This window comes from Pteronotus mesoamericanus, unplaced genomic scaffold (assembly GCF_021234165.1).
Source record: "Pteronotus mesoamericanus isolate MK-2021 breed Mesoamerican mustached bat unplaced genomic scaffold, CSHL_Meso_final contig_25, whole genome shotgun sequence".
NCBI classification, from domain to species: domain Eukaryota; kingdom Metazoa; phylum Chordata; class Mammalia; order Chiroptera; family Mormoopidae; genus Pteronotus; species Pteronotus mesoamericanus.
Window position 1 is genome coordinate 10,263,031 of NW_026555105.1, and position 69,039 is coordinate 10,332,069.

The 69,039-nt window shown below is 52.3% G+C and overlaps 3 protein-coding genes across 4 annotated transcripts; 2 read left to right on the top strand and 1 right to left on the bottom strand.

Moving 5' to 3' along the window:
- The first annotated feature begins 12,892 nt into the window (after positions 1-12,892).
- Positions 12,893-31,862, top strand: SDC4 (syndecan 4). The gene is made up of 5 exons (XM_054573696.1): positions 12,893-12,995; positions 24,208-24,346; positions 25,457-25,503; positions 26,300-26,501; positions 29,788-31,862. The coding sequence occupies exons 1-5, from the start codon at positions 12,924-12,926 to the stop codon at positions 29,937-29,939; spliced, it is 612 nt and encodes a 203-aa protein (XP_054429671.1). The 5' UTR covers positions 12,893-12,923; the 3' UTR covers positions 29,940-31,862.
- A 5,799-nt stretch (positions 31,863-37,661) lies between these two features.
- RBPJL (recombination signal binding protein for immunoglobulin kappa J region like) lies at positions 37,662-46,747 on the bottom strand. 2 transcript variants are annotated; one of them, XM_054573387.1, is made up of 12 exons: positions 46,726-46,747; positions 45,457-45,565; positions 44,063-44,188; positions 43,032-43,102; positions 42,738-42,853; positions 42,286-42,460; positions 40,267-40,404; positions 39,771-39,880; positions 39,339-39,491; positions 38,222-38,377; positions 38,025-38,128; positions 37,662-37,938 (listed from the first exon to the last, which is right to left on the bottom strand). In XM_054573387.1, the coding sequence occupies exons 1-12, from the start codon at positions 46,745-46,747 to the stop codon at positions 37,662-37,664; spliced, it is 1,557 nt and encodes a 518-aa protein (XP_054429362.1). The 2 variants fall into 2 exon arrangements, with proteins under 2 accessions (XP_054429362.1, XP_054429360.1); XM_054573385.1 differs by having other exon boundaries at positions 37,662-37,941.
- A 1,213-nt stretch (positions 46,748-47,960) lies between these two features.
- Positions 47,961-57,896, top strand: MATN4 (matrilin 4). Its single transcript, XM_054573388.1, has 9 exons — positions 47,961-48,042; positions 48,750-49,319; positions 50,037-50,159; positions 52,137-52,259; positions 52,354-52,476; positions 54,220-54,633; positions 54,727-54,879; positions 57,648-57,755; positions 57,838-57,896. The coding sequence occupies exons 1-9, from the start codon at positions 47,964-47,966 to the stop codon at positions 57,894-57,896; spliced, it is 1,752 nt and encodes a 583-aa protein (XP_054429363.1). The 5' UTR covers positions 47,961-47,963.
- The last annotated feature ends 11,143 nt before the right edge of the window (positions 57,897-69,039 follow it).

Here is a 69,039-nt window from a genome sequence, read left to right on the forward strand (position 1 = left end):
AACTTCATTGATAATAGGTTCCCTCTCGTCCCAATGGACAAAAGGGAAGTGACCAGTTCCAGGAAAGGAAACTGGGTTTCCAGCTAGCTCTACCAGCTGCGTGACCAGCGAGCCACTTCCTTCTTCAACCTCAGCTTCCCTGTTTATGAAATGGGCAGTGAGACAAAATTAATGTTTTCCAACACTTAATCTACTCTCCACTAATTATTTTTCCATTAAAAAAAAGTATCATGTAACTACCAGTCAGAACTTCTGAACAGTATGTGATAACCATATTATCACCTTGGGTTGATACAATTACAGAAAAAAATAAAGAACCTTGAGACTTTATCAGGAATAAGTATGTGATTTCCCTTATCATTTGGAGATACTGTAAACAGTCCACTTGGACTCCAGTTTGGAAGTCATTAAGGCCCAAAGATTTCTGACATGTTTTCCAGCTCAACCATTCTCTTAAGTGCCTCAATTCAGTTAAATAAATACAAGGGTGAGCAAAAGTAGGTTAATAGTAATAAATAATACAATAATCAATGAGTGATAATACAAGAATAAACTGTGTTCCACAAACTCACAACTCTGTAGACTTACTTTTGCCCACCCTGTATGTATTCAAATTCCTCTGGTCCTTAATTATATGATCTAGTGTTTCCGAGGAAACGTGATCTTTTTCATCCTTCACATCCAAGAAGATAGATACCATCCTCCTTTTTAGAAGTGGAAACTGAGCCCTGGGAGGGTAGCTAATTGGTTGGAGCGTCGTACGGATACACCAATGAATGCATAAAGAAGTGGAACAACAAATTGATCTCTCTCTTTCCTGTCTCTCCCTCTCTCTCCCTTCCTCTTTCTTTAAAATCAATAAATAAAATTTTTTTTAAAAAAAGGTATAGTTTCAAAGTGAGGGTCGGGGGTGGGGAGCAGTGGTGCTGCCTAGGACAGAGAGCTCGTAGGAAGCTGAGCTGGGATTCAAACCCAGGACTTCTGACTCCAAACACCAAGATACTATTCCAGGAGAGAGAGAGACAGAGGAGGAAAATGGTGGAATAAGTGGAGGAGCTGTGAGGAAGTAGAAAGGAGCAGTGAAGCCCTCAGCTCAAGGAGCTCTGGCTACTTGAGGGATTAAGGGTGGTAGGAGGAGAGGCCTGGGAAAAGGGCTTGAGAGGCTTAACTTAGTTCCTGAAAGCAGTTTCTCTCGTCTTCCTCCCAGGTGTTGGACTGTGTGTCCCTTCCTGAGGCTGTGCCCCTTGACGTCATCTTGGGCCCTCTCCACCCCATCTCCTCCTACAAAGGGAGGGCTCTCCCGACCCATCCCTTCTCCTGAAAAGCAAAATGCAGGGAGCTGGGGCCTGAGGCGTTGGGGCTGGCCAGATAGCTGGTGCTGGTATCTGATGTCCTCCTTAGAGCCTGGAATCAACCTCTGGGAAACCCCCTGGGGCCAGCAGGGCAGCCTGTTGCGCTTTCCTTTTCCCTGGAGGAATTCAGCTCTTGCATTCCTACCATTTCTAGCCCCAGAAATGGGCACCATCCTGTGTCTTAATTCACGCACAACAAGGAAACCAAGGACTGGGGAAAACCACAGTAACTCCCTTGGCCAACCTCCTTGGCCCGTTTTTCTTTTTTTATCCTCGCCTGAGGACAAGCTCACTGATTTTAGAGAGAGGAGAAGGGATGGGGAGAGAGAGGGAGAGAAACATCAATTGGCTGCCTACTTTCTTGTATATGCCTTGATCAAGACAGAACCTTGAACCTAGGCATGTGCCCTGATTGGGAATCAAACCCATGACCTTTTGGGTTACAGGATGATGCTCCAACCAACTGTGGCACACCCGACCAGGGCCTCCTTGGTCTATTTTAAGAGTTTGACCACAGGCAGCCTGAAGAAGAATGAGTTGTGAGTTCAGACCACAAAACCTGAGCTAGGACTGCACTGACTTGTCGTATTACCTTAGGCAAGTCCCACACTGGTTCTTACTATGAAGCGGCTGTGAAATGAAAGAGGGACAATAAACTAAACTTTGAAATGCAGTCTATGGCCCTGTTCCATCTGAATCACCTGAAAAAATATCCTATAGTCAGATTCCCAGACCTTTTTGCAACCCGAAGTCTGAATCTCCAGAAGCAGAATGCAGAAATCTGTGTATTTAAAGTGTTCTCCACCCCAACTGGTGCGGTTCAGCTGGCTGAGTATTGTTCTGCAAAGCAAAAGACCACTGGTTCAATCCCTGGTCAGGGCACATGCCTGGATTGCAGGTTCGGTCCAGTAGAGGCGTATGTGAGAGGTAACAGCCAATCGATGTTTCTCTCCCACATCACAAGTTTCTTTCCCTCTCTTTCTCCCTCCCTTCCCCTCTCTCTAAAAATAAATAAATAAAATTTTAAATAAGAACAACAAGAAAGCTCCCCAAGTGTCATCTGGCTGCTGTGGCTCAGCTGGTTGAGCACAGAGGTTCGATTCCCAGTCGGGGCACATGCCTAGGTTTTGTGGTTCGATCTCTGATCAGTCCCAGTTGGGCACGTAGGAGAGAGAGATAATCCATCAATATTTCTCTCCCCTCTCCCCCCACTCCCTTCCCCCCCCCCTTTAAAAACAATGAAAACAGTTCAATGAAACAGTTTCCTTGGATGAGGATTTAAACAAAATTTTTTTAAATAAATAAAGAGCTGCCCAAGTGATTCAGAAGTACAGCTATATTTGGTAATTACAGAACAAGATGATCTGTAATTGACTTCAAACCAACTCCTCCTCTTAACAGAGAATCGCTCTGTGACCTTGCCTCGTGCATGCCCTTCTTTGGACCTCAGGCTTTTGTTTATTTGTTTGTTTTTTTATCTGTAATATGAGGGGGTTGGACTAGAAGAGCTGATCTCCAAGGGCCTTTCTCCTGCAGCCAAGTTTGTGGTTCCAAACTTATGAATGAAATTTTAAACTTTAGGTCAGAGGCAGAATGACAAACAGCCACAAGCTGGGGACAAACTGTCCCCCGGGTGCAGAGGAAGGGAGTGCCTCTGATCACTTGGCCAGTTACATCACTCCCACACTGGGCCCCCACTCTGGGCAAGTAAGAACAACTGCTGCTGGTTGCTTTTCAGATCCGCCCCCACATTCCCTCAGTAAATGTCCTCATACAGGTCTAAGGGCTTTGGAGCCCTGCTTGTATTCGAATCCTGGCTCTACTACTGTCTTACTGGGTGACCTTGGGGGAGTTACGTCATCTTTCTGAGTCTCAGTTTTCTCCTCAATAAAATGAGGATCAGAACAGTACCCCTGTCATGGGCTGTCCTGGGGGGTCAAATGTGTGCTTACTCCACTGCCTGATATGTAGTCAGCATTATGTAAGTATTAGCAATATTGCCCTGACCAGTGCTGCTCAGTTGGTTGGGCATCATCCCGCAAAGCGAAAGGTCACCAATTCGATCGCCGGTCAGGGCATGTGCCTGGGTTGCTGGTTCGGGCCCCAACAGGGGCACATATGAGAAGCAACCAATCAATGGTTTTCTTTCACATCTATATTTCTCTCCCTCTCTTTCTCCCTCCCTTCCCCTCTCTCTAAAAATAAACAAATAAAAACTTTTTAAAAATAAAAATAAATGTTAGGGATATTCATTATTGTTATTTTTCTTCTCTTGGAATGTGGGGGCAGCCATACCTGATCTCTCAGGTTTATGGCAAGGATCTAGGCAGACGTCAGAGTGAGCCCAGTGCCTGGCACAGTAGGAGCTCAGTGAATGTGGTACCCTCCTCCCAATCCCACCCCGCCCCCGAGCTTCCCTGGCTCTCTGCCTTCCACCCTTCTTTCTCCTCTGGGCTGCCACACAGCCCTGCTTACGTGACCCCTTTCAAGGAACGTTTTGTGAAAACATTTCAGGGAGACACGTGTCTTGGGGACAGGTCATAAACTCTGCGTCACACTTTTTGGAAACTCCATGTGGGAGGCTCGTGTTTGGCTGCCTGTCCTCCGCGTCAGTGGCCATCCTGGCCTCGGGCCAGCACGTTCCTCTCTTACAGGGGAAACTGGAGAGAGAGGAGGGAGGGCTCATGGCCTGCCTGCTTTCTCCCCCAGACTAAGGGCCCTTTATTACCTGGGCTGTTTTGTTTTGTTTAAAGATATTTATTTTTAGAGAGAGGGGAAGGGAGGGAGAAAGAGAGAGAAAGAAACATCATTGTGTGAGAGAGAAATGGTTGCCCCTCGCGCACCCCCAACTGGGGACCTGACCCATACCCTAGGCACGTGCCCTGACTAGGAATCAAACTGGTAACCTTTTGGTCCTCAGGCCAGCACTAAATCCACAGAGCCACACCAGCCAGGGCTAACATTTATATAATTTCTAAAACATGCCTGTGAATTGTGGATACAATATTCTCACTTAACAGGAAACTGAGGCTCAGAGAAGGAAGTGACTCACTCAGCTCGCAGCTGGGGTGTGGCTGGTCTTGCCCCTGACTAGAAATTTTTCCTTGCTCTGACCTTGAAAGATTCAGGACTTTAAGAATAAAAGCTGTTTTCTTCACCTTCTTTTTATTACCGTTCATGCAATGATTCATTTGATAAATACCCATTGCGCACTTAGTGGGCACTGGCTAGGTGGTACAGATATACACAAATAAAGTGAATAAAAAGAAAAACTCTGACTTCACAGAGTTTATATTCTCATGGATGAGACAGACAATAACCAAGTCAACCACGTTTTAAAATTTAACATCAAGTAGCAAGAAGCACTGTGAAGGAAAACGGGAAGGAGGCGACAGAGAACTAAGAGGGTGAGAGGAATTACTTCAGAAACAGCAACCAGCAAAGACCTCCCTGAAGAGATGGCATTATAAGCAGAGATCTGATTGAAGCGAAGGATGGAACCAACTGAATAGCTGGGAGGAACATTCCAGAGAGAAGGAACGCAGCGCAAAGTCCTGCGGCAGGAAGGAGGTCAGGTATTGGAGGGAGAGAAGGAGGCTGCTGTGGCAGGACCTGAGTGAACACAGGGGGTGCGGACGCCCCCGCCATAGACCTTGCCCAAGGATTTCCAGCTTACAGTTCATTATCACCTTCCAACGCCCCTGGGAGGTGGGGGGAGGAGTCAGTGCGGGTCAGTGGGAGGGATGGAAAGACAGGGGCAGCTTCATTCCCTCGTCCAGCAAATATTTTTTAAATGCTTACGAGGTAGGGGGCACTGTGCTAGTCTCTGGGTACAGAAAGCAGCGCCTGCCCTCAGGCAGCTTCTGATCTAGCTAAGGAGATACACAATAAAGCCAGAAAGCAAATAATTGTACCAATGTAAATGGAAGTGCATGCTACGCAGGCAGCCATGTAAAAGAATCTGGGCAGGAACACAGTTTGACCTTAGGGGCAGGTCTCTCTGCGGGAGTAGCCTGAGAGCGGTAAGCCTGAAAGAGGAGTGAAGTGAGCCTGGGCAAGGACGTGCGGGGCAGAGGAGGACAGGGCGTGTGTAACAGCCGATGTGTCATCGCGTGATCAGCCTTATTTATCAGAGGAGAGAATGAGAGCCGAGAAGCGAATTGCCTGAGTTGTATATCAAAGTGCCAGCCAGGCTTTAGCTGAGTTTCTCCACCCGCCCCCCAACCCCGTTATTTCTCTGTGGCACTGACAGCACGTACTTTCTGCAAAGAGCACACTCTGAGTTCTGTGGCATCTGGAAAAGAGCTGCACTAGCTCCACCTTGACCAGATGTTGGTAGAGGCTGGGGAAGAGGGCCTCAGAGGTGCAGGGAAAGCCGGGCGGAAAGGGAGCTCCTTGAATAGTTGGTAAAGTGAGGTGATGGGCTGAGTTTCGATGTGTCCTGCTCTGTGTGCCACAGTCTGGCTCTAGACACTGTGACATGTGACTCGCATGGCCCTATGCTTCCCCCTGAAAGTGTTCAGATGAACGATGGTCTCTGTCACAGACTCAGGCACTCAAGAGTCTGTGGAAAGGGCTCAGGGCTAGAAACCAAGGGACCTGGGTTTGGATGAAATGCCAACAACTCACTTCACCCCTGTGAGTTTTACTTTCCTCAACTCTACCCTGGTTCTAATAACACCAGCCCCGGCTACCCTCTGAGATTGTTTTCTTCAATAGTTCGGAGCGAGCCATGGCTCCTTGCCATTGCAAGAGCTGCCAGGCAGGAGCTCGGCATATAGTAGGTCCACCCTTAGCCCCTGGTGTCTGCCATTCACTAATCAGGAAGCTGTTTGAGGGCAAGGATGGCGTCTCATTCGCCAGGATGGCGTCTCATTCGCCAGGATTGTTCAAAGGGCCTCTCACATAGAAGATGTTCACCAGGAGTTTATTGGATAAATGACAAAATAAATATGTTTCTATGCTTGCATCTGAGGACGGACATCCCAATGGTAAAATCATCCGAGTTATCTACACAGCGAGCACTCACTTGAGCAGGCACTGGGTGTACATCTGTGAACGAGACAATGTCCGCGCTTTCATGGAACTTACGTCTGGTCAGGAGACATCAAGTAGGGAAAGTGTTCTATCAAAAAAAAAAAAAAAATACAGAAAAGCAAGGCTGAAAGAATGATTGGATGGGATGGGGTAATTTTTAGAATTGTTTAAAATGCCTCCGGTGGATGCCCGCTCCCTGTGTGGGCCTTGATTTGCCTATCTTCCTAGGGGTTTGCCGATCTCTTAGGTTGAGAGGTCTGGAGGCTCCTTGCCCAGTTCTGCAAGGCAGAGGCTGGACATTCCGCTGCCCCTGGGTGCTGCAGGCTGTCATTATCTGGGGCTGGAAAGGGATTTGCATGTTGAGGAAGGCTGGAGGGCGTCAGTGCTGTCCTGGGCGGGAGCCCCACGCCCACTCTCCCAGCTGTTCTGGAAATAGTGACTTGATTACCTGTTACTTGTGTGTGAGGAGCTGCTGGGGAGGGGGAAAACTCCAGACTCCGGAGAGACCAGTGTGGTAATATAAACGGGTGACATTTACATGGTAGGCGCTGTGCTAAGCACCATACTCTCCATACACAAGTTACTTGTCCGGCACAAGTAACGCCCTGTTTTATTACATAAGAATCTTGTATTACAACATCATAAGCACGTAATTCTGTAACATAACAATAACACACTCAAGCATACCATATGACATTTTCGGTGAAATGTTCAAATTGCTGTCCACCTCGTGTGAAACATTCACATACTCTACCAATGACACTCGATGGTGTTATTTCTGCCGGACCCTGTATAACAACTATAATGACTCCCAAGTGATAAATGTCCCAGGTCTCCCTGACCCTGAAACCTGTGCTCTAAACTTCTGTGATGGGTGGTGGGAGAGGAATGTATGCCCAAGGAGAGGGACAGACGGAGCACTAGAGGTCTCCAGAAAAGCAAGAGGAGAGCTGGATGAGAGGGGACAGATTTAAGAAGGCTTCCAAGGGAGGGAGGCATTAGCGCTGGACGCTGGACAGTTAGAGGCAGGATTGTTGTAGCTTCTCGGCCTTGGTGTCTCTGGATGTTCCAGCTGTGCACCGGCCTCAGCTAATGCAGCCCAGGGGCCTGGGGAGAGGGGAGGGGCAGCCTCACCCATGTTGGGAGGCTGGGTCTCAGTCCCTTTTTGAGCTGTGTGTGGGGTAGGTGCCCGGTGACGCCCAGGATCATTTCTCTGCTTGAAAGGAAGCTGGTGTGGCAGGGGTGGGGGGGTGGGCGGGTGGGGAGAACATCCCCTAAACTTACTACATCTCAGGGGTAGAAAGTAAGAAAGGGGTGGGAAAACCAACAGGAGGGGCGTGTACAAGGTACCTGGCCTTCACCTTATTCCATCCTTCTAATCATTGCAAGAAGTAGGTCTTTTACCCCCATTTTACCGAGGAGCAAAGTGACTCTCAAACTTTCCTAGCTGGCAAGTGTTGAAAACAGGATTTTAATCAAGAACTTTTAAAAAAATTTTTAATTGATCTGAGAGAGAGAGGAAGAGGGAGAGAGATTTGTTTATCACTGTCTGATTCTTGCATGTCTCCTGACCGGATCGAATCTGAAACCTTGGCGTTTCAGGACATCTTTCTAACCAACTGAGCTACCCGGCCAGGGCTAATCAAAAAACTTTTTACCCTAAATGTTATGTGAGTTTTGTTTGTTTGCTTGGTTGGCTTTTCATTTTCTTGTTTTGTTTTGTTTTTTTCTTCGGTCTCAGGCAGGGAATTGGGACTTCAATTCAGTTCTACAAAACATTGACTACAGCATTTTGTTTCCTGGGAGCCAAAGAAGAACCTATTAGAACTTTTTAAAGGGCCTCAGGGTCTGGTCAAATTGTTTGTAACTCTTTCGGGGTCATGACTTGTTCATGGATCTGAAGAGAGAATCTGAAGTTTCTTGCCCCAGAAAAATTTGCATAGAAACGTACACTACAGAACTGGTGACCATCCATGTACTTTTGCCCCCATTCCAAAAAGCACAGGTTCAAACCCCACAGATCCACAAAGAACTGTATTCCAACATACCACATACCTTCAGAGAGATTCTCAGACCTTGGAGAAGGGAAAGTTAATTTCTTAATTTCAGGGGTTTAGCGTAGTGTTAGAGAAGAGCTTCCACTAACTGTCTCAATGAGCAGTCTTCCCTCTGTTTTGCTAGTGTACTTTCTAAATGATTGTTGAAAACTATGGCACACTTTTTAGTTGACAGCTAACCTTTTTCATCAAAAGTTTACATAGTTACAAATGTTGTAGTTTCTGACATATTATAAAGTCAAGTACTTAAAAATAAAGTTACATTACTCTTTTCAATGTATCCAGTTAATTAAAAACCCTAGCAATTTGATACTTACAACCACCCATTTTAAAAATACATGAACAGGCTCTTCTCTAATAGTCAGAAATCTTACATCATCCCTTTTTCTACTTGAACTCAAATTTCCACTCCATGTTCCACCACAAAATTTTACCATATGTATTTTTTTATGCTTACATGGCTTCTTGACAACTCTCATATTTCTCTGCCTAAAAATATATGTGAATATTGGATCATTCTTTCACTTTCTATGACCGTAAGACTAGGTATTAATTTTTTCTATCATTACAGTTATCATAGGAATGCAATGGATCAAAACAATGTAAATACATTACAATTTTTAACATCCTACCAAAATTTTAAAAATCTTTTTTGAGATACAGCTGACATAAAATAAACTACACATATTTAAAATGTACAACTTAACATGTGTTCATGAAACTAGTCCTACAAATTTTGATAAGTAATTATGGAACAGAAAAAGTAAAATTGGGTAATTTTCCTCTCTAATTAGTTCATGTACCATTGAATATTGTTTGCCCTAGAACGAGATTTTATTCCTAATTTTTACAGTTGTTGAGCACTGGTGTGCTGAAACCAATTTGTACTGGTTCAAGCTTGGGCATTTTGTGGGTGGTAGTTAAATGTAACTATTACTAAAAATTAAATTATGTAAACTTACAATTAAATAAACTATATAGAAAACAAAGACAATAAGTACTCAAAACACATCATTTCCTACTTATTTCCCTACATTTTACTGTTACCTATGCTCTTGATATTATTCGCACCTACTGTATCTGTGTGATACAAATACTGCTTATCTTGTCCTGCCCAGCGGCTCAGTTGGTTGGTCCCATAGGCTGTGGGTTTGATCCCCAGTGAGGACACACACCTGGGTTCTGGGTTCAATCCCTAGTCGGAGAATGTGGAGGAGGCAGCTGACTGATGTTTCTCTCAATCTTTCTCTTAAAAAAAAAAAAAAAAATCAGTAAGCATGTCCTTGGGTGAGGATTAAAAAAAAAACAAAACATACTGCTCATCCTTAGCTAACTCCAAGCTCAGTAACATCACATTGGTAGTTTGAAATCAGCCATGATGGGAGTATTTACACCACAGAAATTGGCAAAAGGCACACATTAGCAGTTCCTGACTCTCTCATCCCCTTCACATACACACTGCCTATTGTTAAATATTTACCAGCACACCACTAGCTGTAAGTGCTGAGAAACCCTCTTCACTTCAAGGAGTTAGTAGGAACAAAAGAGATTTTTTAACCAAAAGCAGGTCCGACGGCCTGCCACTACAAAAGTCAATACTCATGAGGCAGGTGCTGATGTAAGGGAAAGTGGTTTATTTTCAGGTGCCGACAACCTGGAAGCTGGGAGACTCATGTCACAAAGCCCATCTTCTGGGAAGATGGAGGACTCACATCTCAAAGCCCATCTCCACCTCTAAGTGGAGGCAGAGGCTTTTTGTAAGGAGGGAGAGATCAAAGGAGGGGATGGAAGTTCTCCATGCGCAGGCTCACACAGTCCGTTCCTGTAAGACAAGCAATAATCCGGTGTGCATCACCCCGGCTTAGTCATCCTGGCTGCACTTCATTCTGGTTCCACGGTTGAACGGTTGAATGTTAGCGAATTTCCTGCAGCTGGGATGCCTGAAGGTCAGGGTCTGTATCTTCTGAGGTTAGTTTCCAGGATTCTTATACAGCTGTGCTGGTGCTGTTATCTGTAAGTACTTACAGAAACAATGTCAAAACAATGGTAGGGTGGGTTGCAATTTCCCACCATTACAATTTCCCACTGTTACAGTTTTATTATAGCCATGTGATGAGAGATAACCAAAGTGGCATAGTGATCTGTCATCAAAAGTTATTTGTAATGATCTTTCTACTGACAACTAGATTAGGCCCTCCTTCAATTCTGTGGACAGCAAACACTGCAAAACCCATCTGATTTGCAAAAGAATTTCTTATTCTGACATGAGATTCACTTATTTTCTCAGTTTATTTCCAAATCCTAGGGAAAGGTGTTGAGAATAGCTAAAAAATACCAAAACACAAAAACAAAAACAACAAACAAAACCAAAACACCCCAAAAAACCTTACGTTTAAATCCGTGGCAGAAAACCTGAGCTGCATTTGAAGTTTGCTTTTCTGTCAGGGCTCTCTGCCTCAAAAGATTGTCATCATTTGATAATAATTAAGGGATGGGACAGAAGAGGGGAAGTCATTCCCAACTCTTCACAAAGTATATGAATTCATAATATGCCAACAGAGGCCAAAATAGCCTGGTTCTTAAGCCAGGCTTCAGCCTTAGAAAGATTATCTATGTATAATCTTTCTAAGATTATAAAGACACATACTGGGTCCAGCAGAAGTAATGCCTGTTTGAGTGTGGTTGGTAGGGTAATAATATTGGTGTAATAATTTATAGTTTTAATTTGAACGTTCCACCAAGAATGTCATATAGTGTGCTTGAGTGTGATATTGTTATGTTACAGAATTACATGTTTATGATTTTATAATAAAAGATTTTGTATTAAAAAGGAGAGTTATATGCCAGACCCTGTATAATTTATGTGTGTCCATATATCTTTATATCATATATCATATCTTCATATCCTTATACCATATAAATAAAGAAAAGATAAGACTAGGCACCTTTAGTGCTTTGATTATAATAGGATGCTCCCCTCAATCCTTCCAACAGTGCCTGTGCTTGAGGCCCTGGAAAGTTTACCATCCTCCTCACCTACCCACACTGCTAGGAAGAGGCAGGGATATGTTTGACACATGGCTTTAAAAAAAAAACATACACAACATTGATTGCACAGCCCCAACTGGCCTGCAACCCAGGCGTGTGCCCTGATCAGGAATTGAACCAGTGACCTTTCAGTTCACAGGCCGCCACTCAATCCACTGGATGGAGGCAACCAGGGCCCCTTCGCTCGCTCGTTCATTCCTTCCTTCCTTCCTTCTCTCTCTCCCTCTCTCTCTTTCCAGATGTGGAAGCAGATCTGAGATTGGAGATAAGCTCACAGACCAGTCCTCTGAGAGATCAAAATTCTTAGGAAGTTCAAAATCTGGAAAAACAAATCCCTTAAAAATCCCCTAAAACAGAGGTCAGCCACCCCAAGACGAAAAAAGTCTACCCATGCCTTGTTTTTGTTCCGCTAAGAATGGTTTTTACATTTTTATATTTTTATCATTATTTTAAACATCCCCACCCAAGGATATGTTTATTGATTTTAGAGAGGGAGGGAGGGAGAGAGGGGGAGAGAGAGAGAGAAGATAGAGAGGTAGAGATGAACATGGGCGTGAGAGAGAAACACCAGTGGGCTGTTGCCTCCCGCTGCCCCAGGTGCCCTGCGGGGGACGGAGCCCACAACGGAGGTGTGTGCCCTGCCCCGGATCAAATCGCAACCTTTTGGTGTCCGGGATGACATTCTGATCAACGGAGCCACTCCGCCCGGGCAAGAACTATTGTTACATTTTTAAATGCTTGGGGGGCTCGGGGGATCAAAAGAAGAACAATATTCAGTGACACGTGACATTTTTATAAAATTCCAGTATCAGTGCCCATAAATAGTGTCCCATCAGTACACGGCCACACGTTAAGTATAGATTAGCTCCCTTGAGCCACAGCTCTGGAGTGTAAGTGATTGGGACGAGACCGTGCGGCCGGCAAAGACTGAAATGCTTAGCCCTTCGCCGACGAAGCTTGCTGTCCCCGTCCTTCAAACTCCCGGCGCTCCGTCCCGTTGGCGAAGTCGTCGCACCCTCTGACGGGACCTGAGCGCACGCAGTTTGAAGAGCGCTGGTCCGCCCTGGCGACCTCGGGCAAGTCCTTCCTACCCGTGGGCCTCAGTTTCTCCCGCTGTAAAAAGGGGTTGGAGACAGCGATCTCTGGGGGCCTGCAAGCAGGGGCTCAAATCAATAAAGGGGGCTGGGGCTCCCGAGGGGCCGTGGCTCGGGGTAGCCGCGCACAGGGCGGGTCCCTCGGGGTTTCCATCTCCGCGGGCGGGCTCGGCGCCCCGGAGGCCTAGCTCCGGCGGGGAATTCCTGGGGGCGGGGGGGCCGGGGTGCGGGCGGCGGGGCGGGGCGGGGCGGGGCGGGGCCGGCCGCCGCCTATAAGGAGGGCCGACTGCGGCCCGCAGCCACCAGCCCGCGCGCCCTTTCCCGACCGCCGCACCATGGCCTCCGCTCGCCTCCTTGCGCTGCTGCTGCTGCTCCTCGTGGGCGCCCCGGCCGCTGCCGCCGAGTCGGTAGGTGCTCGGAGATGCCCCGGGGGAGCGCGGACCAGTCCCTTCTTTGTTCCTGGGAGCCTGAGATTGAGGGTGATCAGGGGGCTGCGCCGCCCCGAAGGAGATACCCCAGGCCGGGGGAACTTTGTTGGGAACTTGGCCCCGAAGTCCGCGGGAGGACGCCGGTGGCTGCTCCGCTCGCCTCGCGCCCCCAGCCTGTTGCTCTTCCCGCCTCCCCTTGGCCTCAGCCCTGCCGCGGGCTCCAGGCTCGGACGTGACTTAGCCGGTGTCACCTTCCTTCCACCCCCCGCACCTTCCCTGAGGACCCTGGGACCCGGCTGGAGCCCCGAACCCCCCTCCTCGCCTCCTGGGCTCCCGGAGCCGACAGCTCCCGAATCCCAGATGCCTGGGGGTGACGGTGGCCGCGAGCGCTGGGGAGGGGAGGCGTTTAGGGCTCTATGGGGCCTTGTCTCGTCCTCCGGGGAGTGGAGTGCTGAGCCCTGACCTCACTTCTGGCCTCTGCGTTGCCCCTGGCTTGTGACTCAGGGCAAGGCCCCGCCCCTGCTGAGTCTCAATTTCCCCATCTGCACCGAGGGTGTAAGGGAGGGGGACGGGCGCTGAGCAGTGCGTCTTTAGGGTCTATCCCTACAACGCCAAGACCGAGGACGGGAGGGATGGCTGAGCGCTCCCCTGTAAGAAGACTGCTTACTTGTCTACTTCTGCTCAATGCAGACTAGGAAGGCGAAGCACCCACACTGAGTGAGAGAGAGGTGCCAGAGGCTGGGGAGAGAAGGCCTCAGTGAGCCCGCAGAAGCCTTCTCGCTGCCCCACTGGTCGCTGTCGCTTATAAAACCCTGGGCACCTGAAGCTCCTTTCATCCGAGCGGCCGGCTGGGGAGAAGGGAGGCAGTCTCCTCTGGGAAGATGGGCGCGGGGCAGCCGGCGGGGGGCGGGGTGGCGGGGGGGGCCCTGCAGGAGTTGCTGGGAGAAGTATCTGCCCCCCAAGAGCCTGGGCTTTGTGTCCCTTTCTTGCCCTTAAGTCTCTTTTTTCCAGTGTGGGGAGGAGCAAGTCCCGGTTTTCAGTTTCTGTACGGGGTTGCTATTTCTCTGGGCTTGCTTGGGGGAAAGAAAGTCATTTCTGCTTGGCCCGCTTCAGTTCAGGAATGAATAAGACCCTGAGCAATAACCCTTGATCACAATTGCAGATTGGCGGTGATGATACCATTCAGTGTTTACATGCCCCTCAGGCGGTGCTCTGATAGCTTCCTAATGGCTATTCCAATGACTCTATCAACGAGCTCAATTCTCACAACAACCCCATTTACTGTTCTTAAACTGAGACTAGAGAGGCTAACTAATTTGCCAAGGTCATGAGGGGCCGGGCAGATTCCTATTTAGGCAGCCAGACTTCCAAGTCCCTCCATGCTGTCCTCCTAACTTGTGGTCCGATGTCCCTCTGAGTGGTTGCTGCTGTGTCCCACACTCGGATAACTCAGGACTCATTTAGAACCTAAAGCCTCGGGGCTGGCCAGCCTCAAGGAATTCTGAGGTGGAAGCGGAGGACTTCCCCAAACGAAGGGTAACCTTGCTGAAAGGTTGGTGTCTGAGCCAGGACTCAACCCCAAGCCCGCTGCTCCCTGGTGCAGGGGTTCTTCGCAGGTCCCGAGGGATGTGTTGGAGTTGAGCTGTTGGGGAGGCATCCATGGGAATGGGTGCCATTGGCCTGGGAAACGCATGGGCCCTCATGGGCCAGCCTCCGCTCGGGGACTGCTGAGCCTGCAAGTGCTTGCAGAGAGGACAGCTGTGTCCCTGAAGGATGTGGTTTGGGGGAGGGCTGCCAGTCGTCCTACGTGTGGTGACCTGTCAGCTGGGGGAGAAGTCAGCTCTGAGCAGCTGCTTCCTGAGAGGGGTGTCCTTCTGTTTCATCCTGACTTTAGTGCTCCCCTTCCTGGCTAAGGTCACAGACTTTCTGCCCCTAATTGGGTCACAGGGCTTCCCCTTTTGGCCTCACCACCCCCTTTCCTCCCAAAGTGGTGGCCGGAAAAAAATCAGACCTCTATCACCATTGGATTAGACCATAGACATGGTCTAGTTGACCCTTTTCTTGGCTGGTGGAGAAAAGGAGGCCCAGGGAGAAGGGTGTTGCTCAGAGTAGTTGCAATTTACTGAGTGCTTTCCCTGCGCCAGGCTGGGTCTGTGGAAAGCAGTTCCCAAAAAGCCGGTGGGGATTGTACCGTGCCCACCCCGTAGATGCGGGAACTGAGGGGTAAAACGGGCACCACTTTGGGGTAGCAGAGAGCACACAGGCCGGCAGTCCATCCAGTAGCCCCTCCAATAATGCTCCTCCCCAAACTTTAGATTTAAACCACAGGCCTGAGCTCCCCTTCGGTGGGCCCCGGCCCCCTACGTGCCACAGGTTTTAGGAAGGGAACCTGGGCTGAGCACCCAGCCTCTCCGTTTGGCTGGGGCTTGCCATCCTAAACCAGTTCTTCCTGTCCAGCTGGGAGCGTTTCCCCGAACTGCCTTCCTGCCTCTCCCTCCCTGGGCAATTAAAGGCAGCCTTGTTTGGGGAGCCTGGCCCACCCCCCAGGTGGTGCTGTCCAGGAGCGCAGCCCGCCTGTGTGGCACTGCGCCCAATCCGTTCTGGGGAACTGTCCCCGACCCACCGGTGTGCTCTTAGCTTAGAGATAGATCCTTCTGGGCTCCTCGAGAATTCTCTCCTTGATTGCACAGAAGTGGGGTGGGGAGGAAGCTCAGGGGGTCTAGGACTCTTGAGTGGCCAGGGAGAGCTCTTTGGAATTCTTAGAGGCTCCGAGAGCTACCAGGCACCCGAGGGAATATTTGGGCCATAGCTTGGGGTGGGGGGCTCTGTGACATTGGGTCCCTCTCCCTCTCTGGGTTGACATCCTCCGTCTGTAAAATGGGATTGGAACTGAATGGCCTCCAGAGCCCTTTCCCGCTCGGGTATTTGATTCATGATTAAGTTCCTACACTCTGAAAAGGGCATCGGAAACCGTAAAGTCAGCTAAGGCTTTTCCTCCCTTGAAGAAAGTGATGTTCGGTGAGGGAATGAAACAACGCACCAAATTCTGAGGTGCCCCCTCCCGCCGCCCACACACACAAACACCGCTTTCACCAGACACGCCCAAGGCAGGAACTCTGCTCTGTCCCTTTTCCGTGAAATACCTGTCTTGTAGTTAGTAACTCGAAATGTTCATTATGAATGAAGGAGTAAAAGTCAGGCATGTAACTTCATTCTAAGAGGTGCACTGAGGGTATTTATTACTGATAAGAAAGCCTCCTGGTGTTCTGTGAGGTACATATGATTATCTCCAGTTCGCAGGACACTGATGCTCGAGGAATGTAGTGGTTTGCCAAGGTCAGAACAAGGTCTGTCTGATAACACAAGGTTTCTGCTTTGCGCACCCTCAGAGAACATTTCAGATCAGGAAGTTGGCTGTGTTGAAGGTAGATACCTCAGGTCCTGCTTCTGAATTGCTGGGTGACCTTGAGCAGTACGCCCCAGCTCTGGATCTCCGTGGGCCCCGACTCTAAAATGAGGAAGTTGGGCCAGAGCCCTCCAGGGTCGTTCCTGTCCTGAGAGCCCACTGGTAGGGGGAGGAGAGCTTTCTTGGCTTCCTTGGTAAAGAGCCTGAACAAGAAGGGAAGTTGGGGGTGGGAGAGACATTCAGCTCCTGCCATCCTCAGCTCCTGGAAACGGAGGGCTTCTCCAAGGACTTGGAGTGCTGAGCAGCCTGAATGAGAGGCTGGGAGAGGCGGGCTGGGCTATCTGCCCCAGCCCCTCCTGGGAGGAATTGACTCCTAGCTGTCCTCAGCCTGCTTGACTGCTGGGTGTCTTTCCCAAGCGACTAAAATGGGGGTGGGGGGAGGCTAGACAGGGCTCTCTGTGTCACTAGACCAGCGCGGACACTGGCCTGCCTGAATTTAACCTTTGCTGAGCAGGTAGTGCCTGGATTTTTCCCCCCCTTAAAGCAAAACTACAGCTGCAACTGGTCTTGAGTTTGTAGAGCAATAACGGGTATGGTCCAGACTGGATTTGACAGCAGGGGTCTCTGGTGCTTGGTACACCCCCTCCCTGCTCTCTGGGATTGGCTCGAGGGCATTGATTTGGACACTGGTGTGCAGTTAGGCAGACCTCACTCCAGAGGTGTGAAGTCCTACCTGGCTTGGGATGGACCGCTCAGCCTCTCAGCTTCTTGGCCTGTAAGAAGATCTGGATTGTGGTGATGCTCGTAAGAGATGACAGGACCACAAATAAAGCTCCCAGTGTCATGCCTGGTAGGGAGGCGGCATTCTTAGTGACAGTGCCCCTTCTTTGTCCAGGCCACTTGGATGCTACCTGGTACCTTTGGGGACCCTTTGGCCCCTGGAAAGCTTTGTCCCCTCCCCCATTTCTAATTCACCGCTGTAAGGTGGGGAGGGAGTAGTCCAGGGTGGGGCTGTTGGAGCCCAAATCAGCTATTTGTTTGTCTTAGAAGTGGGCTGTTTGCTAATTATCAGCTGGGTTTGTATTTAATCAAGAACCAGTTCCCAGCAGCCCCACCCCTCCTGCCCCTTCTCGGGGAACCCCCTACTGACCAGTTCGCAGCCTGGAGGGAGAGAGAGCAGGGGGTCTGCGGAAGGCCTGAGCCACCGGGACACCGCCCAGGACTGGGAGGCCACCCTGTTAGCTGCTGAGTGAATTGCAGATCGGGCTCTGGGCTTTGAAGGGGTGCTGGTGGGCAGAAACAGTAGTGATGCCAGAAGCCAGTTTTCCTATGTTTTCATTGCCTGGTGCCTAGAGAGGGAGGAGGAGGAGAAGGCATGTGTCAACAGCAGGCGCCTGATTTGACCCTAGGAGTACAACAAACCCGGCTGGCTTGTTATTAACTCGCTGGTGACCTCTGGGTGTGGCCCCATATCTCCCCGGGGCCTCTGGCTCTGTGCTGGCGGCTGGGTGACTGGAAAGTGGGTATGGGGTACGTTCCACAGCCAGAAAAGCCTGAGTCCCATCCCAGCTCTGCCTCTCACCCCTCAGTGACACACAGTTAGTTAATGAGTCACTTCACCACTGGGAGCCCCAGCGTCCTCTCTAAAACACCCGTGTCACTTGAGGGTCATAATCAGTGTTTGGCAAACTTGTCAAGTACTGGCTTAAGTTGAGTTTATCATTACCAGCTAAACAACGGTTCTTAACCTGGTCGGTTTTGGGGCAGGTGGTGCTGGTACCCACACTGAAAATGGAAACCAGTGGCTGCAATTCCTCATTAAAACTTTTTATCCTCTTCCGAGGGCTCCAGGAGTCCCCCAAAGATCACTCTGTGATTCGTACAGTTCTTTCCAGCCCTGGCCTCCTGCAGCCCCCCAGCCTCCCACCCCGGTACGTCCCACCCGCCTCTGCGACCCCGTGTACTCCCCACTCCCACCCTCCATCCAGGCGCTCCCATCGGCCACCCCGCCCTTCGCTCCGCGTGTTCCCTTCCTGGCCTTTCAGGCCCGGAGCGCGGCTGCCCCAGTTTTCTCTGGCACCGTGGAAGAGGCTGCTAGTCAGGTGACACCTGGCGTAATGGAAAGGGGAGGCAGGGAGAGGTTGGTATGTGTGGAAACAGTGACTTGGTGGAGCCTGCCGGTCATGGCCGGGCCTGCAGGGACTCGCTGTGCCACTCCGACCTCTCCGGGCATGGGGGCAGGGGTGACCCGTGGCTGGGCCAGTCACCAGGATTGGGGGCACTCCTCGCCCCGGGGAAGCTGGGCTGAGAGATGTCTTTGGGACGGACTCACTTGGTCTGGAGCCGCGGCTTCCCGGAGCGGCGGGGGCAGCCTTCGAAAGGGCATGAAGCCAGCACCCAGGGCTGATCTAATCAACCCAGACAAGGCTATCGACTCTGCCGCCGAGAACAGGGAGGCTTGTTTACGGCCCGCCCGCCGTCCAGCAGGGACCTCGGATCCAGGATCCGCTGCCTAGATTACAAGCCCCAGCGTCAATGCACCTCTGTCTCTGCGGCCCTGCGGGAGCCAGCCCGTCCCCGGCTGTCTCCGCCGGTAATCGGAGCGGTGCCCAGCTTGGTTACCAGGCCTCAAGACAGAGGGAGGCTTGTCTCTTTGAGAACCGTCTTACAGGTGGGGAAACCAAGGCCCAGGGGGGCCGTCTCCCAAGATCGCCCAGGGAGTTGGTGACAGGGGCGCACCACCAGCTCCTGGCAGGGGGACATGAAGAGGCTCCAGAAACTCCCACCCCCTACCCCCCATTCCTAGCAGGCACCCCAGGATCCTGGAGCCCTTGCTGTGGGAATGGGCTGCCCTGGGGGGTTGGTGAAAAGCTCCCTGCTGGCAGTGCCAGGCCTGGCTACTCTCCTGAGTGATTGTGTTCAGAGTAACCCGACCTCAGAGTGGGCAGAGCCTGGGCTGAGCCGACATTCGAACCCCCACCCCACCCCCAGAGCTGGCTTAACCCTTCAGGTGCCAGAGCGCTGGGCTGCGGAGTGGTGCGCTGTTGTTTTTGCCTTCTAGATGTTTTTTCACCCCCAAGGCAGGTCAGGAAATACTCTGGCATAGAATTTCAGGCATCCGTGGTCATTGCCGTTTGATCCTCTGGGAAAAATACAACCGGTCTTTCCTTTGCCTCTGTCTGTTCAGGACAAGTGCTCCAAGTTACGTGACCTTGGACAGGCCTCTGCCCACCTTAGGGTCTTTTGCCCTTGCACAGTCTGAAGGGGACGTGATTGGCTGTGGAAAAGTCTCTGACTCATCATAGGCTCTGTCCCTTTGCAGTTTGCAAAGCATCTTCGACCACCTTCTTTCTAGCAATGGAATTACTTCAGCTTTTCTCAGGTCTCTCTGGCCCTTGGACCAGTAACCCTCTTGCCCAGAAGGAAAACAGGTGGGGATTAATAATAGCCAATATTCCTTGAGCACCAGCATGTACCAGGCCACGTGCCGGGCCCCTTGCGCACACTAACACATTTCACTTAATCCTCATCATCCCGCAAAGCACTACTAGCCTTGCTTTCAAAGAGGGCAGGCACACCGAGGATTCAAGACGTGAAATAAGCCCCCAGACTCATAGAGTTTCGCTTGTGGATCTGCCTTCTCAGGTCACCACTCAGGTGGAGCCTTCTTTTCCACCAGGGAATAGAGTCCTGATCGTGGGAGCCAGGTTTTGCTCATTCTGGGGGACGTCTGACCCTTCAGAAGCGGGGTGGGGGGAAACAGTGACGGTGACAATGGCCCCTCCTGGAGACCTCCTGCCAGGATCGCTCCGGGGGCTTCTGTCATGGAGCCCAGGGCCCTCTGATCTCACCTCCTGAACCAAGGGTCAAGTGTGTCCCTGACCCCGACCCTACCTCCCCTGGGGGAAGAGCCAGGTGAGGGGAAGCTCTCCTCCTTCTTCTTCAAACCAGTTCATAGGTAACCAAGCCCTGACCCTGAACTTCTCTCTGGTGGTCCAGCCAAGCCTCTGTTCTTCGGTGGCAGCGCTGCCACTTCCACCTTTGTGCACACCGGGGCTGGGGCCGGGGCCGGGGCCGGGGCGCCCCGGAGCCCTGGCCTGGCCGTGCAGGCCATGGGTGTGGAGTTGGGGCGAGGAGGTGAAGCCTGGGCGGCAGGGCAGTGAGAAGTCTGGCTGTGGCTAAGACACAGCCTTGAGAAAGATTTAGGATTGAATCCCAGCTCTGTCCATTTCTAGCTCTGTGCCTTTGGAGGAATAACTCCCCTGAACCTCGGTTTCCCGCAGAGCAGGTAGAGCGCCCTGCAAGTTGGTGCCCGTAAAATGATCTCTCACACAGCGAAGAATCCAGCTGGGTCCGTGGCATACACGGGTCCTTGTGCTGGCCACCCCAGTCCCCATGCGTGTTCTGGGTGGCAAAAGCTGTAGGACTCTGGGATATGGTTGGTAACCTTTTGCTAGATTTATGCCTGAAGCCTGAGGACTGGATGTATATCTGGGGTGACAGCTGCTGCCTGTGGGCCTGCTGAGACCCTCAGGGGCAGCCAGAAGCCTTGAAGGAGGGAGGGAGGACAACTTCTGTGCCAGAGCCAGGAGATCTAGGTTTCAAGTCCAGCGCCGCTGCCAGCTGCTTGGATGACCTTGGCAAAGCCCCTTGTCTTTTAATCTGTTTGCTGGGTAATAAAATGAGACGCTTGGGCTCTGTGGCCTCAGATACCTTCTGTTGGCAGGTGTTCGTCCCTGTAGAACAAAGCAGCACCTACACCTCTTCTTTTTATGGAGAGTGTGGGGAAGTACCCAGCATCTTTAACCCTCTAGGCGCCCGCCCCAGGTGCCCACCAGCCACGGGCCAGCAGGGTCTGCGAGGCCCAGGCCCACTGGCACCGCACCTGGTCATTCCTGTTCTGTGTCTGTGAGAAGAACAGAGTCTCAGGGAGGCCTTAGGGCCCAGAGAGGATCCCTGTGCGTGTGCACGTGTGTGACTACACGTTCCCTGGGCAGGGATGGAGCGAGGTGAGGAGGACAGACCACATCCTTAGCCAGGAGCAGGGTGGGGTCCTCCTCTGGTCAGGGCTGGACCTAGCTGCAAGGTGGCCTGGCCCTTCAAAGCCACCCCAGACTGAATGGGCCTTGCTGAAAAGGGCGGGGGAAGGGAGGGCTGTTGCCCTCTACCCCGCGCCCCCCCCCGCCCCCCACCAAACACACAAAGGGATGATTACCCACAAGCTCCTGCAGTGCGGTCCTGTCTTGCAGGCCTAGTCTTAAAAGGGCTCCTGTCCACTTGGGAATTTTCCTGGTGTTGAGGGTCATGGGTAGAGAACAGGCCAGAGAGGGTGTTTCTGGGGTGGAAGAAGAATTTAATTTCCTGTGTCCTCTTACCAGCACACGTCACAGTTCTCCCAGGCCACCTAGACTTGCTGTAGGAGGGCACCTGGGCTCATCTACGGCAGCCTTTAGGGACCCTGTCCATTTAGAGCTCGGACAGGTATCTGATGTGACAATCCTTTATCTTCTCCAGAGGCCTGGCATAAATATGAAGGCTTAGGGATGACCAGGTGACCACTGAGAGGGCTGACCTGGGAACAAAGCTGGTTCAGCCTCAGTTTGCACGTTGGGCTTTGAGATTGCCATAGTCGCCTCCTCTTGGTCTTCATTTCACCAATGTAAGATGGAAGCGAGTTATTATTCATCAGCCAGTCTGTGTGGGTTGTTTTGAAACACTCTCACCCACTGAAAGGCAGGTGATGAAGAAGCAACCTTGCATGGCTCCTGGGGACGAGGAGAAGTAGGGAGGGTCTCAGACTGAGACAGCCCCTGCCGGGAGGACTCGGAGCTCTGAGTGCCGCAGCCAGTCTGGTCCCCAGGCCAGGTCAGCAAGTGGCCATAATATCTACCATCTTTCCCTCTTGGGCTGGTTTGACTTCCACTGAATAGGGCTCCCTTCCTACCTGGGTAGGCGGGCACTGTATGTACACGTGTGTTTATTCATGTGGGTTTATGTGTATGTAGATAAAGGCTCAAGCGACCCATGCTTTGGTCTGGCCCAGCCTGGCCATTTTCTGCCTGCGTGAACTTGGGCAAGTGGCTTCACCTTTCTGAGCTACTGTCCTTTCCCCCTTCCACTTCTGCAAAAAAAGACCTGTTAGTAGAACTGTTTCATGCTGAACACTTACCTGGGTAAGCCACGGAGGGCCTGCTATCAGGTTCTGGGCCCCAGGAGAATTTGCAACAGGAGAAGTGGGTAAGAGCACAGGGACCCCACCCGAGGTGCTGGCAGCTTGCGCAACCAGAGGAACCTTACTCCTGAGCTGCCAGACCAAAGCCACAGTCCCAGGGCTGCATGCGGGGGCTGGGATTCCAACACCAGCAGCTCAGCAGCTCCTGATTCCCAAGTTATGAAGTCATCCCTGGCCAGGCCTTAACCCCTTCTGACTCCTCGCCCCCGTGGGCACCAAGTGGTGAGCAAAGATCCTCCCCTCCTGCGGGAGGTGGGCTGCCTGCCCACGGCCGCCCTCCCAGCCCTACCCTGCTCCCTTCCGGGGACCCGGTGCAGGTCCTCGTGGGAGTGGAAGCGGGCGTCACAGCAGGTTCCAGCGCCTCTGCTGGGAAACCTTTGCAGGAGCCTGGGCCCCTCCTGCCATGGTAACCTTGTCTTAGGAACCAATTCTCCTTCTCAAAACCCTAACCCTTCTGGCAAATAGGAGACACTTAAATATTTGAGTGATTAGTGAAATGAACTTGGCCCAGGGCAGCTGTTCTGTGGGGAGACAGAACCTCAGCCCAGGAGCTGAGAAGGAGGGTGACGGACCTTCCGAGTGCTTCCCGCCCGCCTGAGCGCTGGGCATTGGGAGCAGAGTGGCTGATGTGCCTCAGGCCCTTAAAAAGGTTTTTTACCTCCTCAGACCATTGTTACTTTCCTTTGAAGAGCTTCTCAGTGGAGGTGGACCTAAGATTCTGCTGTGACCGGGTGGGTCCCCCGGGAGCAGGGGCTGAAAGACAGTTATGGGTGCTGGAGGAGATGGCCCGTGAGGGCAGGAACTGTGCCTCTCCACGGTGTTGGTGGCACAGCGGGTCTGTGGGAGCCGTTTGGGAGGCTGAACGTAAGAGGACACTTAGGCACTCTTGAGTCACTGGGACTGGGCAACGCCTTGACCTGAGGCTGTCCTGGGGTGTGGGTGAGCCAGCCCTGCCTTTCCCAGGCAGGTCTGACTCAGCTCGGGAAGGCATCCCAGAGCCAGCAGCCCTCTGCCGTCAGCGAGGCGGCAGCAGCAGCATCACCAAGCCCTGGCTCCCCGGACGCTGGCGCGGCGTGTCCTCCTGCCAGCCTGTCACAGGTGGCGGGGACACTGGCTCTGGAGTCAGGTTGCCTGATGTGGAATCCTTACTCTTCCACCTGCTCCTGTGCCCCCGAAATAAAATGATTTCAAGTCTTTAATATCCACTTTCCTCGCTTATACGACGGAGTGAAAGTCATGCCTTTAGAATTAAGAACAGGCCCTGACACATAGCAATTGCTTAGTAAATGGCTAAGTATATTTATTTACATTTGGATTATTACCACCTTTATCATTTTTGTTAGCCCAGAATGGGAACCGAACTTACGGAAGGTCACACAGCAGGTTTGGGGCCAGGAGGGGCCCGGGCCCCAGGACTCCAGGCTCTGGCCTGGTCCCCTTCAGCACCTCAGTCTGCCGTCTCGAATGCCCATTTCGCTGCCTTTCAGGGCTCAGGGGCTGTTGTAGACCATTATGGAGGCTATTGGCTGACCTGTCTCCTTTTTCCACTCTAGATCCGAGAGACCGAGGTCATCGACCCACAAGACCTCCTAGATGGCCGCTATGGTTCAGGACCCCTACCGGATGACGAGGATATGACAGGGCCCGGGCAGGAGTCCGATGACTTTGAGCTGTCTGGCTCTGGAGATCTGGGTACGGAGGGCGCCGGGGGCGGGCCCGGGGCACGGGCTGGGGCTAGAGGGGATGTGTTCTCCCTTCCTGGGAGGCTGACCACATCTTGAGACTTGGACTTTTGTGAGAATTTTCCTAGTGTGCTCCTCCCCCCCCAAAAAGAGGAAACAAATGAACAGGGTCAGCCACTCTATCCCTGAGACCTTCCCTGAGCCAGTTTGTAGCTCCAGGTTTTCTGAGCATTGGCCTGGACCCGTCCGCCTAGGGCCTAATGAGAGTGGCTGGGGTGGGAAAAACTGATTGTTTTCATTCCTTTGAATGAAAGCTGGGGGCATACAAGGGCAGAAGTGTGGGTGGGAAGCCAAGAACAAGCCCCTGCTTCAGAAGGGGCGGACGGGTGGAGGTGCCCAGGATTCTTGGGGCTGGACCAGGGGCTGGTGCCGTGCACGGTCTTCTGTAACTTCCCAGCCCTGGATGCTGAACCAGATGCTACAAGGAAACATCCGTCCTGTGTGCAGGGCTGTGTAATAATTCAGAGTTTGAGTTTTGGAGTCACGTAATCCTGAATTCAAACCGCCAGGCTCTGGCTTCTGAGCCTCGGTTTCCGGGTCTGTAAAATGGGAATAGAAATGACATTATGTCAGTGTTTCGGGCATTGGACTCAGTTGAAGCTCTGCACGTACCATGTGCTCAGTAAATGTTTTAATACTGCAATTTCTAATATTTAATATTGCGATCTAGAGTCTTGCCTTCTCAAAGGAGTCCCCTAGGGACCTTGTTAAAAGGCAGACCCTGGTTCAGTGGGCTCTGAAATTCTGTATATTTCCATCCGGCATCTGGAGGCCCTGTTGGTCCCTGGATCTGCCCTTTACTGAGCAAGTGTTTGGAGCAGACAAAGCATCTGCCCAAAGACCAGCTCCACATTTGTGGGAAAGAGCCAGGGAGGCAGGCGTTAGGAGCCCCATTTTATAGATGAAGTGACTGCGGCTGGGGTAGGAATGGTCACTTGCTGGACCTTGAGCATTTTGGAGCTGCTTAGAAGTCTGGACTCCCAGCAGCCATGGCTGAAAAGGGGTCATTTTTCTGGGGGTTACTGACCTCGCACTCAACACTGCCCTTCTGACCTTACAGATGACTCAGAGGACACCAGGGTCTTCCCCGAAGTCATCCATCCCTTGGTAAGTACCTGCATGCCTTGCCCCTCCCCCTGCCCCTCCGTAACATCTGTTGAGGGGCGGAATAAGTGAGGGTCTGACCTCACTCTGCAAGAAGACTTTGGTTTGTGACACGGGTTTGTTTGGGGGGGCCCGCTGGGGGCCCTGCCCATCCTCCCTGCAAGAATGATCACTGTCAGCCTTTGGATGTGTTTCCAGCCTCCATTCTGTACTCTTATAGGTATTTCCCAACATGAATATCAAATGATATACACAGTTCTATGTACTGCATTTTTCACTTAAAGTGATCACGAGCGTTTCCCAACACAATTAAATGTTCTTCTTTTTTTAGAGGCTGCATAATTCTAGTTCACCCGATTCCCCTGATGGATGGAAAAGTTGTTTGCGATTTTTTGATATTCTAAAATTATAGCACTACAGCAAGCATCTTCTATCCATATCTCTGATTAGCATCTTAAGACAGAGTCCCAGAGGCAAAATCACTGCCTTAAAGGCAATTTTGCAGTTTTGCCAAACCTTCCCTCCAGAATGGTTTACTCAGAACACCCACTGAGCAGCAACAAGGGGACGCCTGCTCCCCTGTGCCCTTGGTGACATTATTCATTCCCATTTTGAGACAGATCTACTAGACCGGTTGAGGGGAAGGGTTTGATGACCTAATTATTGAGGTTGTGGCTGATTTCTGCACCAGGGCCACGTGGCTCGGTGAGACGGCCGAACCAGTTTCCCCACTGGGCTGAACGGCCCAGGCCCCTCCCCAAACCGTGCTGAGCCTTTCTTTTCTCCTTCCCCCATCCAGGTGCCCTTAGATAACCGCATTCCTGAGAGGGTGGGGCCTGGGAGCCAGGTCCCCACAGAGCCCAAGGAACTGGAGGAGAATGAGGTCATCCCCAAGAGGCTCTCGCCACCTATTGAAGGGGACGAGGAGGTGTCCAACAGGGTGTCCATGTCCAGCACTGCCCAGAGCAGCAACATCTTTGAGAGGACAGAGGTCCTGGCAGGTAAGGTCCCTGCTCCTCACAGCATAACTCGAAGAGGGGGGTGCTCTGTGGGAGGTAGTGCTGCAGGCCATGGGCTCCGTGCATGGTGGCCCTTCCTTATAGCCACAGTGAGCGTGTCCCACCTTGAAGGTGTCCCACATTACATCTCCTAAAGGATGTGTGTGTGTGTGTGCATGTGTGTGTGGCAGAAGGTGGGGGGCTCTGACTGCAACCTGGTGGAGGGGGAGAGGAATTGCACTTTGAAGTCTTCTAAAGAACAGATAAGCTGAGTCATTCCCTTGCCTTGGGTTCTTTCTTATTTTCAAAGCATTTTCACCTCCTAGGTTTGATACCTGGGGAGTTAATTATTAAAAGTTAACATTCTTTGAAAACCTCCCTTGAAAGCCCAGAGCTCCCTCGAATTAGACTGGTTTCCCCTCCCCCAGCCCTATCATTGGACAGCCTTCTGACCTTGGCTGAGAAGCTCCGGAACCCCAGTGGAGATGAGCCTCGGTTTCCTCCTCTGCAGATGCAGACAGGGATACCTCCTCGGGTGGTATAATGACTCTATGAAAAATAGAATCTGAAATAACGAGGCAAACTGTAAAGGGCTGTCAGTTCGGATTAGTTAGTATGATAGGTTAACCTAAACTATAAGGTCAAGGTGAGAGGCAACAAAGGTTTGTTTGAGGTCCAAAAGAATAGCTATTCGGGAATCACTGATTTGGGCAGAAACCCAAATAGTGTTCCAATTAAGAGGTGAAGGCAAGGGGTATTTATGAGAAAGGGAAGAGGAACAATTACACGAATAGAAGGAAGGAATTCTTATGGGTGGTATATAAGCTAAAGAAGCAGATATGCTAACCTAGTGATGCTAATTCCAAAGGATTCATTTCTCAGTCATGATATCTGCTTTCCCGATATCTTTGCAAACAGTTGTTTGGAATACAATGCTGCTTTAGGCCCGGGTCTTCCAGAGGTCATCTTGCCCAGAGTTCACATTCCGAGGGTTTGAGGAGTAAGACCGGCAAGGCCGTTCCTCTAGAGAGGCAGCTCCAACTCCATTTTGAAGTAGCTCCATTTATATTGTTTTTCTCAAAGCTGCCATTGAATCTTCCTTGAGCCTTCGCAGTAGGTGGCGCACGGGCGAGCTTCATGTGACAGACTGGAAGCTGAGGCCGAGAGCAGTTGGGAGGCTGGCCTCAGGTAGCACCGTAGGCTTCGGGAGCACCAGGCGCTGTTATGGGGACAGCTGTGTGTCAGGGCGGGGGAGGGCAGAGGGAGTGGGCTCTGCCAAGCCCAACTGTGGGGCCGCCCGTCGGGATGGTGACTGGCTCCCTCTCTCCTTCCCTGGCAGCCTTGGGGGGTCTCCAGAGCTGGGGGAGGGGCGTTGTCAGGGACTGCTGTTGAACTAGAAGGGCCCACAGAGATTATCTAGGCTCTTTAGTGTCAGACTATTCGGTTGAAGTATTCTCAAGCTTCCTCCATCTTCAACCGCAGAGTTTCACTTTCAGGGGGCATAGTTGTGTGTGGGATTTACATAAGGCTTGGTTTTTACCGACTAAGGGTTCTATTCCCTGTGAAGCAGAATGGGTTTTTTTTTTTCTTTAAAACTGTAAAAGTGGTTTTCAAAACCGCTGATCTATTCCAAGCAACTGTTTCTTATGCATGAAGAAGCTGATGCCCAGAGAAGGCAAACCACTTGCCTTGGGTCACACAGTAAGAGACAGAACTGAAGCCATGTCCTCTCTTACATCTCCCAGTAGAGAATTAGACGAGTACATGATCGTCAGGTCAAGTTATGCCGTTCCGCCAGCCGGGGCGCGACCCTCCAGTCCCATCCTTTACACAGCACCTGGGAGCTTATCAAGTGCTTGCCTTGTGCCGCGTGAGTCATGTGCCTCCCTCATGCAACAACCCTATCAGATGGGTTTGGTTATCGATATTGTTACGGAGAAGGAAACCGAGGCTCAGAGAAGCCAAATCGCTTGCCCAACGTCATAAAATCAGGGAGCGGTAGACCTGACATTTGAACCTAGGGCCACAGTCACTTCTGAGACTGCTTTTGAACCTTGACCTTGTGAGGAGTCCCAGCACAGACCTGCTAGAGGGACTGGAGCCGGCAGAGGGAAGGGTGAGGACCACCAGGACGGGGCTGGTTCCTGAGAGTCCCTGTCCTTTTCCTGACATCTCCTGGGGGCACCTTGCTGCTGCATTTTCATAGAGCTTTAACCAAGAAGGAGCCATGCTTGGCTCCTGGGACCCTGTTCGGCTCAGCTTCGACTGAGTGCGAGCAACAGGGACAGAAAGTTAATCTTCTTAGCCTGAGTAAGACTGAATTAGGGGACTCAATCTACCACAGAAGGGACGCTGGGAGACATCCCTGTCCCCGCCCCAAACGGAAGGGAGCCATCCTGGCCTCCCCGAACATCCCCCCGAGGTTAGAAACCCATACCCGCCTGACACTGGCCAGCTGCCCGTGGGCTGCGCTCTCAGAGCCCAGCTGTGAGCGTCATTTACTGCTGAGCCAGGCCTGATTCGGGGGGTGAGGGACATGAAAACCGCAAACACAGTGCACGCGTGTTGAGCATCTGCTATGCACTTCTAAGCACCCTAAGTGGATTAATGTATCTAATCCTTAGGACACACTTGAGAGAAATGTACTATTATTTCCATTTTGCAGTGAGTGAGATGAGGGGGCTGAAGACCACACAGCCAGTAAGTGGAGGGATGGGAGTGGGTGCTAGGCCTTAACCACTGATCATAATTCCCCATCTGCACTACCTAGAACATAGTAGGACGGCCATGATAGCGTGTTACGCCTATGTATGGGAGCGTGTGGCTGGGTGTGCCCCTGTGTGTCCGCCTGCCTGGGGCAGTGTGTGCCGGTGCGCATGCAGGTGCACACAGGGCACGCCAGGGGGACGCGTGATGAGTGTGTGTCGGTGACCATTTCCACAGCCTGCAGTTTTTCTGGCTTCCGGCTCAGTGAGGGCTAAGCTGCCTCTGGGGAGACGGCCTGGTGTTTGGAAAGAGCCAGATATCAGACTCGGGCATATGTGGGTTGGAACGGTGGCTTTGCCACGGTGGCCCTGTGGTCCTCAGGGACCCTCGTGACTCCCCTTCCCATAAGTGAGGCCACGAGAATTGCGCTGGGCAGCACCGTGCCGGGCCCAGGTGGTGCCGATGGCGAGGATGTCTCGTTGTAAGAGAGATGACGGCAGGCGGGGGGGCGGGGACGGGACTTGGGATGGTGCCCGACGCCCTGAGTTCCCGCTCTCACCTTGCTGTCCCCTCTTCCCTGCAGCTCTGATTGTGGGCGGCGGTGTGGGCATCCTCTTTGCCATTTTCCTGGTCCTGCTGCTGATGTACCGCATGAAGAAAAAGGACGAAGGCAGCTACGACCTGGGCAAGAAACCCATCTACAAAAAAGCCCCCACCAATGAGTTCTATGCCTGAAGCTTCCTCATGGGCACCGGCTTGGACTTGAGGGGGGTGGAAAGCTGAAGGATTTTGGAGGTTGGACCTTAGCATTAGGGGGGAGGGCAATCTAATACTGACCTGTCAGCATCTTCAGCCCTGATTATGTGTTAAGGGACAGGAGGGACCTCATGCCTCTGTTCCTGCCTGCCTCTTCTTGATTCTCTGGGCCTCAACGATCCCAGCAGAAAAATGAGGCTAAACTTGGCCTTTCAGAAGACAAGTCAAGGATTGGATTATTTCTTCATCTTCCAGTTTAGAACCTAAGCCCAGCGTAGAGCCTGTACTGACCACGCCTCCGCAGAGCCCCTCTGGAGCCGTCGGAGTCCTGCTGGAGGCCTGGCCCCGGGGCCTCCCTCCCTCCCTCCCCACGCCCTTTCGCAGCCGGTCCTTCTGCCAGGAAATGGGAGAAGGAACCAGAACCACCTGCACCTTGAGATGTGTCTGTCATAGGGCACTGTGTCCACACTACAGGAGTCTCTGTGGTATACCTTGGGCCATTGGGCTCTTTTCAAGTGACTTTTGGCAAACCTTTTTTTTATTTGGGGAGGGAGGGGACAGAGGGAGGGTGGGGAGAAGAGCTGAAAGTTCATACTGAAATGGATTTTAGAATATTTGTAAATCTATTTTTAGTGGGTGTTTTGTTTTGTTTGTTTTTTTACAGTTCATTCCTCTCTGCCTGGGCAAGAGCGCACAGGTGCCGAGGTGTTCTTGGCGCTCTTGCATCTTTCCATCATACCTGCTAAGTTTGTATTTAATGGGGTTTTTTTGGTTTTGTTTGTTTTTGTTTCTCGAAAATGAGAGAAGAGCCGGAGATATGATTTTTATTAATTTTTTTTTTACTATTTATAGCTTCAGACAGAGCCTCTTTTTCTTCCTTGCCTTTAAACCCACCTCCCTGTTTTATAAAACATACTTTGCGGTCCCCTGTTCACGACTTTGGCCCTTTCTGAAGCTGCTCCTCTAAGAAGTAGCTTTCGCTGAGACATAGTTTTCTAGCAGATCCCAAAATATAATGTAAGGGATGATAGGATATTTGTGTCTCTTTCCTTGTAATATATTATTATTCTTTCTTGGTTCTAGAAAAATAGATAAATATATTTTTTCAGGAGATAGTATATTTCCCATTTAAAGTTGCTGGGCGGTTGAGTGAGTGGAATTCGATGTGGCTGTGAGGGCTTCTGCCTCTTTTTCTTGCCCCGTTCCTGGTGCCTTCCCACTGGGCTGGAGCAGTTGAGAGTTGAGGGTAGGTATTTCTACCTGCTTTCTAGCTTCTGCTTTGAGCCCAGCTGGTATTCTTTCATTTCTTCAAATTTAAGAGACAATTGGAGAGCTGTGCTAGCCAAAACAGTAACCACCAGCCACATGTGGCTATTTAAGTCAATTTAACATTACACAAAGTTAAAAATCCATTCCTCAGTTGCATTAACCACATGTCAAGCGCTCAGCTGCCACATGTGGCTAGTGGCTGCTGCAGGGAGCAGGCAGGTGGAGACCATTTCCATCTATTGGCGAGCACTGCCAGCGAACCGAACTGGTTCAGCAAGTCACAGCCCCAGCTTTGCTGGGATAACCTTTGTCTCCCTGGGCGAAGGAGGGGTTGGGGAGAGCTGATTAGGCCCTCGCTCTGGAGCCTGTTATCTGGGGCCTTCCCCTCCAGAGAGGAGAGGCTTGGTGGATGAGGCTGGGTAGGCTGCGTCTTCTGACCCCACTGGCTGGGGTGGGGGCAGCAGCCCAGCTGCCTGCCCCATTCACCCCCCAACGACCCAGGGTCCCCAGCTGGCTGGGTCCTCTTCCCCCTCACCCCCCCACCCCCGCATCCTTTCCTCTGGCTGTGTCAGAAGTCAGCCCCTCTTGTAGCCCCTCACGCTGTTGTCTGTTACTGATTTTTTGATAAAAAGATAATAAAATCTGGTACTTTCTAGATTGCCTGCCTCTGTTATTTTAAGGTTCAGAAGAAGTCATGCTTTCTGGGTTCTGTGTCTCTTGGCCCCAGGGGAGCCTGAGATAACTGCCCTGCCCCATCCCCGTCGTCGGGGAGGCAGAGATGCATGCCCGCCTACCGCCCGCCTACCTCTGTGTTTTGTTTAGGCGGCACCACGTTTAAAAAACAAACACAAAAGTCCTTGGGTTTGTTGCCAACTAGAAATGAGGTCATTTCCCATAAAAACCCACACTCCTCACTTCTCTTGGGGAAAAATAGATGTGACAACTCTCGGGCAGCGTGGCAACAATTAGGAGCTGCTGACAGGCAGGAGCCTGTCTAGACAAGGGCTCCCTGCCTTGCTACAGTCTGTCCCTCACCCCCACACCCTGCGTCACTCACGTCACCTGCCTGGTTTCAGCGGGTGCTGTGATTGGCAGGCTCTACAGATTCCTTTTGATCCTCAGCAACCCTGTGAGCTGGGTAAGATCCTCTTCACCAAGGTGCTTCTAGAGGGGACTACAGAAGGCCAGGGGGCAAGACACATGAGAAGCTGTTGTTCAAGCCTGGTGACCATAGCCCACTGCTTGGTTGAGAGCTATCTGAGTGGAACTCGGAATAATATTCCTGAGAACTGGGCAGGGAATGCAAAGTGGGTTGTGGCCAGCGTTGGGCCATCTCCCTCCCTGACCCTGCCAGTGTGCTGGGACGCAGAGGCACTGACTCCTGATGGGGTGGTTCCTTCATGGAACATGGGATGGCCCGCAGGCCAAACATGTCCCCTTGTCAACAGTTTGGGGAATGGGCTGGGCAGAATTCTAAGATGAGATAGCCCCCAAGATTTCTGCCCCAGGTGTCCGCAACCTGAGTCTTCCCTCCCTCGGGTGTGGGCAGGACCTGTAAATATGGTGGGCATCGCCATATTAGATAACAAAAGTGAAGGGATTTTGCAGATGTAATGAAGGCCCCAAACTAGATTTTGGAATTGGCAAAGAGGGGAGATTATGCGGGGTGGGCCAGGCTTAATCAGTTGAAAGCCCTCATAAGAGGGTCTGGAACCTTCCTGATAAAAGCGATGCTCTCCCGTTGACTTAGAAAAAGGAAGCTTCCATGAGTTCTACAGCTACGAGGAAATAAATTTTGCCAACCACTGTGTGACTGTGGCCCTTGGGAAACCCTGAACAGGAAGTCCAGCTAAGCTGTGCTGGGACTCCTGACCCGTGGAAACTGGGACAGTCAACGTGTGTTGTTTTAACCTGCTATGTTTGTTGTCATTTGTTACACAACAGAGAAAGCTAATAGAGAAAGTCACTTAGCTCCTTTGGACCATCAGTTTCCTCATCTGTTAAATGGAGAGATGGTGCAATGTTTGCATTATCTCCAAAAGTGCTTCTGGAGTCGCCGCAACAGCAACTGGCCCATATAAAGTAGCTCGGGTGGGCCAGGCCCTGTCAAAAGTGCTTCATGTTTACTAGTTACTTTATTCCTCATGACGTCTGATGAAACAAATACCAGCATCTCCACTGACAGAAAAGGAAGCCGAAGCACAGGGAGGTTAAGCAACTGGAATTGGCCCAGCTCACCTAGGTACACATACACTTGTGCTCCAAGGTAGCCAGTGTCTGAAAAGTCACTAGACATAAACTCCTTCATTTTAAGATGACCGATCTGAAAATATACATGAGTGATTAGTGTGAGAAGTGTGTGGAGGTATCAGGGCAAAACCAGCCAAGCCCAGGATACCCCTCCCCAGGGGAAGGGGCTAGTTATGGGCTTTCAGACCCTAGCAAGGGCTGGGAAGGAGGTTTTGAATCGGTAGGGACTTGGGGGTTCCACTTCAATGCCTTATGACCAAAACAAGTCCACAAATAGCTCAGTCACAAGGGGGTTCTTTTCCTCAAAACTGCTCGCTTCCCTCTCCCCCACCCCCGCCCCAGGTGGCGAGCCGCCAGCTGCAGCAGGTGTTCACCACTTCGCCCCTGAAGGCATTATTGTGCCACCGCTGCCTCACCTTTGTCCCTTGTGGTCTGGGCCAGAGCCAAGCCTGACTGGGGGGCCTTTTGGTAAGCATGGTCAAGTCTGACCCCTGCAAAGCTGACTAGATATTGTGTTATTGGTTTCATTACCCTCAAAACCCCTTCCTCTCTCGCTTGCCATGCTCACATGTATGCCGAGTGGCCCGCATGCCTCCCGGGGAGGAAGGCACCTGAGAATTTCGCCCACACTGTGGTTGAGTTGTCCTCTGAGGAAACCTACGTTAAACAGAAGAGATAGGGAGAGAGAGACCCTAAGGTCTGTGCTTAAACCACAAAGCCAGCTTGTTCATAGCAGAGCCTCGGGCAGCAGGAGAGCTGGTCAGCTGGGCAGTTTGGGAACAGAGATTCCGACAATAGTCTATGTTCCCCGTCGCCTGCCCCTCGCGCCTTGTAACACACCCACTCTACCTACTCCTAGCAGCAAACTAAAAGTATTAAATACTATCAGGGAGAGAATTAAAAGCATCTTAGAGCCCCAGACTTAGCGTGGGGAGTAGAGGATTCAAATTAGACTCTGCCCTCAGTCTGCTCCCAGAGTTTCCTGGGACTTCTCTCTAGGAGCCTCCGTTTCTCCATCTGGAAAAATAAGGAGAGCCCTGGCAGGTGTGGCTCAGTGGGTTGGAGCATTATCCAATAACCAAAAGGTTACAGGTTTGATACCTGGTCTGGGCCCAAATGATTCCCGGTCCAGTTGCAGGTCTGAGTGTGTGTGAGAGGCAACAAGTCCATGCTTCTCTCTTGCATTGATGCCTCTCTCTCTCTCCCTTCCTCTCTCCCTTCTTCTCTCTCTAAAAAAGTGAAGTCCTGGCTGGTGTGGCTCAGTGGATTGAGTGCTGGCCTGCAAACCAAAGGGGTCGCTGGTTCGATTCCCAGTTCCACGCCTGGGTTGCAGGCCAGGTCCCCAGTAGGTGGTGTGTGAGAGGCAACCACACATTGATGTTTCTCTTCCTCTCTTTTTCTCTACCTTCCCCTCTCTCTAAAAATAAATACATAACATCTTTGAAAAATAAAAATAAAATCTAAAATAAATACATATTAAAAAGTCATGAAATAAGGCCCTCAGGTGAAGATTTAAAAAATTGTATTAAAAAAACAAAGAGGAAATGTGAATGAGAGCAATGATTCTCAACCCTGGAAGGTTCTGATCCTGTGAGCTTGAAAAAATAAAGGTAATTTTTAAGGATCCTAATAATTTACAGGAAAACTCAATTCTCAGAAAGGGAACAGTGCCACCTTCTGGTTTCACTTTGTACTTGCAATCTCCAAATAATTTGCCAATGCAATGCAATTTGGTATTTATTGGGCACCAACTCAATGCTCAAACATTATAATGCTCCCTCCAGGGTATGTAGCGATGAGCTCCTTTCCTCTTGAATCTCACAGTCTAGAGGGGACACCTGAGATGTACATAAAGCCCTTTGTTCCAAGGTGGGCAGTGACAAGGTCCCAGTGAGGTTTTCCACAAGTTGGACACCTGAAGCCAGGGCCTGCTTTATGGGCATGTGGCCTGTGCAATCACAACAGGCCTTGTGTTTAGTGAGTCCCTACCTTGATTTTGTGCTGCTGTGGCTGTCTAAATTCTTAATAATTTTGGCACAAGGGGCGATACACTTTCTTTTTGCTGTGGCCCCACAAGTTACATAGCAGGTCTTGCCTTGGGGAAATCTCGGATGGGTTGACATCTGAGCTGGGTCTGGAGAACAAGGCAGTAGCGGAAGGGGAGGAAGCCTATTTTAGCGTGGAGAGGGAGGTAGAGTCAGTCCTTAAGCCTCGGTGGTGTGGGGGGAGGAGAGAGATGACTAGGGACTGGAGGAGCATGGGTAGAAGGGGAATTTGATGTTCCATGAACTTAGGCTCAGGGCTAGGAGGATCTCCAAGGACAGTCCAGCAGCCGGACCTCAGAAGCGAGGCCAGGGCTGGAGCTCTGAGGTCACAGACTTGCAGGCAGGGCCCAGGGTCCCAGGGTGCCCCGAGGAGCATGGTAAAAACAGAGTTGCACAGCTGGGCCTGGGCTTTCGGGCCCATCTCGGTCCTTGGCTTCCGACACTCCGGCCTGGTGGAGTGGCAGTGGGAAGTCCTTGAGGGCTGGGCTGAATGGGCCCTTGAGCCCCAGCTTCCTGTGTGCTGTGCTTTGAAAATCCTCTTAGCCTCCTTATGAGTGGCTTCCTGCTTCAACATTCTCACAGGCAAGGAGCTCGAGCACTCCCGGCGTGTGCTCTCATGTCGGGGACACTTCCCATTCAACTTGTGCCCTGCATTCCTTGGCTGGGCTTCACTCACAGGGGCCGTGAGGGGCTTCGAACAAGCTTTTCCTCCCTGGTCATAGTGGGTTCAGCCCGCTGACGGTGACTAGGGCAGTCTAAGCGGCAAACCGCTTGGGAAATGTCAGCCTCTTCTTTCTCACGGGGCTTTCCACATTCTGCGGAGGAGTTCTGCAGGAAATGAGCCCCTCCTCAGAGTTCAAGGAAGGTGGAAGGAGGGGTGTGTGAGCCCTGAACCAACATTCCAAACCGGTTCTCCCCATTTGGCCCCAGCAGGGGCTGGTACGGGGAGCTGGCACCCATGGTATCTGTGTTCCTGGCCCCAGCAGCCTCAGCCAGACCCTGCCTGGTTCTTCCGCTCCCCTGTAGAGCACAGAGCAGGCACAGGATGGGCAGGCTGAGCAGGGATAGACAATGGCTCGGTCCCGGGTCCCCCTGTATAGAAGCCCCTGTCTCGGCTGGGTCACTGCCTGTTGATCCCAGGAGTTCTGCCTGGGACAAGTTTTATTCTGTGCCCTGTGTTTGTTCTGGGGCCCGGGGTGCACCTTTGCTTGGGGTGGGGGACAGTTAGTAGGATAGCTCATCACCAGAGCTGACAGGTGACCCCCACGGCAGGGACGCGGGTCAGAGATGCGAGCATCTTCTCTAAAAAGGGCCTAAAGTGTCAGCTCTCTGCTCCTCGCGCTGTGTTTCCTGTGTGTGTGAGGGTGGGGGGGAGTACCCCGGGCACCTCTCTCCTTGCACAGGTCGGTCACACAGATCAGACTCTGCCTTCACACAGATCAGACTCTGCCTTGGACGGGGGTGCTGCTAGCACAGCAGAGGGTCCCTGGTCCTCAGGGCTGCATCCTGCTGGGCCTGCGAGAGACGTGCCTGCGTGGACAGCGAAGGTGGCAAGACCTTCCCACTGTCCCAGGCACCTGCCCAGCCAGAAAGGATGTGAACCAGAGAGCAAACCCAGGCCAGGGTACTGGGCCTGGCTTCAGCCACACAAGGAAGGGCAGCTCTTTGCGTTCCAGGCAGAGCCCAGTCTCCAGGGGGCGCTTGGTGCTTCAGGGCAGAGCTAGTGCTCTGGTCCCCACCCCGTGCTCCGCAGCCTGCAGGCCGGGCCTGGGTGTGTGGAACTCTGTGAGACACAAAGACGGAGAGAGGCGAAGATGGAGGGATAGGGGCACACAGACAGAGAGGCCTACAAAGCTACTGAGGGAGAAAGACGGATTGCTTGATTTAGAGAGTGAAACAGAGGCAAAGGCGGGGAGAGCCACACTCGCGAGTGGCTGCAAAGAGAGCACCACTCAGGTGGCATCTTCCTAGATGACAAAAGAGGAGCTGTGACTCCTGTAAGATCCACAGGGCTGGGTTTCAATGGTGAGAGGCTTCCGCTGCTGCTCCGAGGGGCCTTCCCTTCCACCGGCAGCCAAAGGGGCAGAGAGCAGGGCCTAGGACCCAGGAAACCGGCCCAAGGCCAGCCTGGGCGCTCCTAGGTCTGGATGAAGAGGTGGAAGTTGGTTCGCGTGAACTCGTGGTGGATGCTCTCCAGCAGCGCGTCGGCGTCGGCCTCGGTGGCAGGCTGGGGGACTCCCGGGGGGCCGGGCCGCGCGCTGTACTCGGGGGTGTAGGTGAAGGAGAAGGCGCTAGGATAGAAGAGGCCGTCGGCGCGCACCAGGCTCACCGCCACTGTGATGGGTGTGCGCAGCCAGCGCCAGTCGCTGCCAAAGGCCGCTACATCGGGCACCACGCACACCAGGGACCGCGGGCTCCTGGGGGTAAAGCAGGGAAGTTAGGACTGCAGTGGCATCAGCTAGGGCTGATGACAAGGTCCCTCCTCTCCCTGTCCCCATACCTGTACATGGTTTCGGCCTCCACATCCCCAAACCACACCTTGAGCCCCGCGTGGAAGTTCTCACCGTGGAGCTCCAGCGTGGCCACGTCACCCCCGCCACTCAGCTGGGAAAGGGCCGGACCAGTTGGTGTGGGGGAAGCGGCCAAGGCCCGCTGCGCTCCCTCCCTAGCACCTCACCCCGCGGCGCCCAGGTTCACCTCGAGGGTGCTGATGAGGGGCACCGGGGTGACAGGCTCCCGGGTACACGCCAAGCTGGTGCTGAAGGAGAATTCCACAGACTCCGTGCCGATGATGGTCCAGCAAGAGCTGTCGTTAAGCAGCGCCCTGTTCTCCTCCTTGGGGCAGGGGGAGGCCTGGGAGGGACCCGAGGGGATGGGCAGAAGCTCTGAATGGTGCCCCTCAGCAAGGGGAACCCCAGTAGTGCCTGGGCTTCCGCGCTCCGGGTTCCAGTCCCGGGCTTTGCGGTTTACCTGCGCTGTGAGCTTGGGCAAGACCCTGCAGTCCCCTCAGAGTTAAACAAGGTCGCTGGACGTGCTGGTTGCTGAAGGTCTATTTTGTTGGGCTTCTAGGATTCTATTTTTAACACTGTGCAATTCTGTGCCCTAATATTCCACAATTCTAAAATTGCTCAGTAATGTTATTTTCTATATATTACAATTTTGTCCCTCAGCATGCTAGGATCATTTTCTTTGAGGAGTGGTATTGCTTATTTATCAATGACAATTTCCCTTGCCCTCACCCGTGTGGCTCAGTTGGTTGGAGCATCCTCCGGCAAACCAAAACGTGGCAGGTTCGATCCCTGGTCAGGGCACATGCCTTGGTTTCAGGTTCAGTCCCAGGTCAGCGTGAGTAAGAGAGGCAGGCAGCCTGTTGTTTCTCCCTCACACTGATGTTTCTCTTCCTCTCTCTCTTTTTCACACTCTCCCCCCTTCCCCTCGCTCTCAAATCAATTAGCTTAGCTGATGATTATGATGATAATAATAATCTCCCACATCCTACAGTTCTATGACTTAAGATTGTATGATTCTAACAGCCTTTGCTCAATCATACTCACTACTATTACTTATTATTATTTTAATTTACATCCCACAACTTTCTATCCCAACATCCTATGACTCTAATGTTTTTTGGAAGTATTACTTAGGAGTGTTATTACTCTTTTTCTACCTTCTCTGATTCTGTCCCCATAGTCTGGGATTCCAACGTTCCCTGGGAGGCAGCATAGCTACTTAGGACGATGGTGGTCTTACATTCCGTGGTTCCCTGCCTTCTGACTTCCTAAGACTCCTGGTGCTGACCCTCCCTGCTTCTCACCTGGAATTGCACCACCTTCTCTGTGGCAAGACATAAGTAGGTGCCGCCACCTCCAGGCGGACCTCCAGGAAACTGGAACGCACACTTGTGCAGCTGGGAAATGGGCTCGTCCACATCAAGGAGCGCACACTGTTTGGCTACTTTGCGGATGATCTACAACAGATGGGTGGTAGTGGGGGTGGCAGCAAGGGGACTGGGTGCCCGGAGGCTACCCTCCCAGCCAGCTTCCTGCTGCCCCGATAGGCACATGGGCACTGGCAGAGTGCCCCCCATGCCAACAGCCCTTTGCCTCCACGAAGTCCAGCCCCACAAAGAACTGGGTATTCTGGGAGAGGACTGAGTAAGTGTCTTCATGCCTTGCGTCTTCCCTTCCAGCCCTGCCCACGGGGTCATACCTTCCACATGGATCTGGGGGGCCCTCCCTCCCCATACCATCGGAGGTAGCGTGATGCCCGTAACAGTGCAGACGAGCTGCACCAGGGAGCCATAGCGGACGTAACCCTCTCGAGGTGGGAAGTCCCCCTGGGAAGGGTGGTCATCAGCTGAAGGTAAAAGAAAGGAAGGAGGGTTTCAGGGGGTCCCAAGCTTCTGCCCTTCTTGCCTTGAACTCCACCCCATTCACACCCAGGTTCTGTGGGCGGGGTTGGTATGTGGGAAGGCAGCTAAGGCTGAAGGTTCTTATTCTGGAGGGGTCATTTGTGGCCATCCTCACAAATGTCTCCCTCCCTGGGGCAGGCACTAGAACGAGGGCCCAGGCTGGACAGCGGAGTCGGAAGAGCTCGGATCAGACACCGACTCACAGGGAACTTTGAAAAGTCTTTCTGTGTTTCAAAGCCTCAGTTCCAAGGGCGGAGTTGAGGAGTTGCGGTGAAGATTAAGTAAGCTAGTGAATGCGAAGCGCCCAGCACTGGCCTGCTGATGCGATTACCCAGGTGGAGCGTGAAGGCTGCCCACTGGCGTGCGCTGGCCACAAAGGCCCCATCCTCCACGGAGAGGTAGCGCGTGGAGACCGTCTGGGAACGCAGGCGGTTGAAGAGGGAGACCTTGGAGCCCGAGGATATGCACACTGTGAGGGGAGGTGAAATCAGGGCCCTGACCTGGCTTGGTCCCTTGGACACATCAGACACATCTGAGTCTCTGTCCCCTGTGCCACTTTGACTCATGTGCCCCCTGGTCTAGACACAGTGGGCATTCATACTGCCCAGCTATTTACGTGGCACTGCCTCAGATCTGCTTCTGCACTTGTGCCTGCTCCTTATGCTGCCTGGGCATTTTCAGTTAAATAAACAGAACCATCAAGTATTCACTCAGTGTCTGCTTTGTGGCAGGCACTGTGCTGGTGCTGAGCACCAAAGGGTGACTTAGACTCAGCCTTGCTCTGGAGGAGTTCACGGTCTTAGAGAGGAGAAAGGAACAGAGCTATACAATTTCAGTCAAATGTCATAGGATTGGGTTAAAGAGGGCTTCCTGGAGGAGGTCACACTCCCAGCTGAGGAGCATGGAGTAGGTAGGAGGGCTTGGGGGAGCTGCATAAGCAGAGGCCGCGAAGCGTGGAACAGCAGTACAATGTTTCTAGGACTTGACATTGATTTCTTCCAGCCTATCACAGAGGCAGAGACACAGCTTTGTTTCTGACTAGATTTTGACCACCTGGGGAGAAAGCACTAGGTTATCTTCCTCTCTCCACTCACAGTGCTATAGGTGCTCAATTTATATTTAGCCCAAGTTCCCATCCTTTGAATAATAGCTAACTATTGGGTGTCAGGTACTGTTTTAAGTGCTTCATAGGTATTAGTTCATCTGAGCCTCTCAGACGACACTCTGAAGTAGACAATATTGTCTCCACTTAAGACAGCAGCTTGCTGACGATCACTCTAGCGAAGGTAGAGCCGGGGTTCAAAGCCAGAATCTGCCCTGTGCGCGTCACACTATACCACTTCTCCCCCGGCCCTTTCCTGGTACCACAGGTCAGCCAGAGCACTGCCCGGACCTGAGACAGCCTTCAGGGTTCCCAACAGACAGACAGAAAGCCTGGCGTAGGGGTAAGAGCTGGGCTCCGGAGTCCCCGTGACCCACGTCCAAATCCTGGCTGGGCCACTTCCTAGCTGGTCAATTTCAGGTGAGTCGCCTGGGCTATGATAGGCCCAAGTGTTTCTCAAATGAACGGATGAACGTTCCGAATCTCATTTTCCACATCTACAACATGGGAAGAGCGACGGTACCTTCCTCACAGGGACACGGTGAGCACCCAATAGGATGGTGCATGTAATGGGTTCCGGGAAAGCCTCCTCTTCCTTCTCCTACCCGCCCTCCCTCCTCCCAGCGGGGGCAGTGGTGCTGGGGGTCACTGGTACCCAGGCTTTCCCCGCTTATATTTCCAAGCCCTCCAGCCCTGGGATGTGTCACTTGGCACCCAGGACAGCACTTATCTCCAACTGTCTCTTTGATCCGCTGAGCGTGTCTCTCTCCCCTGCTAGTCTGTGCATTCTCCCAAAACAGACACTTGTCCTTGTTTCATAGGGACCCAGCACCTAGCACAGAGCCTGGCATAGAGCAGGCCCTAGGCAAATACTGTAACTGAATTTTATTGTCACTTTTATCTTCTTTTTATTGTCACTTTTAATCTGTCTCTAGTTCAGCACCTGCCGCCGTGTGAGGGGCCCCCAACTCCCCCTCCCCCGCCCCCAACACACCCACACACCCACCCGCACACATACACTCAAGCCTGGTAACTGTCCCCTCTGTTCTCTGTCCTTGTTTCTCTAACCTCTCATTCCCAGGCCTAAGCAGCACCAGCTCAGCCAGACCCTGCCCCTCCGGCTCAGATTCCGCCCCTTCCACTCTGACCCCACCCCTACAACCCTGTTGCTCCCCCTTCCAAATCCAGGGGCTCCAGGCTGCCAGGTTCCTTCCCACCCGCCCTGCGATCGAGCCCCGCCCCGCTCACGGTCCGTGTTCTTCAGTGACTGCTTCTTCTGCGAGGGCTTCGAGATGACCTTGATGAGGCGGCTGTGGAAGGTGCCCAGTTCCCGCCCCCCTCGGAGCACCAGCCGCAGCACCAGCCGGAAGTGCTTCCTCTTGTCGGCGTCTGAGATGTACAGGGTCTTGGCGCAACCGAATTCCTACAGGGTTCACGGGGATGGAGCCGGCTCTTCCCAACCGTCCGCCTCGGGATGAACAGACCTCCCCCACCCCCGGTTATCTGTCGTCCGCCCCGTCGGATGTGACATGAAGCGGCGTGGTCCAAGCTTCGGGCGCACCTTCCTTGCAGAACTTCGGTCTCCGGGCTCCCCCTCCCTCCCTATAGTTTGGCTTCTGCAAGGAAGTAATTGAGCCTTCCTCCCCAAGGAAAGTGCAAGGATGGGAGCAGGACTGGGCCCCCCTCCCATGCGCTCTCACCCTGGAGTCGGGCTGCTCCTCGAAATTCAGTTTCTGCGTCTCGGCGGCACTGCCGGACGCGCCGTCCAGTCCCATGTAACCGCAGACGGTGGGCCCCGTCTCCCCTGCCTGGTGGGCTGGAAAGGGACGCCAGCGGGCTCTGGGAGGACTCCTAAAAGACTCAGGTGCAAGGCAAGCCTAGTTCCCGCCGCCAGAGGGCGCGGCGAGATGGCGTCTGCGAACGGCCCCGCTCCCATTCCCGGCTGCGTGGTCCCCCTACCGAGGCCGGCGGCCAGTCCTGGAGTCTGTCCTCACCTTGGCTCTGCACTGGCTTCACCCTCCAGCCGGGACCTGCGAGGTAGACACAGGGCGGGGGGCAGAAGAACCTGCGGAGACATGCAAGCGCTGGACTCTGTATCATCTCCACTGGGTTGTCTTGTAGGCCCCTCAAAGGCAGCAGCCATTTGAAAGAATCCCCCTCCATATTTCCCACCACTAGGCTTCTCCATCTCTGTGAACCCCGTTAATATCCAAGCCTTCTTTTATCACTCCCCTCACTCAACCCATCAGTAAGTCCTGTCAACTCCACCTTTAAAACATACCCAGAATCCACCAGCTCCTAACCACCTCCACCTTTTTATTTCATGAGCCAGTCATGTGACTTGTCTTCGTAAAAATCCGCCAATGATTGAAATTCAAAGTCCTCACATGATCTGGCCCCTGCTTACCTCTCCAACTTTATTTCCTACAACCCAAGCCCCCTTCTCAAACTGCATCCGCTCTAACTTGGACATTGATCAGGCCTCAGGGGCTGCGCATTTTCTGTTTCTAACTGGAATATGCTTCCCTCAGATTTTCTCCTGTCTGGCTCTGTTTGCACATTCAAGTCTCAGTTCAGATGTTGACCGGGCCTTTCTAGTTGCAGTGGCCTCCCTCCCATTTCTATCACATTGCGCTGTTCAGTTCCCTTCTAGCCTTCATCAGGATCTTGTTCATTGCCCGTGCGGATTTCGCTGTCTGCCTCTTCCACCCTAGGATGAAGGTGCCATGAGAGCGGGGACTGTATTTGCCTTCAGCTGCGTGCCTGGTGGCCAGTGGTGCTCGCAGAACCTGGCACTTGACAAGCAACTTGACTAGTCGTTGAATGAAAGTATGAATGAATGTGTGAATGAATGGGGACTGTAGATTCCCATTCTGGGAGGTTCTGCTGAAGCCAAAGTGGGGATTATTGGTGACTGAGCGGAAAGGCCCACGATCGGACAAGAGCTAAGCCCCAGGTTCTCCCCGGGAGGAGCGCACATAGCCCAGTGTCGAAGTGACCTGACAGGGGCCGCTGAAGCACCTACCGTTTCTCATTTCCGTAAGATTTCTGCGCCACCTTGGCGTGCAGGATCCGCACCGTCTGCTCGCACTGCTGCTGCAGGCACCGGCGCACGCCTTCCCGCAGGATCGTGGTGCGCTCTGGGGACGACCTGAGAGGCCCGCAGCAGGGAGGGTCAAAGGGCGAGGTGCCCTGGAGCTCGAAGCGCTTCGGTTGAACGAAAGGACGTTCTAGTGGTGCCCCCTCGTGGTCAGGGCGAGGAAGTGTTAGGTCAGGGAAGGGATGCATGCAAGTCGCGGGCTAAATATTTGGGCGGCGCGGTGCTCAGTGAGGCCTGCGCGGAGCCCACCGGGACCACCCAGGCGCCACTCTGCGGGTCTGGTTCCACGCCCACCATATCCTGGAGCACCGGGGAGAGGCCCCAGCGGCACAAAGGCCGCACTTGTGTTGGCCTTGGGACGGAGGCAGAGTACGAGAGGGCGCATGGTTCTCCCTGCACCCTGGGCGGTCCCACCCCAGGGAAGTCCTGACGCTGCGGGGAAGAGCCTGTGCTGGACCCAGGGACGACAGTGCTCTCTTGCCTGCTGGCAGATGCCTGCAAACATGGAAAAGCCTCAAAATTGTGGGTGTGTGGGAGGGTCCGGGGAGAGCGGATTTCAGTTTTTCTCCGGTCCAAGCAACATTCCCTTCCCCCTTCCTTCCAAGAGCGCGGGCCTATTACTCTCTCAGCTCTACTTCCCTTGCTCGAAGGGCCTCCGTCGACCATGTGGAGTTGGCCCGGGGACCTAGGGCAGAGCCTAGGGGACGTGATGGCCTCTCAGCCTGGAAGTTTCAGTGTGTGAGGGTGGGTGGGCCAAGACTTAAGCAATGGCAGAGAACAAGCAAAGGAGTCCGTCTTGGCAGACATTTGAGGGACCACCAGGTGGACCCGGGTAGAGCCATGAACCCTGAGGCTGCCCTTCTGAGTCCTTTACCCTCTTCGCAGGACCAGCGTCGGAGGCCTCTCTTCACTTCTGGAGGGGACAACGGAGGGCAAGGGCCGGGCCGCGCCCTCCAAGCGGGGCCAGGCAGACGGCAGCCCAGCCAGGCCCCGCTCCGCCCCTTGGGGCTCTCCTCGGGGAAGTGGCTCGGAGGCCTCCAACGCATTCCGGCTGCGGACAGGGTAGCCGCCCAGCCTCCCGCTGTACCGAATTCCGGCCCCGCAGCCCGAGCCGGAGGCTCCCAGGGTGGCTGGAGCCGGGGGCGCCGATCTGGCCCCGCCCCGGCCCTCGGAGGAAGGGGGATCGCCCTGCCAGTGGGAGGGGTCGCAGCCCGCGCTCCCCCTCCCCATCCGCCAGCCCGGGTTAAATGCGGCCGCCGCCTCCGCTCCCTCCAGCTGCCTGGCAGTCCCCACCTCGGGCACGCTGCCCGAGCTGTTACCTGCTCCAGCTGCCCAGGAGGCTCCGCCCGTCGGCTCCGTGCTGAGGCCGCGCCTCCGCGTTGTCCAGCAGGTTCAGGTGAGTCAAAGGTCCCGGGGGCGCTGAGGGGTCTGTGGGGGTGCAGGCGGCCCGCCAGACCAGGCGCCCGTCCTTAACGGCGGCGCCCGCGTTGGACCTGCAGTGCCCTTCCCCGCTTCTGAGGGATCCTTTCCAAATTGAGTCCCCACCAGCAAGCCCATCAAGAAAGGAAGGGGACGTTTCCCCTAATCTCCTCCTCCCGGGGACCCCCAGGAACGTCCTCAAGGTGTTCACTCTTTCGCCGGCTCAAATTAGTCACAGAACTGCCCCGCGGGCCCACTGTCTTCACCCAAGGGCGTTTCCAAATCTTTCATTTTAACGCAGGGCTAATTAACCTCCCCCAGGGGCTCTGGATTCTAGCGTCAGCCCTGCCTCCAGGTCGCTGTGTGACTTTGGGCGAGGCACTGCCTTCTCTGGACCTAGTTCCTTCCTCTGTAGAGCGAGGGGACTTGGGGAAGGTGATGAACTTTAAGGAAGCCACTTTTCGACTTTCTAGGGTCCCTGGGGAACAGGAGGGCGCCAGGCGAGATGTTTGCTCAAGCCAAGAGCAGGATAAGGGGGACCTTAATCAAGATCTGGGGGCCCGGAGGCTTCTGAAAGTAGGAAAAAATGAGAGGTGGCCAAGGCCCCCTGTGCCTTCGCCCCCATGTCCCCCGGGGGTGCTGGCCGCAGGCCGGAGAGAGCATGGCACACCCTCCCACCTCCAGCCGCTGGCACCTCTGGCTTAGCCGCCCTCCCATGACGGACTGGCCAGGGGGATTTTTGCTCTTCTACCAGGCCTGGAAGTCGAAGGCGGAGAGGATCCGGGAGGCGAAGGCCGCCTAGAGTGCGCTGCAGGCGCTCGACCTTGCTCAGAATAGGCCCATTCACAGGATTGGGGGGAGGGGCGGGGCTGCGGTTGGGTGAGGGGCGGCTGGCCCCCTCCATCAAGAGACAGCCGCTGAAAAACGGCTCATGCCGCTTCAGCGTGGGGCGCGGAGGTGGGGTAGAGAGCAGAGGGAGTGAATGGAAGGAAAGAGGTTCAATGGCTCCTGGACGTCAGGTTGCCAGCAGCTCAAAAGGAAGAAGGGGAGCAAAGAGTCCTAGGTTCCTTCAGAGCTCCGGGAGCCGCCTTCTTGGGCCTCACTTTTCCCTTCTGTGCAATGGGAATCTTTAGTGATTCTCAAAGGGCCTCGGGAAGGTGAGGGCTCACCTGCTGCGCCCACAGGGTCCATGGCCACCTTCCGAGGCCCCCCGGCCTCTCACTCACCGCCCTCTGGGTGCGTCAGTGCCGTTGTCCTCAGAACCTTGCGCACTCCTGCTCCCGGGCCCTCGGGCCGGATATATCCTACCTGGTCTTATCTCAAGGCCCCGGGGCTCCCAGCCCGCTGTTTGCTCTGGGCAGGGGCACCTGCTGGGCAGGTGTGGGCTTCCCACGGCCAACTAACCACCGACGCCAGACCTTGGAAGGCGCCCCCTGGCTGCTTCTCCTGAGAGCTGGCGGGAAGTGGAGGCGACAAGCCTCGAATTTAAGTGCATGGTGGGTTTTGGCCAACGCAGTGCCTACCTGCCCCCTACCCTCCCGACACAGCCAGAGGGCGCGCGGTCCTCCCCTGAGGCCTGCGGTTGCGCGCTGCGTATCCAAATGGGTGTGTATGTGTATGTGCGCGTGTGTGCACCCGCGAGAGAGGACAGCCACACAGAGGAGCCTTGTATGGGTAGGGGGTAGGGGACGGGGTCCCGAGGTGGGGAGTGGCTTCCTTCTGCAGAGGTTCCTCCTCAGGAGACGAGGGCGTGGAACACGGTGGCTTTTCATGGAGACCCCTAGGAATAGGATTGTATCCTGGCGTGGCCACGTTCTTGTCCTGAGACTTTGAGTACCAGCGTTTAAGTTTTTTGAGCCTGTTTCCTAATCTGTACAACGGCAAAAAACACGGCCTGTCTCATGGAATTGTCAGAGGATTAAATGCCACAATGCATGAGAAGCGTTCAACATGGTGCCTGGCATTTAGGAAAGTCTTTTTGTTTTTGAATTTTATGTATTTTTATCTACTTCTATTTATTTACAGAGCAGAATTCCTTGTGTTTCCCAGAAATCTCACTGTAATGAAAATTAATTATTATGGCCTTGGCCAGTGTGGCTTGGTTGGGTGGAGCATTGTCCCTTGCTCCAGTCTCTCTCTCTCTCTCTCTCTCTCTCTCTCCGTCATAGATGTGTCTCTCTCCCCCTTCCTCTCTCTCTAAAAACAATGGAAAAAAATATCCTCAGGTGAGAGTTAAAAAATTAATTATAAAAGCATACACAAAAGTAGAAAGATTAGTAAAATAAACCCATGACCCTCCATCTTCAAGTGCCATCACCCAGAAAGAGAGTCCTGCAAACACTATTTTTCTGCTATTTCCCTTCCTCCCTCCAGGCTCTGACACCTGCGTCCTCTGTCCCCAAGTGCCATGAGGGGCCTTCCATGCTCACCGCTGCCCGTGTTGCTGCTCCTTCTCCAGCCCTGGGAAACCCATCTCTGGTTTGAAGGTGAGCCCTCACCAGTGAGGGGAGAGGAACAAAAGCAGGTTCCCTGTTTGTGCACCGCTAGGCCTGCTGGGAAGAGAAAAGCAGAAGGTTGGGTCCCTCTGGGATGGGTTCAAATTCACCGTTTCCACTCTCTGGCCCTCAGGCGCCTCATCTTAGGAAGTGGCTTAGAGGTAATAAAATTGTGCTCAGGCAGAATGCCTATTTGGTGTTAAATTTTTTAAAGTTAATTGAAAAATCAGGAGATTTCACAGAAAGATCCTGATTTGGGACTTCTCTTGAAAAACCCAAGGACCTGCCAACACGGGGTCCACGAGGCTGCCTGGCAACGTTTGGCTGGAGCTGTCCACTTTAGGAAAAACACAGTCTCTCTGGGTGTCCACTGTCCCACCCTGCCAGGTCACTCGTTTATGTTGCCTGCTTGGCCCCTGCAGGCATTTGAGTTTGGGACATTCCCTCTCCCTCTCCCGAATGGGTAATACCTGCTCAGAATAGCCCTCAGGACTGTAGGATAGAGAACTGGTGAAATCTCCTAGCCCAGACCCTCAGCAAATGCTGGGCGAGTGAATGTATCTAACTGGCATCTGCTAGGCTAATTCTGTGCGGGCGTCGTTATGCAGGGATAGTACCATTCCGCCCTTGGTTTCCCTGGGCATCTCCTCGGAGATGAGGCTTTGCTGACCTAGGAAAGTCCTTTGATCTCCTCGCAGGTCCCAGGTGCCGCACTGGGCCCCTGGATTTGGTGTTTGTGATTGACAGCTCGCGCAGCGTGCGCCCCTTCGAATTTGAGACCATGAGACAATTCCTGGTGGGCATCCTCCGCGGCCTGGACTTGGGGCCCAACGCCACCCGCGTCGGCGTGATCCAGTACTCGAGTCAAGTGCAGAGCGTCTTCCGACTCGGCGCTTTCTCGCGCCGCGAGGATATGGAGCGCGCCATCCGCGCTTTGGTGCCGTTGGCGCAGGGCACCATGACCGGGCTGGCGATCCAGTACGCCATGAATGTGGCCTTCAGCGTGGCCGAAGGCGCGCGTCCGCTAGAGGCGCGCGTGCCGCGAGTGGCTGTCATCGTGACCGACGGGCGGCCCCAGGACCGGGTGGCGGAGGTGGCAGCGCAGGCGCGGGCCCGCGGCATCGAGATCTATGCGGTAGGGGTGCAGCGCGCGGACGTGGGCTCCCTGCGCGCCATGGCGTCCCACCCGCTGGACGAGCACGTCTTCCTGGTTGAGTCCTTCGACCTTATCCAGGAGTTCGGCCTGCAGTTCCAGGGCCGGCTGTGTGGTGAGTTAGGGGAGCGCTGGAGCGAGGCTGAACTGCCTGCCTAGATTCCCGAACATCACAGCTCAGTAAATGCCTCCTCATCCCGGGCCCCCCCCCCCGCCCGATCCATCTTTAGCCCCGCCCACCGGATAGTAGAGTCTCTCAGGCCTGACGTGTGCCGTGTCCCTGGCCTGCTCTGCTCATTTTTGCTTAGGCTTCGCCCCCGAGGAGCAACATTTGGCTTACCTCCCTACCAGGATGAGCTGTGTGTGGTTCACCACAGGCTTAACGTCCAACTCCAACACGAGAAACACCGCCCGTAGGAGCTGAGAGCAATGGTCCACTCCAAGAGTAGTGCCCGCCCACAGGGGCACGGCCACGCCCACTCTCACTTTAGCCCCTCCCACAATGCAACAACATCTGTTCTAGTGACACGAGTTACTCCGCCCACCTTGATTCAGCACTTCCCACCTCTCTATCTTACCCATGTGTGGTCCTGCCCTGTCTCATTAAAACATCTAGCCCTGCGCCCCGCTCTTAGGTGCCTACTCACAGGGGCTGTTCAGGCCCTATTCTTTCCAGAAGCTGCCCCACCTGGATCAGCCCTTCTCTAAGGAGCCACATCCCACCTAAGGCTATCCTTGATCATGGTTCCTGCCTTTGACCCCCTCTAACTGTCTCCTGTTGGAGGGTTCTGCCCATCTGTCCCCTGCTGATTCTGCTCTTGTGTGTCCTCAGGAAAGGATCTGTGTGCTGAGGGGGCACATGGCTGCCAGCACCAGTGTATCAGCTCCCCGGGCACGTTCCACTGCGCCTGCCACCCCGGCTACCAGCTAGCAGCAGATAACAAGAGCTGCTTGGGTGAGAACGACTCCTGCCCTGCAATCCCACTACCCCTGAGCCTTCTGTGGCTCCCCATTGCCCCAGGGTCAGGCCAATGGGTCTGGAAGGGCCTTTGGAAGTAAAGTCGAGCTCCCTTGCTTTACAGGCCTAAGAAAGGAAAGGTATGCCTGGAGTCACACAAGCCCTTGGGGGGACCAGGGCTAGAAACCTTTACCCCACGGCTAAGGGCTTTCTGCACCCTCTGTGCACCCTCTCAGGCTCGTCTCCTACGGGCTCCAAAAGGCCTCCCAAACGGGTTTGTGTGTTCTCACAGGCACATCTTCACAGTTTCTGTGACTTAGACACTGTTGGGGTCTTCAGTTAGGGCCTCTGGCCACTGTCACCCCTGCCATGCTGTCGTTCCTGCTTCTGCATCTCAGCTCGTTCTGGGCTGCTCACCTGAGCTCTCTTGCTGCTTCTCTCCGCACCTGCACGTCCTTCGAGGTCGAATTCTTCATTTGTGCCTTCTGAAAGGCTATGGCACACAATGCCTTGCTTATACAACCGGGACTTTCTTTTTCATGTATATGTGTGTCCACGCCTTTGATCTTAATGGCAGCTCCCATTTACTGAGTGCCAAGTCAATATCAGATCTTGTGCTTGGAGCATTGTATACATCATCTCCCAAGCTCACAACACCTGGAAAATGAGGTCATGTGATTCCCATAACCCAGATGTCATCTGGGGTCTTCTTGTTTCTAGAACAAAACTGGCTTGACGCCCCATGTGATGACCCATGAACATCCCAATCTGTCCCCAAGATCTCTGGGGATTCCCCAGGTGCTTACTTTCTGTGGTCTCCTCTCACACTGAGCTCCTGCTGAATTCAATCAATGTATGGCTCCTCCCTCAATTTCTCAGCCTCACGCATGCTGTCCTTGTTCCAGCATGTAAATCAGCCCCTTCCTTGGATTACACACGTGTGCACACAAGGACATGTGCATGTATATGTCAGTGCATTCATATGTCCATTTTACTAAAGAGGGGGTGAACAGAGGTGTGAATTACATCTAAATAAAGTCAAACATACACACAAAAAAAGGAAACATCCAGTTTTTATAATTGAATATTCGGCACCCTTGATCTCGAAAGCCCTCGGTCGCCCCACCACAAGGGGCTGTTTACTGGCATCTTCAACCCACACAGTCACTCATCTTCACACCATCTGTCTGTTCTTTTTCTTCCTTTCTCCACTCCCACCTCATTTCTAGAAACCCCAAACTCTCACTTTTTTTTTTTTTGGGTGCAGGCTAATCCGCCTCTCTCCAGCCCCCACTCCCCAGTGCAGCTCTAGGCCGTCTTTGCACATCTAAACCAGCTCACCCTCCTCAGAAGGAAGTCGTGAATAGCAACTGCTCCCTTCCATTTCCATTCTCATTTTGCAGAAGGGGAAATGGAGGCTCAGGCGGGTGAAGCAGCAGAGTCTGGTCCTCTGTTAGTCAGTGAGCATCTTCAGGGCAGGGACCCTGCATTCTGTGGGTGCCTGGCTTAGGAAGGGACACCCTGAGGTACGTCTGGGGCTTGAGCTGGGAGGCCCCTGGCCCAGAAGAAGGAAGCCTATGCAAATAGAAATCCCAGATGCCTGGCTACCACCCCAGACTAATGAAATCTGGATATTTGGGAATTGGGGGCCAGGCTTAGGTATTTTTTAAAAGCTCTGCTGTCAGGGCTGAGAAGCAAAGCCCCCAGGTATATGCCAGCCTCCCACCCACGCTTCCTCGGCCATTGACCTGTGCACTGAAGGCACTCATGGCTGTGAACACCACTGTGTCAGCTCCCCAGGTTCCTATTTCTGTCACTGCCGAGCTGGCTTTGTACTCCAGCAGGGCCAGAAGAGCTGTAGGGGCGAGCGAGCCCCTTACAGTAGCTCCCTAGGCTCCCCTCCAGCACCCTAGACTGAAGTCTCTGATGGCTCCAATCAGAAGTGACATCTTGCTGCCTCCTCCGTCCCACCAGCCATCGACCACTGCCGCTTCGGGAACCACAGCTGCCAGCACGAGTGCATTAGCACCCCTGATGGGCCACGGTGCCGCTGCCGAGAGGGCCACGACCTGCTGCCTGACGGCAGGAGCTGTCAGGGTGCGGAGGGGCCTCCTGTGTTGCGCAGAGGGGCAGGGGGCGTCTTAGCTGGTGGGGTCCACCCTGGCTTATCCCGACCTATCTCTCCTTTAAGCCCGGGACCTTTGCAATGGCGTAGACCATGGATGCGAGTTCCAGTGCGTGAGCGAGGGCCTCACCTACCACTGCCTGTGCCCGGATGGGCGGCAACTCCAGGCAGATGGCAAGAGCTGCAGCCGTGAGTTATGGGTGGGAGGGGATCCTGTGTCCCTGCCTCACTGCTCACGTTCTGATCTCCTTGACTCTGGAGTGAGTGTGGTGTGGATGTGGTGTGTGGGCGTGGCTGGTGGTGCTGGGGTAGGAGAGTGTGCCATGCCCTGCCTCGATTCTCTTCCCAGGTGCCAAAGTTAATTTTTAAAATACAGATTTGACCACATTCCTCCCTTGATTGAAAGCCATCTGTGGCTCACCAGTGCCTACTGAATAAAGAACAAATCCCTTATTCCTGAGTTTTTCAAATGGTGGGTGCAACCACATTAGTGGATAATGAAATCAAATTCGGGGATTACAGTTAGCATTAAAAAGAAAGAGAGAGCCCTGCCCAGTGTGACTCAGTTGGGTGGGTGTTGGACCTGAGAAGTGAAAGGTTGCGGGTTCGATTTCTGGTCAGGGCACATGCCCTAGTTGTGGGTTTGGTCCCTGGTCAGGACACGTACAAGAGACCACCGATCGCTGCTTCTCTCTCACATCGATGTTTCTCTCCCTCTCTTTCTCCCTCCCTTCTCTTCTCTCTTAAAATAAATAAATAAAATCTTAAAAAGAGGAACAGAGAGAAAAAGAGTTTATGGCATGGAGAGAGAGTAAGCATTGCTTCATGAAATTTAATTATATGTAGTATATCGTGATGTATTATTATTATTTATTATTATTATTATTTACTGTGGGTTGTGGTCAGATTTTTGAAACCACTGCCTTGGCTCATTACAGTCTAGCTTCAGCCAACCCCGTAGACCTGGCTCCTGCCACACTTGAACATTTTAGCAATACTGCCCCACCCGTTCCCAAACGTGTCACAAGCTCTCAGCTTCCATGCCTGTGCACATTCTGTTCCCACCATCTAGAGTGTCCCTTCCTGCCTTGGAGAACTCCTACCCATCCTTGAAGACCAAGTCAAATGTCACCACCTCCATGCAGCCTTCCTCACCTACTCCAGGAAAAATGAGTTGTTCTTGCCCTGGGCTCTCCACATTCCCCTCATTCTAGCATTTTTCCTCACTGTAACATATGGCACGTCTGACTGCTCTGCTCTGTCCGGGCTTCCTTATGGATCAGGATTATGCTGCACTTATTGCTGAACCTTCTTTAGGACCAGCAAAGTCCCTGGCTCACAACATGAGAGTCCGCATTGCAGAGTGATTAGAAGCGTGGGTTTGGGAGTGAGCAAGACCTGGTTTCAAATCCTGGCTCAATCATCACTAGCTATGGAATCCACATCCAAGCATTTTATCCTTCAGAAAACTTGAGGTTATAGAAAATGGGGATAACCCCCAAGGTTCTTGGAAGGGTTGAGAAAAATATATATAAAGCACCTACCCCAGTGTCCAGTACATGGGAAACTGTCAAATAATAATGTTTTTGTTTAGTATTGTTAATACTGGTAAAGTGTTTAGAATCCTGATCCATTAGTAGTAGATGATCAATAAATGGTAACTATTGTGGTTGTGGGTATTATTATAATTATTATTTTACTAAAAAGGTGCTTTTAGCAGGTTGTCTGGCTTGTGCTCAGTACTCAACAAATGGCAACGGTTAAAATGGTGTGCTGATAATAACACATCATGCCAGTGCCTGGCTCACGGAGGCCTTCGCACTGGTACTTGTTATATAATAAGTGCTTGTGACTGAATGGCCAGATGGGGAGACAGCTGTTGCTGGCCAGCGTACTGGTTTCTCCACCCGAGACCTCCTCCTCACTGTGCAGGGTGTCGGGAAGGCCACGTGGACCTGGTTCTGCTGGTCGACGGCTCCAAGAGCGTGCGCCCGCAGAACTTCGAGCTGGTGAAGCGCTTTGTGAACCAGATCGTGGACTTCCTGGACGTGTCCCCCGAAGGCACGCGCGTGGGGCTGGTGCAGTTCTCGAGCCGGGTCCGCACTGAGTTCCCGCTGGGCCGCTATGGCACGGCGGCCGAGGTGAAGCAGGCGGTCCTGGCTGTGGAGTACATGGAGCGCGGGACCATGACCGGGCTGGCGCTGCGCCACATGGTGGAACACAGCTTCTCTGAAGCGCAGGGCGCGCGGCCCCGCGTCCTCAACGTGCCCCGCGTGGGCCTGGTCTTCACCGACGGCCGCTCCCAGGATGACATCTCAGTGTGGGCGGCGCGCGCTAAGGAGGAAGGTGGGCTTGGTGCGGACGCGCTGGCCTGGGGTTGGGGTGGACGCGCTGAGGTGGCTTTCCTGAGGTCTAGGACACCCCCTGTCTCCCCTGTAGGCATCGTCATGTACGCCGTGGGCGTGGGCAAGGCCGTGGAGGAGGAGCTGCGTGAGATCGCCTCAGAGCCCGCGGAGCTGCACGTGTCCTACTCCCCTGACTTCAGCACCATGACGCACCTGCTGGAGAACCTCAAAGGCAGCATCTGCCCCGGTGAGCTGAGCGCAGCTGCCTCGGGGGGCCGTCCCGTTCTCTCGCTGCCCAGCCTCTGATACCTCCCCTTACTGTCCGCTCCCCACCCCTTTCAGAGAGTTACAGCCGGGCGTGGACTCACTAGACAGAGCCTTGTTACTCAAAGTGTGGTCCACGCGCCAGCAGTGGAGCGTCACTTGGTAGCTTGTTAGAATGGCCGCATTCCAGCTCTCGCCAGTCCTACTGAATCAGATTTTGCACTTCAACAAGACCCGCAGGGTGTTCATATGCATCTTAAAGTTTAAGCTAAGCGACCTGTCCCCCAAATTAGTGGATATTCAGAATAATTTGGGGGAACTTTTTTAAAGGAATGCCAAACTCAGCATTTCTAAGTGGAGTCACATCAAAGATTTTATTAACTTGTTGGAATTCAATTTTACAGACCTGGCTAAGTGGCAGGACTAAGTTCGTTTCAAGTACACAAAGCTATGTGTTTTCTTTTGAACAGGATAGCCCATGAATGCAAACCATCTACTTTATCTGGTGTTCAGCTAGAAAAAAAAAAGGGGGGCGGGCTAGTGTTATTCATGGAGAGGAGGGCCGTCAGACCTGGCGTACTGTGCTCTACAGGCCTTATAAGGAATTTTTGGTGGTAATTTTTGCCATAGAATCTATACTAAGATGTGGGCTCTTCTTTCAGGTTACCAGGCTCTACCTCCAGAGCTGGGTTCAGTAGGGCTGGGCCGGGCCTGGGGAATCTTATACACGCACACTCATACACATGTGCAGTTGACCCTTGAACAACCCTTGAACTGCATAGGTACACTTACATGTGGATAACAAAATATGCCTCTAAGTGGACTTGCCTAGGTCAAATCCATGTTGTTGTTCATGGGCCAACTGTATTTTCCATCCTCAGTCGGGAATCCACATATGCAGAGGGATGACTTAAATTATACACAGAGTTTTAACTATGCAGTGGGTCAGGGCTCCTAACCCCCACTTTGTTCAGGGGTCAGCTGTACACACATAGATATATGTGTGTATGTATATACATATATACACACATGTACACATACACCACCCCCCAGGCTAATTCTAGTAACTAGCCAGCATATTGTAAAGGCACTGGATCAGCTGCTCCTTTAGGGCCCTTTCTGTCCTGGCTCTTATGTCCCTCACAGTGGGACTTTGGACGAGTCACTTAATGCCATCTGTACCTCGGCTTCCTTCTTCTGGAACAGGGGAGGGTGCTGGCTCCCCAAGGTTGCCTCCAGCTCTAGAATTCTAAGAGAAACCTGGGCTCTGTGATCAAGGCTCTGCACTAATTGGCTGTATGACCTTGGGCAGACCCTCCCCCCTCTCTGGCCCTTGGTTTCCCCACCTGCAAAGTTAAGAATCTTTTCAGGACGGTCATCAATGCCATTAATGACATGACATACAGCAGTTTGCTGAGGGTACAGAACAGTAATTATTTTAAAAAATATTTTATTTATTTACTTTTAGAGAAGGGGAAGGGAGGGAGAAAGAAAGGGAAACCTCAAAGTGCGAGAGATACATCAATCAGTTTCCTGGGGACTGAATCTGTAACCGAGGCACCTGCCCTGACTGGGAATTGAACCAGCAACTTTTCAGTTCGCAGGCCAGTGCTCAATCCACTGAACCACACCAGCCAGGGCATAACAGTAATTATTAATTGAAGGCCCAGGCATTGTGCTGTCGTATGAAAAATGGTACATGTTTACAGAATATCAGTGAATCTAACATACCATCCATTGTCAAATTCACCACTACTTTTTATACAGCTAAGGAAAAAACTGGTGCCAAACTTAATTGTAAGGCACTTGTTTTGATTTTCAAGATGTTCAAATGTGTTGGAGAGAGACTTGAATCAGTGGTTCTTAAACCTTAGTATGCGTCAGACCCACCTAGAAGTTAAAACACAGCCTGCAGGAGGGGTGGTTGAAATCCAGATGGCTGGGCTTCAACCCCAGTGTTTCTGATTCAGTAGGTCTGGGGTGGAGTCTGATCCTTGCATTTTTAATAGCCTCCCAGATGCTGATGCTTCCGGTCCAGGGACCACATTCCGGGAACCACTGGTCTAGTTGAAATACACTATCCGGTACCTACTGTGCCAGGCAGTGTCCTACATCCATGCTGCCCAGTACGGCAGCCACCAGCTTTATGTGCCCATTTCATTTAAATTAAATTAAGTTCAACGTTTTAGTTCTTCAGTCACACTAGCCACATTTCAGGGATTAAATAGCCACATGTGGCTTGCGGCTGCCACACTGGACAGGACAGACATGGAACATTTGATCATGGCATAAAGTGTTATTTGGAGAGTGCTGCTGTGAACTCTTGCTCCTCAGAGCGTGGCCCAGGGGCCAGCAGCATCAGCAGCGCTTGGGAGCACCCAGGTCCTTCCCCATTCTGAATAATAACCTATATTTTACCAAGATCTCCTGGTGATTCTGAACTTGAAACTTCGAGAAACACTCTTCTGAGACGTGCGCACACACAGATCATAGAATCGTCACCGCGAGCCAATGGATAGGTTTTCTCATTGTATCCACTTTTACAAATGAGGAGTCTGAGGCTCAGAAAGGTTGGGTGAGGTTTCCAGGAGCTCACAGCTATGTAGCTGGGACTCTTCCCAGGTCTTTTTGAACCCAAAGCCCATGCACCCAAACACAGGCTGGGGGGAGGTATATCAGAGGGCCTCGGCCAGGGCCGGCTGGTCCTCCTGCAGATTCTTATTCCCCCAACTCTCTGTGCCTGGCTGGCAGAGGAGGGCATCAGCGCCGGGACAGAGCTTCGGAGTCCTTGTGAATGCGAAAGCCTCGTGGAGTTCCAGGGCCGCACGCTGGGGGCGCTCGAGAGTCTGACCCAAAACCATATCCTTTGGGGATGGGGGCGCTGGCTGGAATGAAGGGGACAGGACCCCTGCGATCCCCAACGACTTCCTTAACCGCTCACTCGCCCAGCTGACGGCGCGCCTGGAGGATCTGGAGAACCAGCTAGCCACGCATATGTGAGGGCCGCCGTGGCCGGGACCCGAGGAGGGGCGGCCCGCAGGACTGCGTCTTCATGCGCCGTCGGGGCGCCGGGGCCGCGTAAGCCGGAGCCCCTGGGGCTCGGGCTGCTGGAGACAAGGGACTGGCGGGCTCCCAGCACTGTGCTCGAGTTGGCCTCTCCTGGACCACAAGCCCGACTGTGGGGGACAGGGGGGCGTGTGCTAGATCCGCATGCCTTCGTCGCGTGCTGCTGCGCTCAGTCCTTTGTTGGATTTCTTTTTTGTTTTCTTTTTCTTTAAAAAAAAAAAAATCTGGTTTCCATGGGGTCGGTTTGTGGGTCTTGCTGTGCCGCCAGGGGGAGGGGAGGCCAGACGGAGCGCGCTCCGGCGGCGCCCGAGCGGCGTCTCCGCTCTCCGCCGGAGAAAGGCGCATTGTGCGGGGGTCGGCCTGGGGGGCAGGGGACCGGGCACTGCTTCCCCCTCCTTGTTTATTCAGCCTACAACAGACGACTCCTTCTGCAAGCTGCGGGAAGGGAGGGGGCTTCACGGGAACCCTTGGGGTCTGCGCAAGCCTGCATCCCTCCATCCACCGGAAGATCGAACGTTTCTCTCTCCGGCCATACCTGTCTCCTAGTGCCCCCAAACTTGGCTGAAAACCTGCTAGAAATGGGCAGGGGAAGTTGGTGAGGAAGTGGGAGGCAGTAATTGAGCCCCTAATAGACTGAGTGAGGGCCGGATAGGTGAGGTTCGCTTGGCTTTTATCTCCCTCCTGGACGACGTAGGAAGAAGAGAAGGTACCAGCAGGACCTCTGGCACAGAGCAGGCATCCGCCTGCCCAGCCTGTGACCCACACTCTCTGCCTCCGCTTCCCCAAACAAAACCCCCTAAAACCAGCCCTCTATGGTAATGAACACAGAGCAGTACTATCTCCCAAGAGCATGTAAGAAAATGCAAAGATTAAAAATGCTTCCAGTCCAGGGTGACTGAGGGCAAATTACTCTGGGTTTGTTTCCATATCTGTGCAGTGGAGACTGAACTTGTTACTCTCAAGGGTGATGGTGAGAATTGAGGGAAATATTATAAGGCATCTGACATTGTGCCTGGCACATCCAAGCCTCTCAGTTAGTGGTAGTTATTAATTTTTCCTATAATAATAGCTAACATATTTAGTCTTGAGCATTATCCTAAGTGCTTTGCAGGTATTTTCACTTTACCTTTACAGCAACCTTGTGAGGTAGGATTCGCCGCCTTTCTCATTCCCATTTTACAGACCTTCCAGCCAAGCCTTAACCTGTGGCTGGGATTTCCGCAGGCGGCCCTGGCGGGTTTTACAGGTGAGTGATGTGGGAATGTGTGTGGTTAGGAGTGACTGGAGTATATGGGGATGGGATGACTGAGATGTACCTGGATTTGAGGCTTAGATGGGCTAAGGTGCTCAGCACAGTGCCTGGTGTATGGTGTCATCTGCCCAATCCCTTTATTTTACAGTTGGGGAACCAGGCCTACAGGGCAGAGTTGCCTGCCCAAGGTCACACAGTGAGAGAAACCCATCTGGATCAGGCAGAAGCCTAGGGGGTCTGACTGGACTGAGGATGTCAACTGATGGCGTGGCTGGGAGAGCAAAGGCAACGCTCCCTCCTTCGGCTCCCTCCTTCGGCGCTGGCCAGGACTGCCTTCTCTGTTTTGCTTTTTTTTTAAATCCTCTTTTATCCTGTAATCTCCGCAATAGCCACTGGGTGGCGCCTGAACCTCTGATTTGGAGTTGAGTCCCAAATTAGGCACTTGGCATCTGTCACTGGGACTAAGGAGCCAGGCCTGCCCTTCTTTGTAAGGCCCTCTTCCTGTTCAGACCCCGCCCCCGCCACTCTGGCAGACCCCTTCACCCCAGGCTAGACGCTCCTTCTGTTCCACAGATACTGAGCTCGCACTCCTGGGTTTGCAGACCAGCCCTGCTGCTTACCCGGTGTGTCATACTGACAGGTGCTGGTTTCCTTTCCTGTCTCCAATCCCCTCTCTCCTTTCCCTTTCCTCTTACCCCCTTTTGCCTTTTGGATAGGAAAGAATGTCCCACACACATGGGGTAGCTAGATTCTGCTTCTTTGTTTACACCCCTCCTACTTCAAAGGAGTGCAGGCTTACAAAGGACTCAGTTCAGGAAAACAAATAGCCATTAACCCCAGTAACAGGCCAGGGCAGGGGGTAGGGGGAACGGTGGCCAAGAAAGCTTAGATCAAGAGAGAGCACAGAGCCTTAGCAGACGCTGGGCCTGGACCTCCTGGTGGCCAGAAACTGATAACACTGGGCACAGAGCACTTATATTTTGGGGGATTCTTGAGCCCAGGTCTCCTGGACGGAAAGCGGCCCTCGGCCCTCTTGGTTCCCTGGAGATATGAATATTTGGTAGGCTGGTATCTTTCACAGCATCTGGCAGAGATATCATTGATGGAGCTGTTTCTTCTACCGGGTAACAAGCACTAGTCACACCCCGATGGGAAAACTGAGGGAGGGGCCTGCGACCTTAGCCAGTCGCCCTGGCTCCCTTTCTGAATTTCAGCTTTCTCCATGTTCCCTGGCTCTCTGTTTTCCCCTGATTTTTGGCCTTTCTTTCCTTCTATTCTAGCTCACAGTCTTTGTCAATTTCTCCAGCTGGCACAGCTGCTGCCTCCAAGGGTCATCGACCCTTCTGTTCTTTGGATGCAAAGTAGTGGAAAAGGGAGAGACGCAAACCATCATTTATAGAACCCCTGCAGCGTGCCAGGGGCCATGCTGTGCCTCGCACCTGCGCTCTCTCGTTTAAACCCTCTGCCTATGGAAGGGAAAACCAAGTTTCAATGTGGCCAGTTGTCCGTGGCCACAGATTCCTGTGGCTTCCAAGCGAGGAGTCAAACCCAGGTGTCCCTGATCCCAAGGATGCCCCTTTTACACGCCTATCCTTCAGTTCATCAGAGACAAATTTGGACTTTTTCAAAGAGACTGTGACTAGGAAACTTAAGGGGCAGACAAAAGCAAGGCACAAAGTATGGAAGAGATGAGGGACAGAGTGGCGGTTCTTTGTTCAGGGGTAGCTCAAGTACATTAAAAACCCCAAGTGAAGCCGGAAAAGCCGGAGTTCAGGCTGCCTGTCACCTACCGAACCCAATAAGCAGAGACAGGGATTGAATCTTTACGGGCACTTTATTCAGATGGCCGACGACCTGAGAAGACGGCGGGTTTGTATCCTAACAGACTGTTTTACATATCCTTTCAAGACAGCCTTGTTTTTAATAAAGGGGGCAAAAGTGTAGGTAAGGGGTTTGGAATTCAAGGGGAAAAAAAGTGTAGGTAAGGGATTTGGGACTCAGGAAAGAGGTTAATCAGATAAAACCTGCAGTCTGGCAATTTCCCTAACATCCTTTCATCTGCTGGCTGGTGATTTTCTATATCTGTGTCCTGTGTCCTGTGTCCTGGGCGATTTTCTTCATCTGTGCCCTGGGCAGCTGCCTGTCCCCCCTGACACACAGTGGCTCCGACACCACCTTGATTGCTTATGGTCTCCTGTGGAGCACAAAGGTCAATTGCTTGTGGTCTGCTGGAGTGGGGGATGGGGTGGGGTGGGGTGGGGAAGGGACGTACCTGTAGTTCCTGAAACAATAGCTTTTCACACGTGTTAGCTACTAGGCTTCTTAACTATTACCTTAAACTAAAATTTCCCAACTCTTTTTTTTAAGATTTTATTTATTTATTTTTAGAGAGGGGAATGGAGGGAAAAAGAGAGAGGGAGAAACATCAATTTGTGGTTGCATCTCTTGGGCCCCTTGCTGGGGACCTGGCCTGCAACCCAGGCATGTGCCCCATACTGGGAATCGAACCAGTGACCCTTTGGTTTGCAGGCTGGCGCTCAATCCACTGAGCCACACCAGCCAGGGCAAACTTTCCAACTTTTGAGTTTCCCATCACAAGGTCCACAAGCCACTGTTTCTTTTTGTTTTACCTCCTGCTCTGGGCACTTCCACTGCCCACCCCCCCGCCCCCCGCTCTGCCTTTCCCAGCTCCAAGTTGATTCTCCCAAAGTGGCAAATATAACTTCCATCATTCGCCTGAGTTTCTCACCTCCCAGGGGTGCAGGGTGGGACAGTGCCTCCCAACAGCTGAGCTGGGGGCAGGGAAGAACGGAGGGAGTTGGCAGGTAAAGGTAGCAATGCCATCGCTACGGTAGGAAGACAATAGTCTAGGCCTGGTTTCTCCCAGACGAACGAGAAAAATCTCAGGGTGGCCTCTGTCCCCGGACAGAGAGAGGCTATTCCTAGTCTTGGCAGATGTTCAGAAATGCCTTCCCAGTGAGTGGTTCTTGAATGTCTACTTGGGAGGTATGTCAGGTACTGTACCAGGCACAGGGGGTACAATAGTAAAAAAGAGAATGACACTCCTCATCCTCAACTTCTGTTCTTGGAGGGGAAGGGCAACCACAAATAAGAAAATGAATAAGGTTTCGGATCGTGGGGAATACTAGGAAGATGATAAAATGGAGCCTCGTGCTCGGTTGACAGAGCAGTGCAGCCAGGAGAACTTGTGTAATGACAGGAATATTCTCTATCTGGGCCACCCAAGGTAAGTAGCTAGCACATGGCTGTTGAGCCCTTGAAATGTGGCTAACGTGACCAAGTAACTAAATTTTACATATTATTTTAATGGAGTGATTGATTAATCCGTTCCTTGTGGGCTAGTCCCATGCGGTTATTGGCTGCTGTATCGGATAGCATCAGTAGAGAGGAGCCCTTGGAGAGGGGAGAGGTGATTGGTTTGAATGGAGTGGTCAGGGGAGCCCTCAGGAGGTGATGTTTGAGCTGAGGCCCGATGATGGGAAGGAGCCCGCCTTCCAGCGTTCCCGGGAGAGGCTGCAAACGCAGGGCCTGTGGGCCGGAACGTGCTCCTGACCCCTACGGAAAGAAGGCTGGTGAGGCAAGTCGATGTGGCTGGGAGGCCGTGGGGGCCAGCTCACTGGGACTTTGCAGGCTGCGGTGAGGGGGCCGAGTATGTCCATCAAGCCCTCCCTGTTCAACCTGCACCTCAAGGGGCTCTCTGCTTCCTTAGCAATAAACGGGGTGCGGCTGCCCCTCCCTCGCCAGCCCCCTTCACTCCCAGGGCTGCGGGCAGGATCCGGCAGGACTAGACAGTGTGCAAGGGCCTGGGACATTTAAAGTCCCGCCCATGAGAGAAGGGCCACGCAGTGGTGCTGAATGGAGTCCCCGGCCGGCAGCAGCGTCACCTGGGAACTTGTCAGGAGTGTACTCTCAGGTCCCACCCTAGGTCTCTGCCTCACAGTTCCGGGGGTGGGACCCCCACAGTCCTCCAGGTGGTGGTGATGCGCCCTCAAGTTTGAGAGCAGCTGTGGAGAGTGATGACAGCCACTGCCTCTTCCCCGTTCTCACTCCGCCTGCCCCCCTCAAATGCCCCCTCCCCACTCCTGACAGACCTCCTGATGGCAGGCGGGAGGTGTCAGGGCTCAGTGTCCTCCCTTGCGCTCATCCCCCCAGACTGGCTCAGTTTTAGCTCCACATATGCAGACTCTTTTAACCTTGTCAATAAAATATATAGTTTTTATAAAAGCAATTCAGACTCATTGTTAAAATACAATTTAAATACAATGGAGGGTATCAAGGGAAAAAAAAAAATCCCTTGGCTCTCCGAATCCCATTCCCCAGAGGTAACAGCAGAGTCACGGCATTCTTGTGATTCTTTCCAGACTTTTCCTGTGTTGACGGAAACAGCCACCGCACCGCTCTGGAGCCAGCTTGCTTGGGTTCGAATCCCAAGTTTGCTTCTTATTTGCTGAATAAGTTGGCCCAGTTGCTTCAGTTTCCTCATCTGTCAAAGGAAGTTAATAACAGCACCAACCTCATAGAATTGTGAGGGTTAAATAAATTAATTCAAGTAAAGTGACCAGGGCTTGGTATGCAGGGAACACTAGTAGATGTGAGTGACTTCAGTATGTCTTTTTAAAAAAATTTGTTATGCTCACCTGAGGACATTTTTTCATTGTTTCCTAGAGAGAGAGAGGAAGGGAGAGAGAGAGAGAAGCATTGATGTGCTCTGGCTGGGAATTGAACCTGCAACCTTTCGGTTAGGTGTCAACGCCCCAACCAGCTGAGACACCGGCCATGGCAGTGACCTGTCTTTATTTCACTACTACCCTTAAGGCAGGTTTCAAGGGCCCTTCCCTTTCTTCTCTGTTACATTAAACAGAAGAGCCAGCTGGTACCATGTTTGCACAGAGAGAAACTCCCCATCAGTAACTTGTAATCATTTTATGTTCTTTTTCTTCCAACATGTAATATTTATATTTTTGAGAAATGCCCATGAATCTTGGCATAATTGCTAAATTGACATAATCTATTAATTTATTTTTAAACCAAAAGAGAGAAAGGTAGTATTATTATGAGTGTAAGAGAGTTCCAGACTTATAAAAAGCATTTTGATTAAGAATCTCTTGAAAGAATAGCCAACAAACTTAATTTGATGAATTCATGAAAAACAAAATGCAAATCAGAGCCTCCTTCCCAAAATAACTTTGAAATAATTTTAGGCCCCTTGAGAGGATAAAAAGAATAATATTTATCAAATATTTATCAAAGAATAATATTTATCAATAAAAACAGAAGTGGGGGACATAAAATAAAAATAGGTAGATATGAAATGAGGACAGATGGATGTGGAAAAAGTAAGAGGCTGTGACATATATAGAGCTGAAGTTCTGGAATGGTGGGAAGAAAGTCAGAGGAGATATTCAAAGGCGTAATGGGAGAGGATTTTCCAGAATCAAAGAACAATGTGAGTGTTCAGATCAAAAGCATACATCACTGTGGAACGTAATAAATAAATGAACATCTCTGCGATAAGGTACTTGGCTATGGTTGTAAATTCGGGGCACTGACTGGAAGTGAATAGACCAGAACAGAGGCTGACCAGTTACGGGATGTGCTGGCAGGGGAAGTCCAGCGTTGGCCAACTGGGAGCTGGCTTATCCCGAGGGCAGTCCTCAGGCTGTTGCATCGGCAGGAGGGGTGGGGGAGAAGCGTAATGATGGGGTTGGTCCGTGGCCTTGCTCTTCCCTAATGTGATTAAGGCCTGGAAGAATCCAGATGCTCCAATTCCCGGACGACTGTGAGAAGAAAGGCCAGTGCTGAGGTGACTTTTAGTGCTGCCAGCGTGCATGTGGGAAGACACGTGTCCCCGTGTGAAAGACCCAGAGGAGGCTGACTTCCTGCCGCCCACTTAGGACCATACCCTTCGGTGCCTGGAGCCGGGGATGAGAGACCTGCCTGTTTCCCCTGGAGGGGTAGCCTCTGCCCGGCACGTCTATCTCCGTTTTTGCACAAGGAGTTGTGATGCAAGACCTCAAGTTAAGGTTCCGTATCATGCTTTGCCTTGACATCTGGTGAGATCAGGGGGACCTGGAACATCTTGACCTTCATTTCCTCTCCCCACGTTGCTCCCACTGATAAGGTCTGTAATGATGTAATGAAGTTGCCAAGAGCTTGTGGTACGTGTCTGTGTGATAGGCACAGAGGCAGATCATGAAAAATGTTGCTATAATGGATGTCATGTTGTAAAACAGTCAACAGCTCTTGATAGAGTTTTGACTGAAATATTAGCTTCCCTGAATTTACATCATAATTGCATTCCTGGGGGGAAAAAAAACAACCTAATGGCTCTAATATCTGGGGAAAGAATTCTCTCTCTCTCTCCCCACCTCCCCCCCACCCCCCGCCAAGGGTCAGATAAACAGGTTTCATCTTCTACATACCTGAACAAGACATTTAAAAACATTTAAAAATGAAAGCGAGGTTCATGGAAAATAAAGTTAACTATTCACTCTTTTGAAGTGTACAATTCAGTGGCAGTTAGTGCATTCACAGTGCTGTGCAGCCATCACCTCTGTCTCATTTCAAGACATTGTCATCCCCGCAAATGGTACCTTTACCCTTTAAAAATCGCCCCTGTTCCCCTTTCCCAGACACCTCTGGGAGTTCCTTGTTTACCTTTTGTCTCTAGAGATTTACCTTCTCTGGGCGTTTCATATACATGGATTCATGCAGTGGACGACCTTTTGTGTCCAGATTCTTTCACTTACTGTGGCGTTTTTGAGGTTCATCCACCATGGTGCCACGCACCGGGACTTCATTCCTTTTTATGGCTCAGTAATCTTCCATTGTGCGGAGAGCTGACCACTGTGGAAAACAGTCCAGGGTTTCCTCAAAATGTTAAACAAAGAGTTACTTTGTTTAACTGTGTGACTCAGCAACTCTACTCCTAGGTATAGACCCAAAAGAATTGAAAACTGGTGTTCAGGCAAATCCTTGCATTTGAATGTTCGTGGCCGCATGATGTCCATCATTGGCATATTTTGAGTCATGCGAGGCGTTGACTGTTGTTAGGTGTGAAGGTCGTCAGGGCAATGTATGATGTCTTGCATCTTCGGCCTCATCCATTCGATACCAGTAGGCCTCTGCAATCATTTCAAAGCTCAGCATCACCTTTCTCAGTTTTCCAAACTTCCCTGGGGCTTTGCCACCGCCAGCAAGAGCCACTGATGGGACTCACACTCTATGAGTGGAGAGTCTAAGGCCCAGGGAAGGTTGTAGATGCAGGGAGTCAGCTGCCGCCAAGATTAGAACCTGCCTCTCTCCAGCCCCAGCTGATGTTCTTTCCACGCTGAGTTTCCATCCATCCCCGAGAACCCTGAGGGCAGGAAGAAAACTCGCCGGCCCCCAGGGCTGAAGCATGGGCCCGACTTCCTCCCCGTAACCTGGTTCCCTCCGCCAGCTGCAGAGGACAGAAATTCTCTCACTGGAATGTGGGCAGCTCTTAGGAGAACACACTCTCCTAATTTTAAATTAATTTTTTAAAAAATTTCTTGATTTTAGAGAGAGAGAGAGTAGAGAGAGAGAGAGAGAGAGAGAGAGAGAGAGAGAGAGAGAGAGAGAGGGACAGAAATATTGACCTGCTATTCCACCCATCATCTGTGCATTCACTGGTTGCCTCTGGTATGTGCCTTGATCAGAGACTGAACCTGCAATCCTGGCTCATCAGGACGATGCTCCAACTGACTGAGCTATTCAGCCAGGGCTCCTGATTTTATATAAGGATCTTGAGAACAGAGACTTTGAATCATGATTACTTCTGTCTAGGAAGTGCCTGGCATGTGGTAGGTTTTACATATATTTGTTGAATAAATGAATGAATGAATAGTGTGTAGCCCTGTGGTCCAAAGATCGTCTTTCTCCTCCCTGGGATGGAAAAGTGGACGAGCTGTCTCTAGTGTGAGCACATCCTTTGAAGGTAACTTTGGTTTGATTCATCGTTGTCCCCCAAGCCCCCAACTCAGGGCCTCATAAAATTCAAATTTTGTTGGGTCCCCGGGGAAACGCTAGGAAGGCAGTGGCGAGGCCACCTGTTTTTCTCTAAGGTGTGGGTAGATCTGGCTGCCACCTGTCACCCATGCATCTCCAGTGGTGACTGAACCGGCCGGACCCCCCTGTTTTCATCTCTTTCTCAGTCTGCCCTTCCGGTCCTCGCTCAGCAGTGTTCTCCCCGATACTCCTACCGTTCCCCCCACCCCCGCTCCCTCTCCAGGCCTCCTGCTTCTGAATCTCCATTCCCATTTGGTTCTTACCGAATGTTTTGTAGGTTTTGTTCGAGGAAATATTTCAAGTTAAGTTGTAAAGGCAGGCAGCGGCAAACATCAGAATATGGGCTGAAGCTCCTGGGGTGACATTTGTGTTTACGGTACACTTATCATCTTGGGACAAATGGAGAAACTGAGGCACAGAGCAAGGCAGTGGCGGGCTCATTCATACAGGAATGAGCCATGAGAAACTGCTGTCATGACTTCTGGATTCCAAAGGGATTGTTTGTTTTTTGAGACTGAGAAACATAGAGCATTTCAGCTAAGGGCAAAGATGCCACCTGCTGCCCAGGCAGGAAAATCTGAAACAGCCTCCCTTAGACAGGGCCAGCTGGGCCCTGTGCTTTGAGCCCCTCCAGGCCTGGCTGCCTAATTTGTGGACCCAGAGCAAAGCGACAATGGGAGGTTCTTTGTTGAAAAGGAGAAAAAAGTGCTGTTTAAAGGCACCAAAAATCCCCCAAAAACCTAGCCAAACAAAACAATCAGAAACCGCCCCCCCCCCCCCCCCGCCTTTTCCTTTCTTCCTCAATCTCTCATTATGTTTTTACTTGTCACTTAACATTGCTTCCCCTCAGGGGGATCTCACAGGGACAGTGCAGAGCCTCCTAGGTGCCCTGGGTCCTGTCTCGTTACTCAGCGCATCTATGGACAGGACCCGCCCTTTGCCAGGCCCCGCTTCCCACCGGCAACAAGGAGCAACCTTGGAAACAGTAATTGGAACAATGCATCCGCAGGAGTATCGATGCAACTGGCATTAAACAAGTGGGGCCACCGAGGAAAGAAGATTGTATTGGTCAAGGTTCTCCCGAGAAACAAAACCAATAGATAGATAGATAGATAGATAGATAGATAGGCAGACATTTAGTTTAAGGAATTGGCTACCTGGCTCATGCAGTCCTGGGGCCTGGCAGGTACTGAATCCATAGGGCAGGCTGGAAAGTCAGGTAAGAGTCGTCCTTGCACCCGAATGCTGTAGAACAGCAGGCTAGAAAGTCAGGCAGGGTTCCTAGGTTTTAGGTCATAAGGGACATTTTTTCTTCAGGAGACCTCGGTCTTTTTAAGTTTTTTTTTTTTAAAGTGCTAGGGCACTTTTTTTTTCATTGCTTTTAGAAAGAGAGGAAGAGAGAGAGAGAAACATTGATGCAAGAGAGAAGCATCAGTTGGTTACCTCCCATACACACTTAGGTGGGGTATTGTACCCATCCAGGCCGGGGATCGAACCCGCAACCTTTTGGTTACAGGACGATCCTCCAACCAATTTAGGCACACTGGCCAGGACAGGAGACCTCTGTCGTTGCTCTTAAGGTCTTCAACTGATTAGATGAGGCCCACTCACATTAAGAAAGGTAACCTGCTTGACTCAAAATCTACTGATTTAAAAGTTTAATCCCATCTACAGAAGACCTTCACAGCAACATCTAGACTGGTGTTTGACCGAACAACAGGGCACTGGAGCCTAGCCAGGTTGGCACATAAAACTGATCATCACAAAGGTCTATAT

Excerpts from the sequence above, each read along its gene's own strand:
- SDC4 (XM_054573696.1), top strand. The coding sequence starts at position 12,924 with ATGGCCTCCGCTCGCCTCCTTGCGCTGCTGCTGCTGCTCCTCGTGGGC. Across the intron at positions 12,996-24,207 it reads CGGCCGCTGCCGCCGAGTCG|ATCCGAGAGACCGAGGTCAT; the intron begins GTAGGTGCTCGG and ends TTTCCACTCTAG. Across the intron at positions 25,504-26,299 it reads CCGAAGTCATCCATCCCTTG|GTGCCCTTAGATAACCGCAT; the intron begins GTAAGTACCTGC and ends TCCCCCATCCAG.
- RBPJL (XM_054573385.1), bottom strand. The coding sequence starts at position 46,747 with ATGGACCCTGTGGGCGCAGCAG. Across the intron at positions 39,492-39,770 it reads GCATCACGCTACCTCCGATG|ATCATCCGCAAAGTAGCCAA; the intron begins GTATGGGGAGGG and ends CATCTGTTGTAG. Across the intron at positions 38,378-39,338 it reads AGAAGGTGGTGCAATTCCAG|GCCTCCCCCTGCCCCAAGGA; the intron begins GTGAGAAGCAGG and ends GGTCCCTCCCAG.
- MATN4 (XM_054573388.1), top strand. The coding sequence starts at position 47,964 with ATGAGGGGCCTTCCATGCTCACCGCTGCCCGTGTTGCTGCTCCTTCTC. Across the intron at positions 50,160-52,136 it reads AGATAACAAGAGCTGCTTGG|CCATCGACCACTGCCGCTTC; the intron begins GTGAGAACGACT and ends CCGTCCCACCAG. Across the intron at positions 52,477-54,219 it reads AGATGGCAAGAGCTGCAGCC|GGTGTCGGGAAGGCCACGTG; the intron begins GTGAGTTATGGG and ends CTCACTGTGCAG.